The 71,554-nt window shown below is 43.5% G+C and overlaps 5 protein-coding genes across 5 annotated transcripts; 2 read left to right on the top strand and 3 right to left on the bottom strand.

The window, feature by feature from the left end:
• Positions 1 to 39,614: 39,614 nt before the first annotated feature.
• LOC131272889 (transmembrane protein 19) lies at positions 39,615 to 41,090 on the bottom strand. Its single transcript, XM_058274762.1, has 3 exons — positions 40,954 to 41,090; positions 40,739 to 40,889; positions 39,615 to 40,654 (listed from the first exon to the last, which is right to left on the bottom strand). The coding sequence occupies exons 2-3, from the start codon at positions 40,857 to 40,859 to the stop codon at positions 39,777 to 39,779; spliced, it is 999 nt and encodes a 332-aa protein (XP_058130745.1). The 5' UTR covers positions 40,860 to 40,889; positions 40,954 to 41,090; the 3' UTR covers positions 39,615 to 39,776.
• A 387-nt stretch (positions 41,091 to 41,477) lies between these two features.
• LOC131258592 (BET1 homolog) lies at positions 41,478 to 42,181 on the top strand. The gene has a single exon (XM_058259942.1). It carries the CDS (start codon positions 41,706 to 41,708, stop codon positions 42,054 to 42,056), a length of 351 nt encoding a protein of 116 aa, XP_058115925.1. The 5' UTR covers positions 41,478 to 41,705; the 3' UTR covers positions 42,057 to 42,181.
• A 528-nt stretch (positions 42,182 to 42,709) lies between these two features.
• Positions 42,710 to 49,790, bottom strand: LOC131271400 (mucin-19). Its single transcript, XM_058272816.1, has 6 exons — positions 49,210 to 49,790; positions 48,708 to 48,802; positions 44,240 to 48,396; positions 43,930 to 44,100; positions 43,694 to 43,846; positions 42,710 to 43,624 (listed from the first exon to the last, which is right to left on the bottom strand). Exons 1-6 carry the CDS (start codon positions 49,386 to 49,388, stop codon positions 43,475 to 43,477), a joined length of 4,905 nt encoding a protein of 1,634 aa, XP_058128799.1. The 5' UTR covers positions 49,389 to 49,790; the 3' UTR covers positions 42,710 to 43,474.
• Positions 49,791 to 50,453: 663 nt separating this feature from the next.
• On the top strand, positions 50,454 to 63,750 carry LOC131271383 (uncharacterized). Its single transcript, XM_058272797.1, has 8 exons — positions 50,454 to 50,687; positions 57,423 to 58,155; positions 58,229 to 58,283; positions 58,363 to 58,921; positions 58,994 to 59,507; positions 61,706 to 62,651; positions 63,158 to 63,274; positions 63,415 to 63,750. Exons 1-8 carry the CDS (start codon positions 50,534 to 50,536, stop codon positions 63,592 to 63,594), a joined length of 3,258 nt encoding a protein of 1,085 aa, XP_058128780.1. The 5' UTR covers positions 50,454 to 50,533; the 3' UTR covers positions 63,595 to 63,750.
• A 38-nt stretch (positions 63,751 to 63,788) lies between these two features.
• Positions 63,789 to 67,637, bottom strand: LOC131259058 (uncharacterized). The gene is made up of 5 exons (XM_058260473.1): positions 67,547 to 67,637; positions 67,356 to 67,459; positions 67,191 to 67,262; positions 64,493 to 65,341; positions 63,789 to 64,415 (listed from the first exon to the last, which is right to left on the bottom strand). The coding sequence occupies exons 1-5, from the start codon at positions 67,635 to 67,637 to the stop codon at positions 63,789 to 63,791; spliced, it is 1,743 nt and encodes a 580-aa protein (XP_058116456.1).
• Positions 67,638 to 71,554: the final 3,917 nt, after the last annotated feature.

The following is a 71,554-nucleotide window of genomic DNA, read 5'->3' as shown; positions in this document are numbered from 1 at the left end:
CTTCACGGAGACACGTGTGTTGGTGTTTGCCATCGCTAATATCCTTCCGAATCCCAACGCTTCCAATACCATTCTTATCCAATCTGGGGATGAAAAATTGTAAGACAAGAAAGTTCTCAGGGGAAGACGGCGGTGGCAGTAGAAAAGGGAAGCGAAATTCAATTCAAGAGCTCAATTCTATTGTCACTTCTACCGGTATCCTTTTTTACTATCCCTAATCATGGCAGCCACGTTCGCGTGGCGGGATGTGTGAAATCGAAACCGAACGGATGTCCCATTATATATGGGTGAATAATTTTCCAATGGAAATCAGCGATACGTTCGAGATCGCATTTCGATTACGAGCGATACACAGCTCAGTCCTTCTTTCTAGATCGAGAATTCAGAACCGAAGGACAGCGAAAGACCGATTCCAACTGTTTCGAACACGCTGGAAATGAAATTAGATTACGACTTCGCTTGTCCCAGTTAGCGAATCAACCAACCAGTAGAGGTACGTTACCGAACGGTGTTGCATCGAACGGCGAAGGGTGCATGTATGATGCAGTTACTTTATCCTCTGAATTGGTGAGGGAATTTAATTTTAATTTTCTCCAGCGAAGTTTTATGAGAAATTGATTCGAAAGGATTGAAGAAGAGTATTTGATCGTTGTTATATAGAGCATGGTTTTGTTAGTGGATTTATTCATTTTATATTTAACTCAATCAGTTTGGATGTTTTTGAAATAAGTATAGCAAATTTTAATTTATGATGAACATGCTTTTCAAGCGAATATTGCACTCCAGATTCATTTTTCAATAGCTCGGATAAAGAAATTCTAAAAGCAAAATTGTAATGATTAAACAAATAAATTAAACATCGAAGAAAATCCTTCACGAATTTAAAAATCTGTGACAACTGATGTGGGTCAGTTGCGATTTAAAAATCAATATCATTTCTCATACTTCACTATAATCAATATCAGCACAGGTTAAATTTTTCCACCACTTTACCATTCAAACCACGCATCCGTAATTATCGAATAACACTTTCTTCATTATCCCCCAGCTCTTGCACGGAAAAAATCTTTTCCAACTATTGAACACTTGAGTGGAATAATAAAATGCTAATTAGCCAACCACGTTTCGTTCGATTCGCAGAAAGTTGTATGTCCTTGTGTCGGATTAAGTTGTTTATCAACGAACAAACCCTCCGTTGGTTGTAGCACGATCGATTGGGTAATCAGTAGCAAGTTTATGCTGCGTTTTCGTTTTTCATTTCTTCCACGTGCCAGGGGATTATTTAACCGAACAGAAAAATGTTATTTCAATGTCGTTCTTTTTAAAGTAAGTATAAATATAAAGCCTCTACTTACCACATTTGCCACAGGGGGAATTATTCTTAAAATATGCTGTAATCATCTGTTTTAATCCTCTTATCACTGGATTACTTGAACAAATAACCAATAAGCCTCGTGATTGTAAAAAAAACGTTTAGCATATCCTTCGAAATTCAGTAAGGTTTCCATTTTTATAATCACCTCCATACATGATGCTTCATCTCTTCCCAACAGGTGTAGGTACAAAATCCCATCATTAAAATACACCGCAAATTCCCACTAGCTGGTTTTATTACAGCTTCCCTTTCAACGCAATAAATTTCCACTTATCGCACGTGTTTCCACAATCGTCCGTCCCATCAGCAATACAAATATCGTAACGGAAGAGAATAAAACATGCTGCTGGACTTGCTGAGCTAACCTTTGTTCAAAATTTCTACATTGTTTTCGCGGCAATGAAAATCCTCTGCTGATTGGTACGGTGTAAAGGCAGAAATATGATTTTCCACTTCGATACCGAGAACTTGCTTTATGTCATGTTGCAGAACACGCCTTCCGGTGGGTGATCTAGAAACAAACTAGTTTTCTCTTAGTTTTTTGTCGACTGAACGTTCTTACGTGGCCTCGGGAGAAGGAAACAACGCTCCAACCAAACATTGACCACCAATCGTTCTGCTTCCGGTTGCCGGAGTGATATCGAATCGGGGTTTATTTACGCCAAAGTCGGGACATAATCGCAACCTGATCGACAGGAAAGGGCTCCATGTTGAGCTGAACGGGAGACTCTTGGGCTTCCTCATTTATTTGTCCAACCCCGGCTGGGCAAGTCCATTGCAGAGGTTTCTTGTTCCTCTCTGACACCGGAAGTGGACAGCTCTGGTGCAATCGTGCCGCTTATCGAACATTGGCCACCGATGCAACCGATGGGCCCACTCAGACCGGTAATCCAAGAAGTTCCGAACATGGGCAAGCGCATCCCTTTTCGTCCGCTTTCCGGACGGATAGCTGGATAAATTGCCGGGAAGGTATAAATTTCTATTACATCGGGGGTGAGCGTCCTGGTGACCGGCAGCCTCCAGGCCCAGGGACATTTGCGAGCAGGATGCTTTACAAATTACTCACCTATTGCCGGGCGCAAATGGTGCACATCCTTGCCATCGTATCGGGATTGGCGCACTTGAGCGATGAAAAGGCCGGTTTGATTGCACGGGAAACGTTACCGTTTTACCGACAAGCTCAGGAAATCAGTGCAGGCTCAACCCGGGTTCCGTTCTTTGTGACGGAAATTGAGTGGACAATGTGCCTATACAGGCATTCTTCCCAACCAACCAGCCATCAAGCAGTGTCATATTTCATGCGGAATGGTTTTACATAAGCCTTATCAGCACCATAACCACCCGGACTTGGGCTTTGAAGACTTTCGTCGATCCCGGCAATCAGTTTGGAAGGGAAATGGATTGCATCATATTCGTATCACGAATGTTGAAATCACATTCCCAAGTGTAGGAAAACTATCGTGCCCATTTATTATTACAACCAAGAGGCCTTCCGGAGAGCCACATTTGCTATCAATGTTGTTGTTTTGCCTTTGCATTCATTTATTTTGATCGCTCGGCAAGTGGCATCACATTTCCGAGTTAAGTGTAAGGAGATTTAACTCACCAGCTTAGAATTGCAAGGTCAAAAATGAAAGGATTTATTACTGTTGACTTTTTAATGGCTATTCATTAGCATTAAAAAGAAACAAACGATTGATGTAGTAACATTTTTCGACATTTTGTGAAAAGCCAATGGTTTGAAAACAAGGGTTGTGGCTAACTTTCTTTAAAATATTATTTATTCTATTTTATTCACTTCATTGGTTCGTCAAAAAATTAAAAAGTTATCGAATGTGAGAATATAAGTTACTTAAAAGGCTATTTTTTGACCATATTTACCAAAACAAATACCATGAACCTTTTGACAGCTTTTTGTTTTGTACAATGACAATGACATATTCACACATTCAATGAATCAACACCGACCACTCGAAGGAGCTTTTGGCCTAATCTCGCACAATCAGCTGGTCGTTGAGGCAATCGTACGACAGCAATTCGTCCCAAGTGTATGAACGTTGACCATCGTCGAGGACAACAAAACGGTTAGAAAAAGATTGCCCAGTCTAATGACTCGAGACATGACACGATGGTCCGCCTTACCGTTCGTTGATTGTGCATTTTGGTGCTAGGAAACCCGAACCCAATCCTCTGCGAAGAGCACAACTGACCGAGCTTTTCCCAGTGCGAATAATCCTCGCAAAATGACACAAAAACGACGTTGACAGAAGTGAATGCAAAGGGCAGGAGGAGGTGTAAGGGAACCGGCCCTCACGAGTTTTCATTGAGCAAACGACCAGAGAAGTCTGCTTTACTTTAGGAGCTTGAAATTCATTCTACCGGAACCACTGGAAGGGCTTTCGTAAATTTTATTTAAGGGTTCCTTCTTTGTTTTCAGTTAGATGAAATTAAACCCAAAGGGATGTTCCCGTTGGGGACTTAGAAAATGTGAGAGAACAGCAGAAGGGAATCTCAATTAAACGAATCCGAAAAGGGATGGATTGTATTTGTCACTTCTTCATTGGTGGAGAACAAAAGGAGAGTTTTTTTTTTTGTATAAAAGACAACGTTCTTCGACGTTCCAATTTAAAGAAGGAATACGAAGTTTGCGTGATATTTTAATGGAAAATATTGTTATGCACTTCTTATTTAAAAATAATGTAAATTAGTAATTTTATAATCACATTGTAAATCCATTTTGTTACAAATAAGCGGATGCACTTCGTCTGCAAATCGTTGCGGTGCAACTGTGAAGTGAGTCGTGAATAGTGTGTCATAATTTTCCCATGGCGTGTGCGCTTCATTTTCGTTGTCCGTTTTCTTCGAATCGTTGTTCAACTGCTGACGGTTCAGTTGTTGACGTTCAGTTGATGTGACGATGATTCATTTCCATGGCCGTATTTTCCTCTCTACCCTAGTCCTCTCTGTCTCCTTCCTCACGGTTAGAGTGGCGGTAATGAAATGAAATTCATACGACCATAAATTCCCATAAATCCTGCATACATGCGACGCGAAGGATCCGCTCTGCGAGGTTGGCTCACTTCTACCCCCCCGGGGGGCTCATAATTATTGCCCCCGTTGTTTTCCCCCGAGCCCCGAGGGCGACAAACGGGTGGTGAATAGTTGTGTGAAAAATTGAAATTTTATGACGCTTTATGATACCTTCTGCATGTTTTTCTGGCTATGTGTTCGTTTATGACTTGCGTTGGGAAGTAAAAGGCGCGCACAAGCTCGACGATGAGCGATGAAGTTCATCCGTGCACCGCCAAGCGAAATCAACGCCACGAGCGAGCGCAAATTTGCATGACATTCGAGGGAAAACATCTCGCACTCGCGCAAAAACACAATGCACTCGTGGGGGTTCATTTTCCTTCGGTGCGAAGTCAATTGTGTGAAATATTTGTGTAACATTGTCGCTCGGTCGAGCGAACCCGGTTCGGGAGGAAATCTTGGCAACAAAATTTTCCATTTCTCACGGCGACACTAAATTCTGACACAATCTTTGCAAACAGTTGAGTAACACCAATGGAAAAGTGTTCAAAGATTACAATGTTTTCAGGGCATTCATTTTATTTGTTTCTTTGTATATCTTCCAATCTACTTGAACCGGTTTAATGATAAACAAATTCCTTATTGTGTTTGTAAAGTTACCATTATCTAAAATGTCTCTCATTTTTTATGTGCTTCTTTTTTATCTTTGGGTAGCATCCAAAATATTCCCAAAGCACAACCTTCTTAGTCGATGTCCTGAGCGAATTTTCTACGCGACACAAAATGCTGCTAATTTTCGATCAAACGACCTTCCACCATTTTGGGATCAAGCCAACCAAGTTAGCTAAACAACATTAGAGTATTGGCTAATTTCTAATTTCTATGGAAAATTGCACAAACTTCAAGCACGTTCGGTTACGTTCGTCCACAGGATTCATTCTCCATCGTTGTTTGAGAGGTAATGCTATCCTATTTTCCACAAAAAAAAGTAATTTCCGTTGTAGAAAGTAGAAAAGCTTACCTGGAAGTTCTAGCGCTGAGTCTCTCTCGAACTCCCTAGTTGGAATAAAAAAGCAAGCCACACGCATAAAAGCCACGGTTAGGAAAACATGTTTTGATCCCTTTCTATTTCCCCATAAGCTCTCACCCAGGAACCAACGACTATGATTGTTTTGATGTCACAGCTCGGCAGCTCACATATGCAGCGTCAACACCGTCGAGAGATAGAAAAGGAAAGGAAAGAGGACGAGGCAAAAAGGGGTGGACAAATCAGAACTCCACAATCGATTAACTGCACATGGTGTTGTGCTCCGGTCGTCTGCCGTTACCGACGTGGCCACATTTTATGCATCTCACGTTCGATTCGTCGCGCTGCCATTAGTTTGCTAAACATCGTAAAATGGGGATAGAGATCCGGTGCTACAAGGGCAGCGGGGATGGGTGAAAATGCGCCAGTCTGATCCGGGTTAATCCTCCGAAGTCCGGACAGCGAGAGAGAGGGAGAGATCGTTTGTTCCGCAGCTCAAAAGCGGCACACAAATCGCTCGCCTTCCAACTTCAGACAGAATGGTACGATGCCCGTTAAACTTTTCGTTTTTTTATCATGAACCACACATTCGCGACAGTTATGTTGGTCCGAAAAAAAAGTCCGTGAACTTGCACGTGCTGGAGGTTGAACACGGACGTGGACGTTGTGCTTGACTTTTGCCCTGGTCGTGGGAACGTGGAGTTGTTGATCGTAGGCAAAACCGTAACATAATTTCATGGAACTTTTTTCCGCATCCATGTCTGCTCCTTCCGACGTTCCGAGGAAAACTATATCGACCATTTCGATTGTACACCGATCGTTCCGGAGCCCAGACTTCCAGGGTACCAACAACAGCTTGTGTCACAATAATCATAACCATCGTCATCAGCATCACCGTTTGGCCGTTGGCTTCGGCGTCTTTTGTGGTCGCATTCTCGGCTCCTATGAATTGAAACTATAATCGGCGAGTCTTGCCCACCCGCAAAGGAAAGTACTGCAAGGGGGACACTTTTATTTATCCGTACGACGTGTCTTTGAACGGTCCGTTCCGGACATCCGACCAATACCAGACTCGGACATCCGTTCGGACGAGCGAAAGCACAAAAAAAGACTAACCTATGAGCCAACCAGAGGAACAAAATATGATCCAACCAGGGACTTGCTTTTCTTTTCATTTTCTCCCAGTTTAAAGATGAAGCGTTTCCAGTGTTTCCCACTCCACTGGGGCAGGGGGAAGAGGGGAGACAGAAAAGTGCAAAGCGTGCCATTTTGGTTCATGGAACTGTTTGCTCATTCTTCCCTTCTAATCCGTTCGATAAAATGACCGCTTCTTTAACCGGGTGGATTCAATTAGCTTTCCCTGTTTTTCCTTTCGTCTACCTCCTTGCAGAGATTGGTTGTTTATTCAAAAGCATTCACCCGATCCAATCAACCAACAAGCATAAATAACATGCTGTGTGTTGCGCTTAATAGATTAAAAGTGTTAATAAACATAGTTTGCAATAAAATGATGATGGTTTGTTTAAGTTTTTGGTTTAAAAATACGTTGGTAACATGAAACATAAAAGTAGGCGATGTGTCTAAAAAATAGTACTGAACAAAATTTTGTTCTATAAAATATGAGCTTGATAAATGCAATTAACAAAATACGACTTTTAACATCCTTGATTCAAACATAGTGAATAAAACTATTCAAAACATTTTAGTTTCGTTCCATAAATAAGTTTGTTCACTTCCGTTAGTTGATTGGGTTGCCAAAGCACATTTGTCACGCCCCGAGCCACCCTCGTCTTAAGGCCAACGGAACTAGGGTTATCTTATTTATGTCTTCCAAAAATAGCTTCTTTGGCATTTGCGGACAACGACCACCGCCCCCGAGTAATGCATGGAATTTATTTAATTAAAAACAACTCCCACTGCACTCGAACGGAACGCTCGATTGCTGCAGCGCTCGATGGTGCACTGGCGCTCACGATTGCAACAATTCCAATCGATTGAGGTACCAATGAAAATCGACCAACGTTTGCCGCAGTCACGTGTTGGATTAATGTTTGTCACTGCATCCACTGGAGCGGTTTGTTGCCAAATGTAATGGAGACGCCAGGTCCGTTTTAAACTATGTTTTTTTAATCGCCAGTGCTTCGTGATTGAAATGGGGAAAAGTAACAAACGAAAATTATCAACGGTTTTGATTTATTTTTAAATCTACTAAGATTGATTGCGCGTACAAAAAAAAAAGAGAATAATTTGTTGAACCACATATTTTCCATTACATTCGAATTCAATACAATATCAAAGGAACTAAACGTCCCTTCATTTTCCAAGAGCTCTTCTAACAAACTGCTTATGTAGCAGTTTTTCTTTAACGATTGACACATCTTCGGCGATGCCAACGGACAAACAACCCGAATGATGAGTTCAACAGTAAATTCATTACTGTGCATGCCTGCTTCCGACCGACTTTCAATTTGCCGTCACGTGGTCCTCGTAAGCAGCTTACTGAAAGAAGAAAAAGGCCTATTATTGATGGCACCTGCTGGCGCTGCGTGCGGCATATTATGAAGGTAAAGGGTGTAGCATCAACGTGATTTTATACCGATGAATCTTCCCTGCTCGTTCAGCAGCATTTAAAATGTTTAATTTTCTCGTTTTTTAAATAGAAATTGAAATTAATTATTATACTAGTAGTAACTAGTTCTAAAAGTTTGTGACCCATAAATAAAAGAAAACGCAACATAAAAACTGTAGTAATATTTAAAAAAAAGTTTTTTGAGAGGCTAAGTCTTTGCTTGGCCTTCGAAAACCATCGGTTTAATAAATGTAACAAATAAAATTTATTTTAAAAAATTGTACTAAAAAGTGTGCTAAAAACGCTTGGTACCCAACGTGTTAGTACGCTAGTCTACTTTGAATGCACTTGTTTTTGGCAAAAGACTTTTACATTTTAATGACGAATTCAGAATACAGCAAATACAATTTATTACGCTCTCAAAAATAAACAATACTTGGAGAATGACGATACATGTGTTAAACAAATAAATAATGCTAATAACATAATAACTTGTAAAGATTATAAAAATAACAGTTTTTGGCAACACAATTATCTTTTGTGAGGGGTTCATGTTGAATAGATCTTTTTTTTCCTTTAGATGTGCATTAAAAAACTCGCTTCACAACCCGTTGCCATCAAACTCAATTTATTTCACATTATTCTTCTTCGTCTTTCCTCATTTCTACTTCCCATTAGCTCCATATCGTCTGTTCTTTCCGCTGCAAACTTTCTTTACCCGATGTCCTTTTTGTTGATGAAACAAGAATACACAAAAGGACACGACGGACAACAACAACAACAACAAGAGAATCTCGTGCGTGCCCACAGGATGGGAAAGCTTCTCCTTCCTCCCTCCCCCGAGGCCGGTGACATCCCGTGCATGACTAAAAGGATTCGGAGCGCTTAAAGCAAATCGGAACGAACGAGCGTGCGAAAATATCAACCCGTTCCGTGGAGGATATGTTTTTGATAGAGTTGTATCACCCGGACGACCGGCGATAGCAGTCTGCCTGCATCCGGCACACTAGCTGTCTGTCTTATCCACAAGTTTCCTCTCCTTTTCCCTCCTCTCATCCTTTCCTTACCCGGGAGCGCATTTCTTGGCGCGGCGTACCACGTTCGAGCACGTGAACTATGAACCGTGACAACCCGAGACGTCCTTGATTGAATCACGTTCACGACGGGTGCAGAGCCTTAGCAGCCGAAGGGAACTGCTCTTCAAACTTTTCACCACCGACCGGCCTTCTTCCTCCTCAAAAGTGGCTTGCGGCATGCAATTGTTTTCGAAAACCACAAAGACGCTCACCGTCTACTACTTCTTGACGTGCATTTGAGGCTGCCTCTTGACTCTGCGACCCATTTCGGCAGCAATAATTTTACATCACCTTCCTTCAAAACTCCTTCTGCTCCTTTGTTCGGAATCGTAGCAGGGGGGGGTCCATATTCCAACCTCGAAAATTGATACTTACCTCTACAACTGATCGATCCGCAAACGCCATTGCGTGCCGTTCCATTAAGTCCGTTCGATTGCAATCCAAGAAGATTTCTTTCTTTCCGTGTCGAGTTCTCGGGAATGGGGAGTTTTTCTTTGTACGCCAAAAGCACCCACCCGGTGGAGGAGGCCCCAGGTGTGCCTCCCAGGAGTAAGGGGCGGGAAAACGTATTTGATTCGGTTTGTTGAGAGGTTCATAATAATGGTGGGAACATAAATTAATGCCCTCCAAACGGCGGTCGGTCGGCAGGGAACTTTCCGTGCGCTTCGCTAACAATGTACCTCCACTCCCTTGCCCGGACCCTTCCCTAAGCATCCAGTTGTAATGTTTCTTTGTCAACCTCTTCCAACCCTCCCGGGGGGAAATGAGTGCCAGGAGTGGACGGAGACGGAAGGTACAATAGTCGAAACATTTGTTCCGTCTAGACGGAAGAGCCATAACTTGTGAGAAGATTTCGGATGGTTCTCGTTCCTGTTTTTTCTTCTCATTTTTTCTCCTGCTAGCGTTTACTCGTTCCCTTTTGGATGTTCATGTTTTCTTGAGAGTAACTCTTTGGCGCTGAAGAGTCACCGAGCTGCAAATGCCGTAAGATAAATTATGTTGATTAGCGCTGATCGAAGTTTTTTGCCATTTCGGGTGGGTTTTCCCCCATCTCTTTAGTCCATTTTGCTTCATTCTCCACCAGGAAAGCAACAAACGAGAGATAAGTTTAAGAGCAAGCAAAAAATAAGGGTAAACTAGAGGGAAATAAAATACATCACCTCCTTGAAATCCAACGACACAAACCGAAACACAAAAAAAAAACAAGGTAATTCGCAATCGCGTTCGCCATCAATCTAGTTTTCTTTTAGACCAGAACGGATCCGGAATCGAACTATCCATCAACTGGTGGGTTCCATTCTGGAGGGAAAAGTGATGAGCATCCATCAGCATAAAAACCGAGAAAAGTGAAACAGCAACGGGGAAGTTCCTTCCCAACCGGGAATAAACCGATTCGACGCGACGTATTATGACTTTGATTGGAGTTTGCAGATGTATTATAGTGTCATCATACTGATGATACAAATTGTGCAAAGGGATAATCATTTTCAATAAAATAAAAAGTAACAGAAATAGCAACGAATTCATTGAACAAAATTATCAATTTTAAGTTAAAGCATCCTTTTAACACAAATATTGACACTAAAGCAACACAATTTCTCACAAAAATAGATTAAATATTAAAATATTGACTGATGAAACGAAGCTGAAATAAAACATGGGATTGAACACGTTTTTGACACAGTCTCAAAAAAAGACATTAAAGAACAGAGTTGTACTCTATTCGCCAAATTGAGTAACAGATGGAGATAGTAAACATTTTGTGTAAGAATATGTATAAGATATGTTCTATTACAACATTAGAACGTTTGTGTTCAAAAAAATGGTCAAAAGTACACATTAAAAGAGATAAAAGGAAAAAAGAAAAGAACGCAATTTAATCGATGAAATGAAGCGACATTTCCCGTACTGCTTAAACAACATTCGAGAAAAACCAAGCGACGCTTTTCTCACTCAAAAAATCTGGAACACTTCACCTGGGACTTAAACATGAAAGTCAAACAGCAGTCCGACAGCACTGCTTCCGTATTGTGCTGCACAAGTTCTGATGGATCCTCTGGGATCCGTCCTCATTTTTCCAATTTCCCGGCTTCCTTCCCCAACCCCACACCCCTTCCCGAGCTTCCTCGAGGCGAAAAGAAAAAAAGGTACGGAAATGGTTCCCTGGCTGCAAATAACAGTGACCGACCGGCGTTTGATTCGTTTTTTTCCCGCAAACACATCCGGTTGGAAACCCGGCAAAGACCTGCCCTAATGTCACGTCGGTGGAAAGTGACGATTCCGTCACTTTTCCTATTTCACACCCGATAAACACGATTGCGGTGCAATTTCGTTTTATACTGCACTTTCGCGCGCGGTTTATGGTTCGCTCGTCAAGAAGGTGCAGTTTGGTTTCTGTCCATCGTCGGTGGGCGCTTCTAATGGCAGTGCACAATCTTTCCCAAGGTGTGACCAGCGTTGCATGCCGGTTTGTCATTCCGGTGCTAGACGGAAGTGCATCTGACCGTGGCGAAAGAATGGTGCCTTTCATTGCTCGAAAAAGGACACAATCATCAACCGCGGAAGGAATTATCTCTTCTCGACTGCCATTTCAGACTGCCATCCGGCCACGCGGGGTAAATATCAAGCCACGGGAAAAATGTGATTTAGACACGCGTCCCCGGTGTTTGACCGAGCGCCATTTTCTTTTCAAATATTTAGTCCACTGTCGAGGGGGGGGGTTTTGAATTATGTTTTGAGTGATATTTTCCACCCAGCTGGAGATGGAAACTCGGACACATTTAACAACACCAGCACTCACCCGACGCGATAAGGAAAAACATTTTTCAACGCCATTCCCGGGAACATTCCCGAGACACTCAGGATAAAAGGCTATCGTACTTCCACGGTGGAGTTTTATTTAATTAGCATCGCCACGGAACGGGAACGGATTCGACCCGGGTGTTGCTTTCCCAAAGTGTGACGTCCTTAAGATGTCCCACCGACAATGGACCAGCTCCGTCTCCACCCCCCCAAGCCCCGTACCGTCCGTCGTAATAAGCATGATAAAGGCTTTAATCTAATTAACCCACAAAACCACAGTTCCGGAGTGTGCCGTTCCAGATTCTTAATTAAAAAATACTACCAGCTCCGGACCAGAGCAACCTTATCGGGACAATGATCATCATCATCAATTGTGTTCAGGATGATGACGATGATGGTGATACTTGTGTTGGTGCAAATCCGAAAAGTAGGACATCTCCAGCTCCGAGCCGAAGTAATCAATGTCTCCTTTTTGTCTCCATGTATCTCTCATTGTAGCCCTCGGCTCCAACAGGTCCGGTGCGATGTGTCGCCGGCTCTTGGTCTATTGCGTTTGCGGCAATTATTTGCGGCCTAGTGATTAATGAATTTCGGCCAGTTTGACTGAAGCAATCACCCCGATGGGCGGTTAGAGTGTTGTTCTGTTTTTCATGGACGAATGTGGGTAGTGTGTAAGTTACCGAGAGAGGTTCCTCTCGAACGACCGAAACATCCCGTAGGGCAACGTTCCTGGCCTCGTATGAGGACGTTTCTATTTGACTAACCTTCAGCCAGTTCCGATGTTTCAAGGGAATACAGTCTAGAAGAGCTACCTACTCCGGTCTCGGTCCTCTAGTTCGTCGATGGAGTCATTTACAGACAATCGTGTCTCCACAAACACACACACACACCTCTTCCCGGTTGTCTCCGCCTGCGGCTAGGGTAAGTAATTTTTCCCATCAATCGCTACCCGCGTTTTTTGTTTTCCTTCACGGAACGCTGGACATCGGATCGGACCGACGAACGAAGCTGATGGCACACGAAATCATCAATTCATACCACGACTTCACATGGAAGAGATATGCGCATGAATTAGCCAGCGTAAAAGTACTTCAAACTGTCATGTCATCCATTTATTCATCTCTTTCGATGATCGTCTCATCGACTTCTTGAAGCAGTGGAAAAGGGAACTTTTTCGAGTTGGACCGAGTTCCATCATATAACCTGGTAACAATTGCTGATGTCGCATCAATGTGATGCGATAGGTTTAGCTTTCAATTAGTTTTTCTTTTGGCTAAAATGTTCCCATTTATTATTTCAAATCTACTTGGTTTCGAATTATTGATGAAGTATTTTTATTTTTCTGTTTTGAAAGCTCCACATTTTTGCTCAAAGATTTTTACGGCATAACTAATAGATAACTCTTTTCAAACAAACATCAATAACACAAAATTAACAACAGATTAAACAACACAACAGATTGAAATTAATATAGAGAGTTTTTAAAGTTATCCACTCCATTTTTAATCACATTCTAAATCTCGAACGCAAACGAGACGTAATGTTACTCATACTGCATTCCATTAGCAACTGTTTTAATGAAATTAAAAACAGCGAAATAACTACAGCACTATGGCTGCATTGTAAGTATGTTCACCATCACGCAGTGATAATTAAACGCTGGGTGAATTTGTGTCAGTGTATTGTCAGTGCATGTGCTGGGGCGAAATGGTGGAAATAGGCGAGTGCCCACAGGCCCAACTTTGTTACACATATTGTCCCACTTTTCACGGTAATGTGCGAGAAAATCTAATTAAAAGCGACATACAAACAGGCTGAAAGAGTTTGCCAGTAAATGCGCTCTCATGAGTAGACACGTGGGTTCGAGGGTTTGCTTTTCACGGTTTCGTAAAATAAAAACGAAATGACATTTATTTATCATAAAATTGTTTGTCCACAAAAGGCTACACTTGTAGCAGGCAGTAACCAAACCGACGTGACATTTTTAAAGCAATTTTTTGATCATTTAATTTTTTTTTTCCAGCGACAACGAGGTCGGGCCCTTTACTACGTTTTCCTTCGAGACTGCATGAACCATAGGAAGAAGGACTCGGTCCTCCGAAGCATAAGAAACAGGTCGACTGCATTTAACTCAGCATAAATCAACGTCCATGGCGCTGCTGACAGCATGGGACGAAAATGGCGCTGCGAGAACGCTAAAGGGGATGCTACCACTAACTCTTGTCAGTGTATGTGTGTGTGTGTGTGCCGGCGTGTCGGAGTCGGCTAGAAAACGTACCGTCAGCTGGACAGTAATCACTTTTTTGCGACGATGATTTATTATTTCCCAATCGTCGCCCATGTTGAACATTCTTTCTTTGTTTTTGTGCTTCTTCTCGGTTTTTTTTACTCCTCCCTTCGGAAAAGGCTGCCTGTTTGGAAGTGGGAAGCGACAAAAACTGTCCCTTGGATGAATCACTGGATGCAAACAACTAACGAAAGTCGCACGAAACGACATGATGGAAGGGTGAAGTCAAACAAAAAAGCATAATAAACCCAAACAACGGCGCAAAACAAGTGGCACTCAAGATTTAGCTTTTCGGATAAGCGCAAGAAGTACCCGTACTTTGCTAGTTCAAGGGAAAAACGGATGGGGGAAAAACGGAACCAAGCGAAACCCCCCCCCCCCCCTTCCTCCATCGTCGTCCTTCTCTGTATCTCGTGCAAACCCAACAAACAAAACGAAACGACGCAAAAGTGGATCAAAACAAACAAAACCGAAATCGCGAACGAAATAAATTGTCGCCGATGGCGGTGGTTCGGGTTGGGTGCTCTAATTTCAATACCTCGCCCCCCCTTTCCACCCGTGCCAACGGGGATGGGGAAAGCGACCGGAAGGCCTCAATCTCGACCGATCACGTCTCGAAAAGGGGAAACGGAAACGGACGGCGGAAGGAAGGACCGAATCATCCCAAGGCTACCAAGCACCAGGCTCAGGTTAAACAGTAGTTCGATCTACTTGCCCTGTTCCTTGCCGACTGAAGCAACCTTGACATTGATTTATGGGAAGTAAAAAAAATGGACGAAGCTAAAGTACTGCCTCACTCGAAAATGTTTGACTTTCCGTGTAGGAAGTTTTTGCCCGTCAAACTTGTGTCGTCTTTTTCTATCTCTATTTTCTGCAACGGCTGAAGAATTGTTTTTTGCTTCCACTTGCCCTTAAAATATGTTTCTCTTTGGAGGAAATGAGGAAAGTTTCACGAGCTATGCTTGAAACAATGTATGGCAGCTCGTTTATGCGTTGGAGCAAGGCAAAAGAAACATTGAACATGAACCAAAACTCGAGTGATTTGAAATTCAAAGAGAGCCAAAAGAGGAAGGAATTCCGTTTGAAAAGGAAATATCTTCCCAGGAAACCTCATCACAGTTCGTCAAAACATTGTAAACCCGAATGATATATTCATTCTAAACCACTTTCTAAATATATCCAATTTTTTAAATTTTAGAGAAGTGTAATCCCTACTGCCATACGTAAAATGAAAGAAAAGGTACATAATAAACAAGATCATATAGAAATGTATTATTTATGATTTAATTCTAATCAAAATCAATGAAAGAGATATATTCTTTGAAAGTGATTAAAGTTTCAAAGTTATACAAAGAAGAGTGATGGATGTTTGTGTAAAACTGAAAGCTTTCATAGCACAAATAATATATTACTAGGGCTTTTCTAAGCTCCGGTCCTAACTGGTCTGGACAGTGGTGATCAAAATTTAAATAATTTTAATTTAGAGCCATCCACACGCTCCACAATATATTTTTGGTTTGCTCATGCTTCGTGCCGAAAAAATCATATTCGTCTTCATGTTCGTGCGCGGTGCAGCTGCCTTGCTGGATAATTTTACTGAATTTTTGATGAGCAATTTGCTGGTTCATTTGTCTCGTGATCCTTCTCGTCAGGATCGGGCCGAAACCGAGCGACCGTGAAATATTCCCATTTATCCAGCGGTCTCGCGCTTATCCGAAACACGTACCGGCATTTATTTACGCTCCGTGTTCCTCTTCCCAGAAGGGTTCACTAAACGATCCCGAGCATCCCGGGTCTCCCGAGTGTGTTCCGTAAACGTAAACCGGTGTCTAGACAGTTTTCACAATTAAATTCAAATTTGGCTGCCACCGGTTCGCCATTCGTTTTGTTATTGCCCCGTAAGGAGCCGTGTTTTACGTCGGCTAGATTGCGCACATTCGCCATAGTTTTCGACGGGGAAATTCCGTTCCCGGACGATCGTTGCATGCGGTGCTGGCCCAACGGCAAACGGAAGCTGCAACCGGAAACTGCATCCTCATGTCTCGCTAATGGCAGGTGCTTGTTTCGTTATTTCCGTTCCAGTACGACGCTTTCCTTGCGTTCTGGCAACTTCTATGTTTTTATGTTTCCTCCAGACAACAAAACGAAAATCTCGGCACTGAAATGTATGCGCCAAGGAGCATACCATACCGCCCCTCCCTTCGACCTGTGTTTTCATTGACATTCACCTTGCCCTTTTGCCAAAGGCTCGAACCTTCTTGGACCGCTTTTTATCGTCGCGCGTGGGACGAACACGATTTTATCGCGCAACATAAACGAGTGTCGTCTACTCGAGCCAAGCTCCGTCGTGAAGTTGGAGATAAGGAGTGGAAGCAGCATCCCGTGCGGTTGACACGGGAAGGCAATAAAACGGGCGACGGGGGGCTAAGTTAAACGGGGGGCTAAGTACTTCTTGCCGAAAAATGCTGCAGCATTGCGAAATAAGCGTTCCGAATCTTGGAAACCATTTTTCTGGTCACAAACTCGATCCAAACTCCACAGTGAACAGTCAAGGCTAACAAAGTCTAAGTCTATATTAATGTTTGTACAAAAGTAAAAATTCCACATCTAAATATGCTGACAATAATGTTTAAGGTCCTGTTTAAATATATGAAAATAATCACCGATTTACTTTGTTTAGAAGAATGTAAGTAGAAGGAAGTTTTCACAAAGATCTTTTATTTAACTAATTTTTGTTTTAGTTCCCTTAGGAACGCATTCTTCCCACTGTGCAAGGAAGAAAAGAATCAAACACCGATCCAGAAAAAAGCTAACCTTTCCTGCCCCAACAAGTCAGAACTTTTTTAAGGTGGAACGCGGTTTCGCTTAACTTTTGCCATCGCGCGATTTTCCTCCTACGCAAGGAAAACTTGTGCCGACAAAACCTTTTCCCAAGTGCACGTCATATATGTATGACTATTATAAATGAAATTGTGGTTAGTGATGGTGTCCACTTTTTTTTAGTTGGAACAGCATCTTTTTTGTAAGCAAAGTGTGTTTCACGTAAAGATATTCCGAAAACTAAAAACCTGGACTGGAAAAAGAACCAACATGCATAACGCGTATCACATTTCGTTTCAAAATGTAGCTTTGCAGCGGTTGCGGTTGATTGCATCCCCTCGTACAAAACATTCGACAACGGGACAATTTAATGAGTTTATACATTTCCTTTTATTGTTTTTGCTTCAAAAAACAGAATCAACCATGACACTCGAGTACATTAGAATTACAATAGAAACAGTGCGCTTTTTCAGACGGAAAATGTTTTCAGCTTTTTTTCATGAATGGAAACATGCTTGAGATTACGTTCTTCTATTCCCCAAAATTCATTTTTTTATTTATATCAAAATGTGACTTGGCATGATGCAATTCAAAGAACAAAACTCAGAAAAATGCTACAACTTGGAATCAAATGAACAAATTGGCTCTCGTTTGCGCCTACAACTTTTTAGTCACAACAAAAACTGACGTCAGACGAAAGCAAAAGTTGAAAAACTAATTTGAAATCGATTTTCCCTCGCGCTGAGGTTAAACTATGACCGGTAAATCTACGCTCGATGATGGAAAATAAAAGAACAACAAAGAATTTCTACCGGACGCGATGGTCAACTGAGCGATCACGGGCTTCAAGACACGAAAGATCAAAGAAAAACACTTCAACAACCAGTGCCATTTGGATATAAGGAATCGATTTGTCTGCGTCATCCTAGCAGCGAGTGGCTTACTGTTCAATTTTTCCATTTTATTATTTTTATTCTGTTGTAGTTGGACAATTTTACATCCGGCAAGGAAATGTTTCCTCTCGAACTTTCTTCGTTGAATTCGATTTCCTTCTAGTCTCACTTTGTAGTGATGTCTTGCCCTCCAATGGAACAAATTCATTCCGATTAACAGGATCGGCGGGAGCAGGGCACATCAACGGAACGATCGGCACAATGACGATACCGGATGCGAAAGTATTTTTGACTCAGCGTTTCCGCGAATGCAAATTCATTCCGCAGAGCAAAGTTTGTAATTCTCCTTTTTCATTGGATTTTGTTTTTCGTTTTGCTGCAATACATACTTTGTCTTTTTAGAGCATTAGATAGCAGTAAAAATATTCGCTTACAGCTCAAGGAATCTTGGAATTTTCATAGCAACCTAGCTTTAAGCTTGAGTTTAACATCACATGTACCAGAAAATTAACTTTTCTTTTCTCTTTGAAAAATTTGCAAAACATCAAACTCCTATCAACATCAATTCCCTATAGCAAAATTTTTTTTCCTGGTCTCCCTCAACAGCATAAGAGATTTTGAACTGCACTTTATAAATTTCCGCCTGTCTGTTGACAGCTTTCCCTATTTTATTTTTTAAACACGAGTCACAAACATCAATTCTGTAAGCTTCTTTGTCTGGTTCAGGGATATACAACGTAACCTCCACGAAATCGAATGAGGAAACTCCCCCGAGCGCAAGGAAAAAGAGCGGGAAAACCTATTCGTTCGGCTTCACGCCGTAAGTCACAAAACTGCTTTACGTTGCCCATTTCGTCAGCATAAAGTAAGGAACAAAGCTTCATCAAATATGCCTGCCTTGGGAAAATCGGGGGGCGAAGGGAAAATATGTATCTAAACGCGTGGCATATCATATCGAAAATGTGTAAAGCGAGTGGCTCACAATCCTCCCCGCCTGCCCGGATGATACGGGGGGGGAGCTAAGTAAATATTCTCGATTCAATTTCAAGCAATTTCATTCCTTCCATATTTTTTCAAAGCTGGCCCTGCTCGCAAGCTCGGAAAAGCGCCTACTACTTTGTTTATTGAAACGAAACTGTACCGGATACGTGAGAGACGGTACGAAGGGAACGTTTGATAGAAGAGGAAAATATCTCCCCAGGGTGTATCTCGGTCACTCATTGCCGAGCTGAAAGCCTTGGTTTTCTTCAATGGATGGCGTGGAAAAGCATTCCCCTGGTAGGTCCGATACTGGGCTATCATAATGATTTCCTTACGGATCAGCCAGAAAACACAACGCGCTGCTATCGTGATGGTAATTACTCAACTTTGATGTTTTCCTTCCTCCCTTCAGTGTCCACACAATTTCTTGTCGCATCTTTTAGCCCTTGGAGTGCCAGGGAAATGTCCGGAGGTTGCCTATTGAGATGGAAAAATGGAATGATGTTGCTTCTCAATCGCGACGTCTAAAATGATTGCTCGCAGGCTCTATTCACAGAAGATTGAGTGGACAGACAATTTTCCACCCCCCCGAGGGGACCAGTTCGTTCGGTCATTGACCTGATTGGAAGAGTGAAATCAAATGGTCCCAACTCGACTTATTAACTGCGGTCCCAATGGTCGTTCCTGTAGCTCCTTCGAGATCGGAATCCTGCTTCTCCCTCCCTTCCTGCTTTGAATCTTTGAAACGATGATATGGCGAGCATGATTAATTAACACCAAGGACATACCCATTTATCGAAGAATTACTCATTGCTACCTTTTTTTCTCACTGTTTATCGCCAGTTTTTGATTTGATTACAATTTGTTTCATACTTTTCCCCCCCGGGGCGAGAAAACGGCGACCACGCCACCGTCTCGACGCGATGATGGATGACCAAAATTCATTGGCACTTAGCGCCAGCCGAATCTTTCGCCTTTTCCGAGTGCAATGATAAGGCGAGCAGCGTTGAGAGATGGAAAAAACTTCTCTCCCCGAGAGCGACAAGTGCCACCGTTTTTTTCTTTGGCCACTAAATTTTCATTTCTTTATTTCGACCAAACGGAAAATCACCAGCAAGAACTTACTTTCCCTTGGCTTGTTTTGTGATTTTCCCGGTCAAACAAAATAACGGGGTTGTTCTTGTTCGTTTCCCCAAGTGGTCCGTCTTCGGTAGATAATTAAATAAAATTGTTTTTTCACTCCCCCCCTCCCCCCTCCCAGCGAGGTGGAAGAAAGTTTTCACTTTTCTCATCCCGCTAGGTTGCCTGTTTTCCTCCGGTCTGGACCTCGGTCGGTTGTTTTCTTTGTGAGTTTGCGGAGGAAAAGTTTTCACAGCAATTACGGAAGATGTCATCCCGTGTTCCGGTCCGGTCTATCCCCTCCCGAGCCCATGTGTGACCTGGGTTGCCCTCCCCGGGGGGTGGTTTCTTTGTTTCCTTCGAACACTTGAGGTAAATCAGTTCACGCTCCCGTTTTATTCCTTCGATCGCAGCGTCGTCGTTTTGATGCTGTTTTTGACGGGTTTACGTTTCCCGTTTTTACTCATTTTTAAGAATTTTTACCTACCAAGTACAGTGAGAACCTGACGTTTAAATTATTTTTATTTATAAACCAGATCGGGGAAGGAACTCAACAATCCCGCAAGATTTGACGATACAATTTGTTTCCCCTGTGTTGAAAACATTTCATGCCAACGTTTTAGTTGCCAATTTTTGCAAAAGCTTTATGATATATCGTATGTTATTCAATTATTTGACTTTAGTGACAGTTATAAACTAACGATACGTACGAAACAAAAACCTTAAACTTGAGATGCGTGTGTTTTACTTCCTCGATTGATTTTTCAATTAGGTTTTTTAATTTTTTATCATATGTTTACGCGAACACTTTCAATTGTATACCAACTTTATCGATTCTTTCAACTTCCTTTGAGAAGTTTCCTCTCGTTACAAAATTATCCTGATCCCAAACTAAACATACGCCCTAACACACACACATGGTTTACTTCGGACCGGTGAAAAAGCAAGCATATTATTCGATTATCAAGGATCTACTTGCTGCGCATGTCTTATGTTACTGTTTGCTTGTTTGGGGGTTACTTTCTTCTTCGTTTATCAGCTATAAATAGAGCCCGACCGTGGCCATTAGCTGCGTCGTCAAACAAGTCAATCGCGTGGGACCGAAGCCGGAAAATGCTTTTACGCGAGCATGCAACCGATCGCAACGGGAACCGGAAGAGGCTACGCGGTGATCAACCCGTTGAAGCGGGATGAGAGGAGGGCCTCAAACGAAACAAAATATTTGCCAGCCAATCCATCGATTGATTTCAATCAAATATACAAACAAGTGCGGCCCAAAGTTTCGCGTGGTGAGCTAAAACCGGAAAGCGGTTCTTGCGTAGTTACGAAAAGAAAACCTCCGCAGTCGAAAAGAAATCCCTCGTGACCTTTTACTTCTCGCTAAACCCTTCCCCACCAGTTGATGAAGTAAGTGTGGATGCAGAGAAAAACAGTTTACAGTGTGTGTTAAAATTATTACGTGAGGGTAAAGACATAATTTACAAATATTTACTCCAAGTATAGTAAGAAAACTCTCATTTCCAAATATTTCCAATGTCTAAACGATAAATTGAGGAGGACAAGAAAACCAATAACATTGAGATGTGTTAAAAGCATAGTATTTATAGATTTCTGTTTTCTTTTAAGACACGTTTTTCAATTTTGCAACAAATATAATTATTCAAAAAATTGTTTATCGAAACTAATACTCAACCACACCGTTTGAGTCTTCACTGTATGATGTGTTCCGTTTCGACATGACACCATGGCCGAGTTTTCCACGAACGTCCAAACACCAGAAGGCTAATCGCAAGTATTTTCACTTAACCAAACCGATACTGATGAAAAGCATTAAAGGGCTCAAAAGACCCCCCCTAGAAGATGATCGGCCCACAACGCACACATACATATGTGTCGATGATTGATTGAAATTGGTTTTGATAGCATTTTCCGCCGGTGGCGGCGCTCGCGAACTTACCGAAATGGAAATCGATCCAGCTTGCGTTTGAATACTGACGCCCGGCTAAACCGGGGCCAAGAACACAACAATTTTCCACGAAAAAACGCCACCATCTTGGGGCGCTGGAACGCGGTTGAAGTGAAGAAAATATTTTCTTCCGATTCCCGGAGTTATTTTGTTGCCCAATTTTGGTCGCTTCATCGAAGAGGAAACTTAATCCCGGTACATGTTATTAGTGGGGCCTAGGGGCGATTATATTCCAGGCAAAAGAAAATGGTCGGCCTTAAATGGATTTGCTTTTAGGAAACATGAATTTTCGGAGCCAACCTTACTTATGTAAAGGTAAAAATGTAGATAAACTAAGATAGCAGGCAAAATTAAAGTCGCCCAGAAAAAACCGTTTAATCAAATTACCATTTTCATTTACAGCTACATCAAAAGCCTCACGGCCACGAGAGGAGAAAAACTTTTTCGGCACTCACTTTTTCGCGACTGTGAGTGCCGAAAAAGTTTTTCAAAATCTGTGGATGGACCACGAAAATGGTAGCGAAAAAAGGGTGAAAATGTTTTGACAGCTCAAATCTAAGCAAACTGTTCTGCCGTGGTGCGTATTATCACCGAGTCTACCAAATATTTAACGTTTATTTGAAATATTATTCAAAGAATTATCAATTTCATCTAAAATCTTCAGATAGAAGACAGTGTTGTGAGTGCCCTACCATAAAGAGCCCGGCCACGGTAAACGTCGTGAAAACGGTGTTGAAGCGAAAAAAAACCGGTTTTTTTCGGGTGAAAATTATTTTTCAGCTGTCGTGGCCGTGAGGCTAAAGAATTTTATTTTTAAAAACACTAATAATAAAGATCGATTATAATGTTCAACAACTTTCAACTAAAATGCATCCGTATTTGATTTGGATGGTTGGCTTCGGTTCCCCATTTTCCAATAAATTGTATTACTTTGTATCGGGGGTTCCGAACAGGGGAAAAGCTTTTCCTCATTACGCGAACCTTCTGCTGCTTGAACCACTCTGTTTGTTTATCTTAGCAAATAAAGATAAATTAGAGAGGAACGGTTAAAAATAAGCATCGCTGCATTCTGCTTTTCCCAGCAAAACACGATACAATACGAAGGTGTCATCAGCTGCAAGTCCGTTTTATTTGCACTTTACTGCAGATCGCTAATCCCGGGCTCGGAAGCACTTGGTTTCTTGGGACCGTGACATAAGTGGGTCAGGGAGATGACGAGTGCAATAAACTAACGCCCCGTCGTTTGTACCATTGGTGTTGTCGTTGTGTTTCTCTTGTTATTTTAACTTTTTTTTTCTCTCTCTCTCTCTCTTTGAGTCTGTACGCTACTGATACTATTCTTTTCTACGTCCTGATTTCCAACGAGTTTTCCCGCTGATCGCTGGACCGATGGAACTATTAAACACAGTCAGTGTTTGTTGTAGGGCTTTTACAGTCGAGGATAATTTTTGAACGCAAACGGACGGATGTCGGTTCTCACGAATAAAGACGTAGAAACGGAGAGTAAAAAAAGTTCAAGCGACCGAAGGCCTTCACGGAATCCACCCAGTTAATGCCGAGTACAAGTCGATAATGATGATTCCGTCATGTTGCCTGTTCCGATTCGCCTATTTTCTCACCATTTATTTTCCTCATTGCATGCCGATCCAGGGTGCAAGACTTGAGCCAGCTAATTGTTTGCCATCAACACTAAGCTCATCAGCTAAGGGCATTGGTAGAGCACATGTTGGAAAATGTTGTTTCGAGAGACTTACAGTAGAATGAGTTTGGCCAGAAAAACATATCCAGACTGTTTAAGATTGGCCTTTCATAGACAAAGGCGTTCTTTGAGCACAGGAACTTCTTCAGATACAGCTTAAACCGTTTTCAACGATGAAATCTTAGATTCTTGTAAACACTTGCGTTGAACATACATTCTGCAGTAAGTAAAATGAGACGTTCATACAATGGAACGGCCTGTTGTCTTCTCGCAAGCCTACAGCATCCTCGGAATCGAATATTGACCTTTAAAGTATGCATTTCTTTTCAATAACTCATCCACTATGTGGGCAAGTTGAAAAAGGGTTTTAATCGATTGTTTCCTCGGTCAAAGGTTCCGGCAATAATGCTATTTATGTTACAGAAAACTTGCACCAGCTCACAGCTGGACCGTTTTTTGGAGATCTTGGTTTGTCTTAAGCCAAAAAAAAAACAGAGAATAAACAAAGTAGTTGTGGTTAAACTACATTGTAAAACTCTAAAAGCAATAAACATTATTATTTTTGTATGTTTTAAAGCTATGCTTATCTTTTTTTTGAATGATTTTTCGTATAATTTTTTGAATGATTTTTCGTATTTGTTATAAATTTGTTGTCATAAAATACAAAGTATGTACCCATCGTTCTTACTTTGCTTCGATACAAATATCGAACACCCGTAAAAATTGTGTTACATAGAAACCATTCACGTTAACTGAATAACACAGTGTATCAAGACTCGAAACGTGCTTCTAACCACGCAACAATTGAGAAAAGGTAATTTGTCATTGAATATATTATCTAAAAAGTGATGTTTGATGTACTTATGCAAACTTAGTTACTTTCACATTCCACGCGTTTGATGAAACTATTCAAAACGACGTAGTCACTAGTTTTGTACTTCGTAACACGACAATGAAACAGCTCCTATTTCTTTATTATATTTTAGAATGAAAATGAACAAGCTGTGTGTTGGTCGGATTAGTGATGTAAGGTACATCGGTTCAATGCTACCGATTAACACCTATATTTGCAGATTTAGATAACAAACTAATTTTAACAATATCTTATCGCACTGGATACAACACGGCAAGAAACATTTGTACTGCTTAATGTGTCTAGCCGTCTAGTTTCGAGTACGATAAGATATTATTTTATGAACCTATTTTGTGTGAAATAAATCACTTATATCGAAAATGATTCATTTGATTCTAATACGGAATAACATTGATTACAAATTCCCTTGTCTTCAATTGTATACCCAAGTATGACTTTAATATAATTTCAGGCGTTATCCAAACGAGGCTTAAAATTTGTCAGAACATAAGGAACAACGAAACATAAAAATAAACGCAACGAACGCATTCGGGCCATGGACCAAGATACATTATTGTGTCAGAGTTCAACGATGGGTGATTCGAGCGAACATGCTGCCAACCAAATATCACAGCCGGCCATGGATGAAAGAGAAATATCCTCAAGCATGTTAATAGATGAACAACATCAACAGACAAGCATGCCTAGCCTCAAAAGGAAAAGCCAAACGGACGAAAAAACCTTAAACCTATCAGCTGAAAAAGATGGTTTATCTGTTGATTCGGATTCGAAGAGACTTTCTAATACATCCATAGAAGTTACCAAGCCGAAGGGAAAAACTGCAAATACAGACAATTCCACACGACAACTTCCGAACCCGAAAGACGGCTCCCAAGAAAGTAAAGGACTGAAAGTTTTTCTTGTTGGCATAAGCTATCAGCAAAAGCTAGCAATTGTAATTCTTTGCCATGCGGCGATACAGATGAAAATTGAAGAGCAGTTCGACTTCACCATAACCAGTGAGGATCCGGAGGCTGGAAAATTCGACGATATCGCTGTCCGCTTCAACGTAGCAGGTCGATCGACCAAGCTTTTCATCCAGGCGAAGCACAAAGAAGATGAGACCAAGACGATCACCTGGACGGACCTTAAATCAGTCGATAAAAATGCATCATTTTCGGTTAGTAAGTATTTTAATTCGTTCATCCAGCAGGGATGGGATACCGACGAGGAACCACCCATTCTAGCCCTTTGCACTACCATGGGACTGGCGAAAGATGTTAGAAAATCAGCTGTACACTACACATCCCGGGAAAGTGTTGTAAATTCTATTTTCCTATCCGTTGCCAATGAGGTTTGTAATATCGACATAGATATGTTGGACCCTGAATCGAGGAGTAGTTTATTTGAACATTTAAAAGAAAATTCCGAGCTGGTGTGTCTGGCGAAACAGATAGCAAAGCAAATATTTGACGGAAAAATGCTTGATTTTCGTAATGTTTTATTTCAAAAATATCGTTATGTTATAGAAAACAAAATTGCAACAAACGAGTGTGTTAAGGCAGACTATTTTAAAGTCAATGAACAATTCTTGAACACCACTGATGCTGAAGAGTTTAAAAGAATATTAGAAACAGAATACAAGAGACTGTACAAAGTGCCAGGTCAGGATTTTTGGCAAGACATTAGAAAGAAAGGCATAGGTATGAAAAAGGCACAGAATGCTGAACCATACAAACTACCAGAGAAAATACAAGATCATCGAATACAGAAATTTTTCAAATCATTTATCTTAGTAGTCGACACAAAACGCGAGGGAGATATACCAGAAGTGATCTGCAGTATGGTCGAAGATTACTCGTTCAAGTTATTACCTGCTGAAATGCTAGGCCCTGTACCGCCGAAGCTAGTTTGCAGTACACTCTCGGACTGGACATTGAGTTGGATAAAGCAAAAAAATAACAAGCCTCTAATGAAGCAGAATGTTGATGATATTTTCAAACAATTGGTGGCGTCGTTCCAATTTTTACAATTTCAAGGAGTATCAAACATGTATTGTAAAGTGTTACAAACCTCCGGACTGATGCTGAAACTGGAAAAGTTATTAGCATCGAAATTGCACCACGAAATCGAATCAACACTTTCGAAAACTCCTTCCAAAGATATTCTATATCAATGTTCCTACCATCCATCGATCGTATGGCAGGTGCTCCAGTTGTTAAAACATAAACTCAACTATATGTTCATAGAAGAAAAGTATTTTAACCTCATGAGCGACTCGCTAATGAAGGTTTTACAAACTATTAACTATCCCTTCATTTTGTTTATCGATTGTGTCGAAAATTCTAACGAAGTTCAAAACTTTTTGAAGATGTGGATGAGATTTCAACAAGTACCCCAGTGTTGCAAGAAGATAATGCTTTACAATCAACCTTTTAAATCTACTGAAGTTAGCGAAAATTTCCTTTTTGGAGATCTAACTAAGGATGAAAGCATGGATGCGCAGTTGAATAAAAATGCTTGTTTTTTTGGGACAACCCTCTCGTTCTGCACGTTGATGCGCGATGAGGATAGTTTGAGCTTTTGGTTAGACGTTCGTAATTGTAACGATCAAGCGCAAATGAAACAAAATATAAGTAAGGATAACTTCGAGAAAATAAGTTCAACGTTCATTCATCGAAAATGGTCGGTATGCAATGAAGCATCAAAACGAGGAACTTCCAGCTTTTACTTTTGGAAACGACGAGATAATATCAACGGTTGGGTCGAACGGTTCACAATTAAAAATCGTTCAGTAGAAATGGAGATCGGTAATTTTTTGGAGACATATTGGAATCGAATTTCCGTGAGTGATACTTTATGGCGCAGGCCTCAGACTCGCATTCCACCTCCCGGTGTTGAAAGCAACGAAATCAGTCCCGGGGACGCTACAAAAGTGCACATCTTTCTAAATGAGGCCGGATCGGGGAAAACTTTTTACCTCAACTGGTTAGCCGCAGATTTGCAAGCTGCCCATCCATCATGGTGGGTGATTAAGCTGAACTTAATCGAGTATGCTACAGACTTTCACCGATTGATGGAAACGGAAGGGTATGAAAAAATAGATGCATTAACGGCTTTGAAAATACTCTTTCAACTTATTTATTTAGCTATTTATGTTCCAGCTGTTAATCGACGAACAACCGAAGAAACGGATAAACATCGGGAAAAGGCACAAGCTTGCGCTAACATGCTAGGTTTTTCGGATGGACACAATGATATTATTCAACTAATTCAGCAGGAAACTAACTTGACATCTGAACAGCTTGTTTTGCTTAGAATATTCCAAAATAAATTCAACTGCAAAGAGCTTGTCGTTCTACTGGATGGATTTGACGAAATATCTCCCCATTACAAGAAAGTGGCGCTTACTCTAATAACTTGGTTCGAGCGATTCAAAGGAGTGCGTAAAATGTATCTTACTAGTCGTCCTTACGATTTTAGACCAGACTTTGAATCTTCTTTAGAGCATTGTCAATTTTATCGCCTACAGAACCTAGACCATGGCGATATTTTTAGTTACACGTTTCGAATGCTGTCCTGCCGTTTTGAAGGATTCGAATCGCTGAAAGTGAAGATGCAGAATGACCTAGTATTAATATTCTTTTATTTATCAACATCGTATCTCGGAGAAATGAGCGAGATTCCGCTGTTTTTGTCGATGGTACTCGAGCTTGTCTTACCTATCGTAAACAAATATGTCGATTTGAAATCTGGCACAATTTCATTGGAAATAGTCACCGAATGTGATAAGAGATTTGAGGCGCTTCGTATGATGGAAATCTTCGTCGACCGGAAACTTAATATCACCAACACGGAGAAATCCGGTACCACAGAAGCGGCTGGAAACACCCCTAGTGCCCGGATAACCGCGGACCGGCAAAATGAATGGAACAATCGGATCCATTCGCTTCTAGCTTTGCACGTAGTGCTTGGCGAAAAGGATAGGAAATTCCTCCTGACATCCGAAGAGCAAAAGGAAGCGTTACAATACATCCAAGAAGTTAACCAGGGGGAAGTAAAATCAGGCATTGTCGAAGGGACCGTGGATAACGTTCCCATATTCATACACCGCTTATTTGCGGAGTATTTCGCTGCGCGCTGGTTTTATGACCACCATGGACGTGACGGAGTTAAAGACTTTCTAAAACGGAATGTCTACGACAACAATACAAAGGAGGAGATTAAACACTTCATCGATAGGATGGTTTGCTCCAAGAATGAGCTGCACCTGGCTGTAATTGAAGGTTCCAAGTTAAAAGTCGAAAGCCTTCTAGAGAAAAATCCGACCTTGGTTCAGGCACAAGATTCCTGGGGAAGAATACCATTGCACTTGGTGCTTGTGTATGGTTCGAAGAGAAATTATGAAATATTTATTTCATTACTGCTTTTAACGGATAATTCTCGTGTCAACTTCAATGACTCGTATTTCGGCTGGAATGCAATCAATTATGCACTTTCCTGTGATAGAAGAGATCCTAATACGCGCTACCGTTTTGTGCTAAAGTTGTTAGGAAGAGGCGGCACAATTCACACGGATGAATGCTTTACAATCACCAATTGTGAGGATCCCATTGAAATGCTCATGAATGTAATCAGTTTCGAACATCATGTTTCCAGTAGAAGTACGGAACATCCAACAAGCCTCTCGAAGACGCATTTAAAATCCTTGTTCGAAAAACTGAAAATCGTTGAAAATTTAACCACAAAAAGGCAGCTCGATTTACACTGTGCAATACCTTCAGTGAGAATACATACTTTTTTACCTATTCACAATGACGAAAACATTGCGCCCTACATACGGAATACAGGAAGCTTCACACCCCTTGAATTGTGCATTATTATTGACTCAGTTTTGACGGAAGATCTTATTGAATGCGCTTGGGAGATTGGAAACATGCCTTCCGATGTTGGCCAGCGGTTTGCAAGTCTTGCTTGCCGGACCCGTTCATTGAGTGCATTTCATTATTTTCATTTTGAACGTCAATATACCGTATTGATGAGTAATTTCGAAAAATCTCTTATGAAGGCGCTGGTCGGAACATTCGTACCATCAGCTTTTGATTCACTTTATCGTGAATACTGTTCCGATTTTAGCATCGCTTGTTGTAAAGATCTACCACAGCTAGGCGACAAATGCGATTGCTACGACTTTGAAGCAAAAGGTCGAAATGAAATGCTTGGGTACTTTCCCAAATCATTTGTAAGAACAGAATGGGATATCGATTCTGGAACGGAATTTTTACTAGCTACAGCTTTGAAGATGGATAACATTCAGATAGTAGAATACTTAGTTGAATCTATGAAAATGAAACCAACAAAAAGTTTCATTATAAACCTGTTAAAACAATATAACATTGATTGGCATTCCTATCAATCGCATTATTATCTTCTAGAGAGAATTGAGGATCTCTATGAAGGCGATGAAAAAGGACGGAATCTACTGCACACTGCAGTCGAGCAGGGCATGGTAAATTTAGTAAAATACCTGTGTTTACATAAAAAATTTGATGTCATGAAAAGCAATGAAAAAGAAAACAACTGGAACGCCCTATTCTACTGCGTTTTCAATCATGAAAACAAAGAAGAGCGCTTTCAAATTTTTAAATTTTTATTGAACCAACGCTTTGTTGATTGCTTTAGCATAATTGACTCCAAGGAGATAAGTGTATTCGACTATGCAAGCTATACTAATTCTTTTATTGCTCGCTATATAATTGATAGATATTCAGAAATTGCTAGACATACTAACCCGGACCTTGGCGAGAAAACCACATTTGATTATCAGAGAGAGTCTAGAGTGTTTCGCTACATAGACGAAGATGGACGCAGTGTTTTACATTCTGAAATATGCATGGGGAATTCAGAGTTGGTGAAATATATGATTTACCAGCATAACCTTGATATTAAACGACCAAATGCAAGGCAAAACAATTGGAACGCCTTCTTCTACTGTGTTTCAGAATACAACGAAGTCACTTGCGCAGAAAAACTGAATATCTTCACTTACATGATGGAGATAGATCCTTTCGACTGTTTCGCTGAGGAGGATTCGAAGGGTAAATGTGTGTTTTACTATGCGACGAAGAATAACGACAAAATTGCGAAGTACATCTTCAAGCGGGAGTGTAGTCTGATGGAATATCTTTCCCCCGAAGAAAAAGTGTTTATTTTAATGAGTCGCTTAGACAAATCGTTCTTTGATGTAACAGGAAGGCTGAAATATTTGCACGAAAACAATTTATTAAGCAAAATCTTCATCGAGCACGTTTGCGAGTATTTACAAAACCATGAAGAACTTAATTACATCGATAATGAAACGGGTCGGAACATGTTACACATTGCTATCGCAGAAGGTTGGACCGATATGGCAAAGCTTTTAATTAATCGTTACGATTTCGATCCAAAGGATATGAACGAAAAGGAAAATAACTGGAACGCTTTCTTCTACTGCGCCGCAAATCGCGAAAATACCCCTTTCCACTTTGAACTATTCACTTTTATGATGCACAAAGAACCAATAGATTGTTTTGGTCTATTTGATTCGATGAAAAATAGTGTATTGTATTATGCGAAGAAGAATAACCAACAAATTGCGCGAGAAATTTTTGAACGTGAACGAAAACATATTTCATCAAATTATTTGAAGCCAGATGCAATATCCAACCTTATGGAACGTTTAGCAAAATCATTCTTGAACGTCCACGAAACATTAAGTTTTTTGATAAGTATTGATTCGATTGACGAGACATCGCTTAAGATCATCGCTAGCGAACTCTTCAAAAATGGCTATCTAAACTATACCGATGACGAAACCGGTCGAAACCTTTTACAAATTGCTATATTCGGGGGTTGGAGTGTATTGATGAGGATCTTCATCGAAGATTACAGGTTTAGTGTGAAAGAATGTAATGGAAAAGAAAATAACTGGAACGCAATCTTCTATTGTGTAATTGATGATAATCGTCAAGTTAGCAAAGCCGATATGAACATGTTTACCTATTTGATGGATAAATATCCAATGGATTGTTTGAAGCAGCTGGATTCATCGGGAAAATCTGTGTTCTACTATGCAGCAAGGAATAATTATGAAATTGCGTCAAATATTTTTATCCGAGAATGTGATTTGTTGAAAAACCATTCTGTCTACGACCGAACGGCTGCGGTGATGGAAAAATTAGACGAAAATGGAATCAACATCGAGAAGAAAATAATATACTTTGAAAAAGCAAACTTGATTAATGTAACCTCGGTTGAAACTGTATGCAATTATATGAAAAATACTGGGGATCTTAATGCAATCGACAGAAGAGGACGAAATCTGTTACAAATAGCCGCAGAAATTGGATGCTTAGTTTTGGTGAAACATTTGATTGAAAAATACGATTTTGACGCGATGCAATTGAATGACAGAGAATTCGATTGGAACGCGCTTTTTTATACTGTGTGCTCAAAAGATCCTACGAGAAGCGAGAAGTGCTGCGGCATTTTCGTCTTTTTAATTGAATTGTATCCCTGGGATTGTTTTGGTTCAGATGATTTAGATTCAGATTGGGATTGTTTAGATTCTAATGGATTCAGTATCTTTCACTATGCGGTGGAAAATAATCAAGCAATTGCGCATGAGGTTTTAAAACGATATTGGGATTCATTTAGCAGCCTTTCTGTTGTCGATCGAATATCTGTATTAATGGGGCACTTAGAAAATTCACCCACTCGTACTCAAGATTATATGATTGAGACAATTTGCGAATTTATGAAAACAATTGGAAGTCTAAACTTCGTAGAAGATGAGAGCGGTAGAGATATTTTACAAATCGCAGCCTCAAAAGGTTGGTTAATGATGGTTAAATGTCTGACCGAACGATATGAATTCTTTCTGGAGAAAACTAACGAAAAGGAATATAACTGGAATGCATTTTTCTATACGGTGGCAGCATTTGAATGTGAGGACAATGAAAACCAGATGGATGTCTTCGCCTTTATGATGAAAAACAATCCAATCGATTTTTTCGGCTTTTTGGACTCAAAGGGAAAAAGTGTGTTCTCATATGCGGTGGACAATATCCCGGAAATCGCAAGTGAAATTTTCAGAAGACAATGCAGTTTGCTAAAGAACCATCCTATTACCGATCAGGTATTCACTTTGATGAACTGTTTACAAAACACAAACTTAAAAATTAATAAGAAGCTAGAATATTTAGACCAAAATAATTTGATGACTTTGGAATCATCCGTTCACGCCATTTGTGATTACATGAAAAACAGTGGGGACCTTACGTACGTTTGTGCATGCCATGGACAGAATCTTTTACAAAAAGCGGTGGCAAACGGTTGGGTAGCATTGGTTAAATGCCTAATAGAACATTACGGGTTTAATATCAAAAAGAGGAATGAAAAAGAGTACAACTGGAACGCGTTTTTCTACACGGTTACAAGGTTCAGTGGTCAAGATTACACAAAGCGAACGAACATCTTCACTTTTTTCATGGAAAAAGATCCAATCGATTGTTTCAACCATGTGGACACAGTGGGAAAAAGTATCTTCTCGTATGCTGTGGCCAATATTCCGGAAATTGCAAGTGAAATTTTCCGAAGGCAATGCAGTTTGTTGAAAAACCATTCCATTAACGATAAGGTAATCACATTAATGAACGGTTTAAAAAACACAAACTTAAACATCAATGAAAAGCTTGACTATTTCGACCGGAATAATTTGATGAACGAATCATCAGTTCACGTAATTTGTGAATACATAAAAAACACTGGGGACCTATGGTACGTTTCCACAACCAACGGTCGGGATCTTTTACAAAACGCTGTGGTAAATGGTTGGCTAGTAATGGTAAAATGTCTAATAGAACATTACGGATTTGATGCCAAAAAACGGAATGAAAAGGAGTGCAACTGGAATGCATTTTTCTATACAGTCCAAACGTGTTGTAAAGAGTTGAGTGAGAAACGCAAAGACATCTTCATCTATATGATGGACAGAGATCCTGTTGATTGTGGTGCAGAGCGAGATTTCAAAGGAGCTTGCATATTTAGGTACGCAATGCAACACAATGAAAGTATTGAGGAACACATTTTGAATAGATGGAATTGGAGTTCACATGGCATTGAAATTTTAGACAGCTGGAAAAAAATGTGTCCTCCTGCGAGGTATGGCTAATTTTGGACAATTACAAATAGAGCAATTGAAGCGTTAATTAATTTAATTACCAAAATTAACCTGAAAAATTATAAAGTATAAAGTGTTGAATTACTGCCTTTGCATTAACATACAAACATAAAATTATACAGAAAAAGCAGTCAATACTGGTGCGTTTAGATAGAAGATACTTTTGTAAACTTACATCATGTTTTAGTTAAAATAAATAGATCCTGGAATAGAAATAACAATACTAACATACTCTTCCAAAAAATATCCGAAGACGTAAAACATGTTAAGCTACGATAAACAAGTAAGTTGGACAATTATCCCCAAATTTATTTTAACGATTGGAAAGATGTTTGCTAATCTGTGGGTGGTGCTAGGTAGATTTTACAACAACCATTCCTATCAATGAAAACATCTTCAAGGAAAATGTGTAAAAGGTCGTTTGTTTTCAAATTTCTGTCCGTTTAATCTTCAAAGTCAATCCAATCTTCAAAAAGAATCACCACAAAAGAAAAAAAACTGTCTACAAGTTCGGTTTCTTGCGTGTTAAATTTAATTAAAAACTAATAGACTTTATCACCACCCCTTAACTGTGCCCTTGTTGCATTTCCCTTTGGCACCGGCGATCACAGCATCCACTTGCAGTTCTTACTATTCACTTCAAGTTCTAAGGTGGAAAAGGAAATGAGTTGCACTCAAAAAACAGGCCCTATTTTACAAAGAACTCATGAGACGACAACGACTGCAAACGAGGCTAAAAGGAATGAATGGAGTTTTTTTTCGTTACGAAGTTACGAACGAACTTTACAAACTTCGTACGAAAATTCTTCCCCAATAGTCTTTACATTTCCGCCGGTCCCGAAGCGGACGATCATGCTTTTACCCTCGCACTCGATGCACTGTGCACAGTGAGCAGTAGGGGAAAACTTTTCGCCGGTGAAATGTTTCCCGAACATGGTTTTGCTTGCTTGCTTGCTTGAACTTCGGCAGTATGCAGTTTTGCGGTGCCGATCAGGAAGCGGGCACAGGAACAGCAAACGGAGCCCGACATGACGAGATCCGTGTCTGTCTAGTCTGGTTTATCGATTTTTCCTCCCACAGCTCCAGCAGACTGGAACACCCGGCGCGCGAAAAGCTGGATCGCCTTCGCTGCGAGGATGGATATGCCCTTGCGAGTCGCAACCATCGGGACTGGCGTGCCCAGGAAACCTAGCACCTAGGCAGGGTAATTGATGCCCACGGCTAGCCGGAAGATCTTCGGCAAGATTTACTCCGCCACTAGAATCTGAATAAGTCCACCCGGAGCTGCCGCATGGGAGTTAACTCGAACTTAGTTGTACCCATTGCTTCCGTGATGCGCTCTCTGAAACACACTGCAAGGAAGAAGTGCATTGCAATGCTCGAGTAAACTTTATCCTTCGCCTCACATCTATCATGCTGCAGTGTCGCTTCGTAAAAGTTGCATCGACTTCGGCGGCGTTTATCGGGGGAAAGACAAACCTCTGGCCTGCCACTGGAAAATTGCATAGAAAGAGCATCCGAAGGAACTTTAAGATGAGTACATAGAAAACAACTAAAAACTTTCGTCGCAAGTGTTGAAATGGAAAGATTAATTGAAAAGACTTGCATCAGTCAGGAAGAAAGAGATAAACATTCAATAAAGTTAACGATGAATACGGTAACACTGTGTTGCAGATCATTTAAATAGAGTGTACTCAAGATAGTAATGTATATCCACAAACTGTAAAATATGTAAAAAATAGTATCTATTTGCATAACAAATAGAATAGGATAAATTATGGACAATAAATGTACATCAGCATTGCTTTACTATAGTTATTGTTTAGATAACACAAACAAAAACAAAATTAAAAACATAAGTAAATTGGCTAATAATAAATAAATATGTATGAAAACAATTAACACTTCATTACTGTGTTACTACATTCACAATCGAAAACCCTTGAAATCAGTTAGTATGGACAAGAAATTCAGGTTTATTCTAACAAGAATGACCATCTTTCAACCCTCAAACCTCTTTGTCTCTTTGATTCAACTTTGCCCATCGTTCCAACATCCGTCCACCACGTGGCATGGGTCGGAAAATGGCCGCTGGCTTGGGTTGAAGCAGTCCGGGCAGGTCATAAAGGGAACAATCAACAGTGAAAACCGCGGCACAGCTGGCAGAGGGAAAGCTGGCAGAGGGAGCAAACATTCAAATGAACCTCCGGCAGCCAGACCAACAACGAGGAAACCACAAACACACACTGAACCACACAACGGCACACCGAGCGGGTGGAAATGTGTTCGGGCGACAGTGAGCTGATGGCTGGAGTTATGGAGCGAAAATTGCTTTTATCTGAATCAATTTTATGTGAATCGTCGCACCATCTTTGCAGCCCTCGCGTTCTTGGGGCATTTTACTTTTCGGTGATATTTCAACGAACCTCGCACCCATCTCTCGAGAAGCGCAGATTTTCCCACCATTTACTGTGCGAAACCCTCCGGGATGCTGCAACTGGAGGCACTTTGCACATGTTCCTGCAGTGGCTTCATTGTTTGGTCCCGAACATTGCCGCATGGTGCAGGCGACGAAGGCGTAAAGGATCAAAAACCTTGTCGCCATTTGGTGGGATTATAATGCTGCTTGATTCGTTTCAAACTGCCATCATCGTTCGCCGATTGGGCTGTTCATAATCATAAATCAAACCAGCATCGTGGGGTAGATGACTTTTTTCCTTTCTTACAGCTTAAACCCACCACTATCTAGAAGGACGGAAGCGACTGAATGTGAGTGAATGGAAAATGGATAACATCCAATATAGTTTACTGCCGAATTGTAATAAACCCATGTACCTCAGATGAGATGAGTTTTGTTTGTGAATTTATGAAGTTTGAGCGATTGTTTAAGATGATGGTAAGTAAACCGTTAAAACGTTGCTTTTCCATTTGCAAATAAACAAGAAAAAGTATTATTTTGACAATATTTACAACAATACGCATGACAATATATGAACATGAAAATCATTTTTATTTTGTGAAGTGTGCAACAATTAAGTAAACTTACAATTTACTTTGGCGTTATGTAAAGCCCACAATAACCACAAGCTTTTTAGATTTATTTTAAACCAATTTCGTAGTATGCGAAAAACCAGCGGCTTAATTATAGCACATTTCCTTGTTACTATTTAAAAAAAGGATACTAGTTAAGGTTTTGTTTAACCTTATCTCTTATTTTCATACACGGCTTTTCCCAAAAATTATTTCACTAGAAAACAGCAGAAATTTATACCTAAAATGTGAAATAAGAACACTTAACCTTTTCCCGCATTTCTCATCCTTTATGTCCGCTTTATGTATCCTTTTAATAAGGTGAAATTAATTGGAATTTCATACAGTAAATAGTCCCCAGAATCATTCAACGAAAAAACTTGATTGCCATCCTTTGTATAAATTGTTTGCCTTTACATTACGCGTTCCCTCCAAAATTGATGAAATGCGCAATTCAGCCCTCATTTTCGGCTCTATTTAATCCCCGCTCGGGCACAGAGGCAACGCGCTGCAAGCCCTCCATCATACTAATAGAGCTTTTCACGCGAAAACCATACCGCATGGCACACTTTTCCTGGCGCGTGACTCACATCAGCGTGCCTTCGTTACCCGTGGGGAAAAACGAAATCCCCATTCTGATGTCGGTTTAAATTTCCACCGAGCATTCCGCCCGTGTGCTGATTATATAATTTTTTTTGGCAGCTCATTTTCCAATTCCGTTTGCTATATTATTTTTTTCTTTCCCCTACCTGGCACGTTCCCTGAACGAAGTGTTGTTCATCAGTAGCTTCCACGAACCATCCTTACCACGGGACGAGACATTACCGATGCTAAGTATGCGCACCGGAACCGGCCGAGAATGAAAAGTGTTCAGAAAATAAAATTCAATGCAAGAAATGTCCCGTAGAATCACTTACAATAAATTTGCCACCCTTATCATATTCCGCTCAGGTATTCGAGGAAACCGTCACGCAACCAGTGTCATTTGTTTCGGAGCTTTTTTGTACCTTTCTTTTTGTGATTTTCGATGCCAACATCAGTTACCATTTCCCGTGCGGTCGAGCTGTAGGAGGTTGTATCGGTCCCGGTTTTTTACACCCAATATTCAAGTAAGCGAGCAAAGGAAAAATCAGAAAACGCCGTAGACGTATTCAAAGAAAAGCCTGACTTCGTCCTCTCACACACACGCACAAAGCCACTTGACAACCGTTCAGTGCCATGGCAACGGTGGAACTGCTCGGATGGATCCCAAGCACGAACCACCGATGCAAGGATAATGAACGTAAACAAACATCCCCCATTTTCCCGAGCAGTACAAGAATCGTACGAGGAAAATCTTACACCGACAATTTCCCCTCACTGTTGGACAGCCAACAACGCTGGGGAATAATTTTCCCCTTTTCTCGGAGGGGAATTTGGTCGAGGGCTTTCAAAATCATCAAACAGCAATAAAAAATCTTTCAGTCGGAAAGATAGTAGTGCTTTAAAAGGCAATAAAAAAAACGTCCCACATTAATACCTAAACACCTGTCTGGCGCGACAGCATAAAGGATTGTAGACCAAACCGATAGACGATAGGAAAGTTTTCCCTTTTTCCGCTTTCTCCACGTTTCTTTGTGACAAACAGCGTAATTTCCGTGCATTGGCTACCGAACCAACTAATAAACAGGATTAACTGTAAAACAAAAAAAAGGCGTCGTTAGAGAATGGAAAATGGTTTCCTCTACTCAAACTTTCCCTTCTGAGTCCTTTCTCCTTGGAAACGAAACAAACAAAGACTTATGCTGACATGGGAGAGTGCCATCGGTTTTCCATCGAACGAAACACCGGCGTACAACACATGCTTCCTCTTCTGAAGGGTGACCTTGAGATATTCGAATGTAACAGCTTGAGGAGGAAGGTGGAACGAAGTGCATTAATAATTCATAGACCAGAATATCAAACACCTTCCCATTTCGGGGACCACCTGGAGCCAAGTGATGGGAGTTTTTCCTCATGGATGCACTCATTTTCTGCATACAACAACCACAAGGATACGGGAAACCTGAAGCAAGCGATAGAAAGGGGGAATTTGTTGGAATGTTGGAACGGCCCTTTATTTTCCTATCACAAACCCCTATGTGTACTCCGATGCCGTTCGGAAAAAGAGTAGCCTTTGTCAGCTACCTGTGCCATGCTCCAGTTCCTTTGGTTCACATCCCATTTCGGGCAGCATGTTTACCACAAAGAAGGACAGAACCGCGCTCCAATTCATTCCAACTGCATATCCTTTCACAAGAGTTTTTTCCATGTTTCAAATGCAACCTATCGTCTACTTTTTCCTTCATTTTCACGCAACGGTGTGCTATACAACTGCGAAAATACACGGGATTACGAAGGGCGATGATTAAAAAAGTTGCCTTTCACCAAGCCGGGATCATTTGTTCCCACGCAAGACACCGCACCATCGGGTAACAAAGATCGGTGAAGTTGCTGAAAGCAGCTTCATCATTCGCTTTCCAGCTACATTCGTAACCTAGTTTTGGGTGGCATGCAGTGTTTGCAATGCGGAGTAAACAACAAACGGACATGGATGAAACTATTTGCATATTCGGAAAGATGGCACATAGCTAGGGAAGTATATTTTGCAGTTAATTACTATCCTGATGAGTCCTTCATCGCATGTTGGCAAGGGTAGAGTAATATTAAAATTGTTACATGGTCCCTGCATGACCGTAGTAGAATATAATTTGTCTAAAGATAAAATTTTTCCATTAAAATATTTAATAAACAACTTACCGTCATATGCCGAAAAAGTATTCCTCCTTGGACACGACACAATTGCAGGACATTTCTCACTGTTATTCATAAACGCAACGGGATTTGCTTAAATCTCACTTGTATGATTTATTCACTAACCACCAATGCTAAATAAGTCACTAGGTAAAGTAAAAGTAAAGCCCCATTTTTGTTGCAAATTTTGGATGGAGAACTGAGGCACGCGCGTGAAGACGCGGTCCACGATTCCAGCGCCGCAGTTACAGTTGCGTCTAAAACATGAGCCAAAGATTCATCGCAATCGACGGCATCACGATTCCGGTCACAATGCTCGATATCAGATTCACACTATGGTTGTCAAAAATTCTCACACCACTTATATGGCGCACATTTTTCCCCGGCTGTTCCACGATCACGCCTCGCTCGTTCTGCCCAGAGTACTGCAGCGTGGCACCGATTAGCGAGTCCACGAGTGAACCCACCAAGCCGGCGATTCCCCCAAACACAATCAACGGCCACTGGTTTGGGCTGTTTTGGTAGATGTTCGTCTCGACCGTGTACCGCACGGTCAGGAAGTACACCAATCCGATCAACGTACCGCCGCAGAAGCTGGCCAACAACCCAAAGAACGAAATAGCCCCATTCGTGCCCCGTGGGACTCGCTTCCGGGTGGTGATGAGAAATGGATCACCACTTCCAACCACTGTTCCCAGCTCGCTCGCCCATGTATCCCCATTGGAACATGCGAACGAGCCCATAATAGCCACTCCGAGCCAACTCGATCGGTACAGATTGACAAAATCGATCGGTCGCTCGCCGTATCCGCAGTCCAGCAGATACAGTAACGCTAGCTGGGTTGCCATTCCCGCATTACATATTACCTGCGCCCAGTTCCGTTGGCCTCCTTCCTTGAAATCATCCTCGATTTTGCGCTTCATGTGGCCCCGAAATTTGGTAGCTCGACTCGAGCTGAAGAAAAACGCCGCCAGACAAGCCAGGAAGGCGTGTGATGCTATCGAAAGAATCACGGCACATAGCAGGCCCAAGGCGGCGCCAGACTTATTAACACCCTTCCGCTTCAATCCGTACACCATCAGCAGAACGGGCACGAGGACGGAAAACAACCAGCGTGTCGGAGGAATGACACTACCTGCAGAAAGAAAACATACGGTTAATCAACCACACACTTGGGTATTCCACAGCTACCTTAGCTTTCCCTTTCGGAGTCACTTACTTGCTCCATCGGAAGCAATTTTAGAGTACGCCACGTTGCCTATCCACATGAACATGGACAGTGGCACCGACAGGCCACACAGTAGCACCGGTAGAATCATGTAAATCGTACTCTCGTGCATTTTCTGCACCGTTGAACGCGTGATGCTTTACTGCAAATGAAACATTGTATTTTACAAACGACAAACGAAGCACTTCTTTAAAGCTCGTACTTACGCAAATCACCGGATAAGAAGTAAAATACAATGCCTTAACCTAAACCTTTTTCTCGTTTGTTTTTGCGGTCGTTCCAATGGTGCAAAGGTATATTTTTAACATAAATTTACTGTATCAACACCGACACCGCGCAGCTTGTACCGTTTTATTTACTTTTGGAATTTGTGTTGTTTTTTTTGTGTCGAACTTTCACTTGATTTTCGCCTGATTCGGGGGGTCCACCAACGTTCTTCCAAACAGTAAACAAGCTCAAATATTTGTTCAATTTATATTGCAGATATTATAAACAGTTGTTATACATTCAAATCCACATAAATTAGAAATTATCTGAGCGTTGAAATAAAACTTTTTGTCAATAATTACTCCTGTATAATATCGCCAGTCGTTTCGCGGCGAAATTAACGAATCTGTCGAAATGACATTTTCGCTTCACGGGAGTAATCAAGATAAATACACAATAAGTATGTAACCATCTTGGGAATAATGATCGTTGACGCAAAACACGTAGTCGAAAAATTGTAGATTGTAAACATTGCATCGTAGACGATAAATTATTTCTCTAAACTGCCAAAAAACATATGTTATCAAGTGGTCAAATTAAAGGAGCAGTGCATACCATCCTTCCCTGGTGTTTAGGAAGTTCTCGTGGGAGAAAAACGCAAGGGAGTCCACGATAAACGGAAACGAATCTGCTTACCAAACGAAACGGCAACGAAGTGGCGAACTTCAGCGGAACAGGTTTAGGTGGAAAAATGCGTCGCTCGCAGGGCCACAATTACCAGCCGGTTCCGCAACAGCCTGGCCCAAGCAACGCTAGCCATGACGCACTGGAGGAAGAAAACGAGCGGATGGCCGAAGAGTTGAAGGGTAAAATCGGAGCCCTTAAATCGCTAACGATCGACATCGGGAACGAAGTACGGTACCAGGATCGTCTTCTGCGTGGCATCGACGAGGATATGGATCGGACTGGAGGCTTCATGTCGAACACTATCAATCGAGTCGTACGGCTGGGCAAGGGAGGCCACCGGAACTACATGTGCTACATGTTCCTGTTCGTAATGGCCGTGTTTTTTGTGTTATTCCTCATACTGAAGCTGCGATAATAGTGAAATCAATTTATGTATTTTTTGTTTTTCTTCCTGTATTTACAAACCAACCAACGCGATTTATACATGATCTATAAAGTCTTTAAAACTATGTTACGAGAAAAACGTATTTCAAATTATAAACCGATGTGTATGTGTGATAGTTTCAGAAAGCAATTTATCGTACATCAAACCCAAGTCGACCGAAAGCCCACCCCATGTCATCTGAAGAACAGCTACGCTATGACCGTTTTATGGTTTCAATTTGTCGTTTTCTTAATTTATTTTCAAACTTCGCTTACTTATGACCTAAAGCACTTTCGAACCGATCGGTTCACTACTGCAACGCTAAAGGGGCTTTTCTTCATGTTTTTTTCATACACTTTCGATGGGGATGGGATGCCTTACAATACGAGTCTGCAGTTTCTGTACAAAGATCAATAAGGGTCTTTGCAAGCAATCGATCTCAACTGTTAAAAATAATATCTATGTACATCTACGGATTGCATTTCTGCCCTTCTCCTTTGTATCACACATATTTTTTACCGTTAAATTCTTCAATGCAACATTGGTAACAGAAAAGCGGAAAACAACGGAGATTTTTATATTCATCCCCTTCGCAGTGCGGTATTTTTACAATGAGAGAAGGTTGTGTTTTTGCAAAACGTGTGTTCAAACAAGAGAAGTTTTTTATTTGTATTTATCAATAGAGAAAAACAAAATTAAATTTTTCTAAAACCTATCACCCTTCTTGATGTGGTGTTTTGACGGAAAGGTAAATCAAACCGCAAGCCTAACTATGACACAATCTAACGCACGAGAGAAAACGTACCATCCTGGAAGGATGGAGATTCTCCATCGAGCCACGTGCGTGATTGGTACACCGTGCTCGTTGTTGTCTTCTCCGTGCATGCGTACAGTTGCTTTGATTAAAATAATCCACTACAATTATTCCACCAGCAAATTCAATCGCCTACTATTTAAGCCTAGGGAGAATAACCCCCGAAATCGGGAGAAAACGTTCGACCGCCGTCGGCGAACGGAAGCTGTACACATTTTTGAGGAGAGATCCTAATTACCTTCCTATGATTCGCTCGAAATAAAACCTATACAAAATTCTGCTGTCCCTGTGGACGGAGGGCCTACGATGACTATGCGTAATACTAATCACAAACGTCTCAGCCGCTCCACCAACGAGTGCTTTTTTCACTAATTGAGCGAAGATTTCAAACAACAACACTTTTTTGATACATAATGATATACAAAAAAGGTGTCAAGCTATAATGGAACTGTAACCTTGTTATCCATTTTTCAAATATAGACTTTGCAAAAATATAACCGAAAAATAAAATCATTTTAAGTTGATTTTAAATGCAGCTACACAAAAATATGGTTTCTGTACAAATCTTGAAGAATGACAAATGAGTTCAACCGGCTTAAGTTTTCTCTCGCTTTTTAACGTTGCGCTTTGAGGCGCATCGCACCAGAATATCGGAAACGTGCGGTTTGTGTTTGAAGATTTTCATAATCTGCACCCGCGCCTCGTTGATGCCGTCCATGACAATTTTGCTTCGCTGCATGTTACCCTGGAGGAGAGAGAAAAATTAATACAAAGTTAGTTTAATTTTGTCTATCCCCGATGTGTGGTGACTAACCTTTAACAGTTCATTGATTCGCTCAATATCGGTGCTAGATTTTACCGAACTGCTAGAGCTGCTACTACTCGCCCCACCATTAGCACTGCTGGCACTTTCCATCGCACGTAGCATCTGACCCAGATTACCGTAAGCTTGAGATTCAAGATTGCACTATAAATGAAGGATTTAATGTAACATGTTTATCACTATAGTAGAAAATAAAACTCGCTACCAGCAACACTAGTAAAACTTACCAAATCCTCTATCTGCGCGCTGAGGTGGTAAATCTTCCAGCCATTCACCTTCTGCAGGATATGCGACTGGTTGGCGATGTCCATGACCGTCGGGCGCCGTTCCTCGCGCTGCTTCACATCCGTGTACCGCTGGAAGTGATTGTTGGCCGCTTTCCATGTTTGTTTGTACGACTGCAAAACCGGAAAACGGATTTAGTGAACGGAGTTATTAACTAATGTAGGTGTATGGCCTACTCCTGCCATGCAAGCATTTTTGGATGCAGAATGATTTTTGCATCAGAGCCTGCCATGGAAAGCCAAATAAACTAACCTGAAGTAAACTGTAATTGTTATTTTTTCGTAGCGCAGTGCTCGATTTCGACGCTGCCACCACAACGGTGGTTCCAGGTGCCTGCGATTGTGGTACCGCTGTATGTGCCGTGGAGGATGAAGAAACGACCGGTGGATCCATCCGAACATTAGTTGTGCTATTGCTGCTGCTGCTGATGGTGGAAGAGTTGGCCATCGTTGACGTGGTGACCGAACCAACGACGTTTAAACTGTTATGCTTGCCACCTGCTACGGCCTGCGAGGACACCATTTGACCGGCAACCGATGACGACGACGATGATGATGACGAGGACGATGACGACGCCGAGGAGGATGAAGGAACGGTACCAAGCACCACGATACCGGAACCACTCGTATCCATCCGTTCTTCATCCGTCGCTTTTGGCGTCGCTTCGGCCTTAGGACTGTCCGCCACGAACAGTGTCGTCGTAGTCGTCGTCGTCGATGCCGTTTGATGTGTGCTGTTGTTTGCGGTCGAGGCTGATGATACGACACCGGTGGTGCTTATTGTTTTCAACGTGGCACCCCCTGTTTCCGACATCGGTAGATGCAATTGTTTGCGTGCCTTTTTACGTGGGGTCTGCTCGTAGTCACCGTTTTTGCTACTGGCCGCCACACTCACAACCGTGTGGTTCGCAATCGGGACCACTGTGAGTGTCGTCGTGCCGAGGTTCGTTGGGAAGCTTTCCGTGCAATGAAGGGACATTATATCTCTCGGTTGCTGAAGGTAGTGCAGTTCGCCTTGGACCGGTTTAAAGTGACCGTCGCCCGATATGGCATTACTGTTCCGGTTAGCGTACGCTTGTGCCCGCACCTCCTCCTCTTCCTGCTCGTCTAGCCCCGGACTCGAGGTGGCGCTGACTGTCGTCGAGCCATCGGTAGAGGGTGGCCGTGAGTGGGACAATGGTGGCGTACCAGCCATATCACGTAGATCCGTGACCAGATGCTGATGGTGTTGTTGCTGCTGTTGCTGCTGCTGATGCTGTTGTAGGAATTGTAGTTGGGCTTCCTGCTGCTCCCGTTCCCGTTCCACCACCATCAGTGCCTGGGTGAGATCCTTCACCACCGGTGTCGTCTTGAGGGCGACACTTTCGACAAGAGCTCGTTTACGCAGGATGCTCGATTGGGGTGATTCTTGTTGGTGGTGTTGCTGTTGCTTCGAGGTGGCCACAACGGTCGCCGTGGTGGTGGTGTTATTATTCCCCACGGTGTTCCGATTTCCACTGACCGGAATGAGCGGGACAATGTTAGCACCGGATGCGCCGCTTGAGACGATTATCTGCTGCGTCTGTCCACTGCTGTCGACGATCAGCTGCGGATGGAACCGGATCGGTACGATTTGCGTCGCCGAAGGCGCACCACCACCGGCAGCGCCCGACTGTTGCGAGACGGATACGATACTACCGGTGACGGTGGCACTGCTGCCTTGGATCGAAGCGGGGACGATACCATGGATCGGCCCGGAAGTGAGCGTAGCCGTCCGGCCTCCAGCGTTCGCCGCCGACGACGATGATGAAGGAAGTGTGGCGGCACTCGCCTGTACGATCGCAAATGAACCTGACGTTCCGTAGGGCGTGAGGGTAGGATTGACACTACCTCCACTACCGGCACCGCCTGCCACAGTCACTACCGTTGTGGTGCTACCCGAACTTCCGCTGCTGATCACACTCGAGGATGAAGGGATGGAGAAAACGGGCCCACTGATTGCACTCGTTGTCGTAATGGTGGCGGCGGACGACGATGCCGCCGAGGCACTCTGCACAAGCGTGACCGTTGAGGAGCCCGCACCAGAGGACGATGCAGACGATACTGCCGAAGTGCTCGAAGAAGGAACGTTGCTGCTACTGTTGCTCGTCGCAGGAGATGATGTTAATCGCTCGTAATAGAACGTGGACGTCGGCAGGAAGGTGGTGGCTGATGCAGATGAACCACCACCACCACCTCCACCACTACCAACACCGCCGAGGACAGAGGAGGAGGAAACGACACTGAGTGTCGTGTTTCCTTTCGCGCTACCACCACCCGGAGCCGATCCGGCACCTCCAGTGGCTGCAATGATCGTACCCGTTGTCGTACCTTGAGGCTGGGGACGTGTCTGTATGTAAAGCGACGGACCAGTACCACCGCTAGCCGTACCGACTCCTCCCGCCACTGAGTAATGCTGTGTTACAACTCCACCTCCTCCTCCGACGCTCGACGATTCCAACGAAACTAAAGTTTGCTGTTGTTGCGGGGTGACCTTCGCGATCGGAAGCACCGAGGAGAGGGAAGTGGCCACTCCGGTAACACCAGCACCACCGGCAGCAGCCGTACGCACTATCCCTCCCGTGACTATGCTAAGCGGACTGTGGCCGGTAGTACCGCCACCGACGCTTCGGGCACTCGTGAGGGCCAGTGGAAGGGGTATCACGGTTGCTCCACCTCCCGATGAAGCGCCAACTCCCGTTGCTTGACTCACGGTCACAATCTGTTGCTGTTGCGACTGATTGGAACCTCCCGTTCCTCCCGCAACGGAAACCACCGTCGGAGCATTGACGTTAACAATCTGCGTGATTTGTCCCGAGGCCGATTGCTGCTGCGAGACGGCACCTCCAACGCCAGCGCCGGATTGGTTCGTGGCGATGAGACTCCCGGCAAGAATGGCCGCCGAGGTGGATCCACCTCCGCCGACCCCACCGGTACTGACGACGATCTGTTGTCCGGAAGCGGTCTGCAGGGTGGTTGTACCGAGGCTTCCATCGGCGGCACCAATGTTAGCACCGGTTCCGGCTCCTCCACCGCCTCCGGTCGCCACCGGTGTCAGCTTGCCAACCTGTGCAATCGTCAGCCCAGGTTGAAGTGCACTCTGGGGCAGTCGATTGTTGCTCGCCACGATCAACGGTTGGATGTTGAGCAGGTTGGTCTGGATGCGGCCATTTACAATCTGCGCCGTACCCGTCGTACCACTCTGCGGATTTTGCACTTGGATGATGCGCGCCGGGATGCTGTTCGAGATGGCGGTCGCACCACCGGTCGCCGTAACCACCGGGCGTTGGATCTGTTGCTGTTGTTGCTGCTGTTGCTGCTGGGTAGTGGTAACAGTGCCGACCGTACCCGCACCTCCCGATGCGATCGTTGTCAGCACCGTGGTGGACGCAAGCACCGGTGGACGGAAGTTGAGGCTTCCGTTGCTGACGCGAATGTTCGCTGCCGTTGTCGGGAGTCGCTGAATCGTGGGTCGGATGCCCGTCGTGACGGTGGTTGCTTGGGGAGGCCGCTGTGGTGACAATGTGGTGGCCAGAGCAAGCCTCTGCTGGTTCGGTCCGATCGTGTATTGCTGGGCGTTACTGTTGTTCGTGTAAACCAGCGTGGATACTTGCCGAGGTGCTTGAAGAACGGCCGATAGCGTTGCGACGAACGCTTGCGGTGATTGATTTGCTTGCCCACTGCCAGCGCCGGAGTTTCCACCGGTCACGGTACCACCACCTCCACCGCCACCACCACCACCCGGTGCCCCACTGATTGCGATCGTTTGCGGTGCACCAGCTCCTCCCGTCGTCTGACCACCCGACACCACATTGCTGACCACGGCCGTTGAACCTGCTCCCGCGCTTCCGCTGTTCACCGAAACCTGATGATGGTTGGTAGGCAGCGTCGTCTGCGTTACGACTCTGGCTCTCGGGGCCACACCTGTCACCGTTCCTCCGGTTGCCGCCGCGATACTGTTTGCTCGGAGCAGCTGTGTGGACATTTGAAAATTCGGTACCAGCGTCGTCGTACCGCTCTGGCCACTCTGGTTCTGCGAGATGATGGTGGCGGCCGTCGAGGATGAGACGGCGCCGGACGAAGCGGACGAGGTGGTGACGTTGCGTGCCGGTACTACCGTCGGTGCCTGCCGTTGGACGAACGCGGTCGTGCTGTTGGTCGCGACCTGGATCGGCGGTGTTGAAATGCGAATCGGGCCATTTATCGTCGTGGCGCGGGCCGTCGCCTGCAGGCTAGCACCCACGACTGGCGTCGCAGACACACGGTTCGATACGTGGTAGGACACGGTGGTTGGCGTAGTCTGGGGCGCACGAGACACCGTCAGGGAGGTGGTCTGCGAGACGGTACGTGCCGCCGAAATGGCACTTATTTGAGTCCGATTCGTCGTCGCATCTGCAACAGCATAAGGCGAAAAGATGAGTAAATAAAAATATTATACATTTTTATTCAACGAAATGGGGACTTTAGGGTGATTTTCAAAAGCATACAAAATATCGCCCACATCTGATTTAGACATGTTTACGAGACACTTTATCTTTTCTAAGAAACCAATAATTTGTTTTTCTTTATTCAATAACTGTATAAGTAACGCGTTAAGGTAACATATATAATAAGCGTAGGAAATTCTAAAACATTTGTGCTGGATTAATGGTGAAAGTACTTATATGGGCCAACACTATAGTTAACCCTGGTGTGTGGCTTACCTTGCTTGATATTCGCTGGTTGACGGTAGAAATTCTGGGGTGCCGCACTGCTCGGGATGACTACACGCATCTGACTTCCGGCAGTAGAGCCAAATCTGGCATGTTTTCGAAGAAATTATTTTTCATCCACCATGTCGCCATCATTGCCATTAGTTATCGTGATGTGAAGAATTAGATAAAGAGAATAGGTTAGTTTTTTGTTTCGTAAGTTGAGCGAAAGAAAACAGATTGATTGTTTTTTTTTTGTTTCAAAAACCAATTATGCTGAGAACAAAGTTCATTTCTTTTTTATTTGCAAGAAAAATCATTCTTCGGTGTAAAAAAAACGTTTCAGATCTCTTTTCCCAGTAGAAGAACAAAGAAAAGTCTGCCACATATATTCCATCCCCCATGGACGGGGAAGGTGAAAAATGCCTCCGACTCGCACTGACAATTTTAACCGCATAAAAAAAATAACAATAAAAATAAACCCGTGATAAGAGCGCGTTGGAGAAAAACTAACCTGTACGTTGTCGTAGGCATCGCTGTTTTCTCCGGACGAACTAACACTTTCGAGGCCGAGGCCAAATCTATCGGAATTGCGGTTGTGACCACCGGTTTCCCTGCACCACCAGGGACGGTCTGGGGGCCGGAGGACGAGGACGATTTGTCCCCACCTCCGGCACCTTCTGTTGCACTCATATTCCCGCCTCGACGAAACAATGCCACTCTAACACCAGTTCCTGCACGTCGTAATCGATGGCAAAACTAAGCTTTTCCTTGGCCACAACTTATTGCTGTCTACAATATGCGACACGCTGCTAATTACTAGTTCACTCCACGCGACATAATGGCACGGAAACTGTGAAAAATCTTTTTCCGAAACATGTTTTCTTCTACCCAAATATGGCGAACGACGCGCATTACCACTTCTACCCCACTGCAGAGGTGAAAACTTTGGTGCAAATTTTTCGTAACTCACTGCCCACTATTTGACCGAACTTGATCGAAATGACCAACTGCTGATGCCTACACATCGATGTTGCCCATTGAATTGTGGTTTTAGCGAAATTATCCTCATAAATTCTTCACGAAAAGCAGGGCTCAACACTGCACAAGACACTGATGAAACGTCGACGACGCTTGGCACCAACATGGCAGAATCGGAAGATCCGAGCGATTTCTATGACGAATTCGAGGCGAAATGGTTCATTTGTTGTTATCTCTTTTCGAAGCTTTTTTGCGGATTTATCGTCACTTTCACTATCTAAAAACATTTTTTTAATTGGCTTCATGTTGAACTTTATTTTACTTCGTACACAGGTTTTTTGATTTCTACTAAAACAAAAATTATTGTCATCCAAGAGAGCGTTAGAGCACCTGACGTTCATTTCGCCACAATGGCGAAAATATCCCGCTTCCCATAAATTCGCCACAAACATCGTCAACAAATCTTGGACTTGCTTCGCAAGAAGTGTAGGGGGACATTAAAATATAAATATTTAAAGAAACTGCAATATTAATGTAAAATAACAGTAACAAACCTTGCGGGGATTCGGTGCAATGTTAAGTGTATTTGGATTTTGTGTAGCGTTCTGTGCAATTTAGAGAAAGAAGCAGTGTCACCAGTTTTCCACGATAGAAAATACTTCCCGGGGGTAGCGGGGGAGGGAAACGAAACCCTTATGGTTTATTCAACTTTATTTTTGAGCAATAGTTTATCGTGCAACTGTGCAATTGTTTTCGAACACAATATTCAATCGACGGTAGTTGTTTTGCAGCAGAAAAATTCCAGTGTGCGCGTGCGTTTTAAATAATACCGCCAGCAAAGGAATAGAACTCGCGTTATGAGTACTGCTGCTGGAACCTGTGTCGATATCCTCGATGAAATCGAAATCAAAACAGAACCACCGGAGCAAGAGGATGGTGTGCTGATAGAATCGCCTCAGGAACATATCTTCTTGCAGCCATTCATACCAAGTTTTCGTGCATCGTTAAGAGGTAATTGGGAAGGTGAATTTTTGTATGTTGTGTGTTTCGAGAAAAACATCAGCGAAATCGGTGATGTTACGTTTTTCGCCAAACTTCTGACATCAAGCGAAAATGTGACAGATCCCGTTTAATCCTACATGCTATTTTTAGCGCTGTCAAAGGGGTCTGCTAGTTTATCGTGTTTTGCTGCGTGAAGAAGGTTGTAAGCTCGTAGCATATTTGGTAGCATTTTTACACGCCATTAAGAAGGTTGTTGGTTCGATCCCCTGCATCCTTTGACTCTTTTCTGCGTCATATTCAGATTAGTTTGTGCGATACAATGTGAATATTGCTTCATCTATTGCAATTATTATTATCTGCCGTAAGAAAGTAAGTTCCACGTGCATTGACCAATTTGTCTTCCGACCGTCCATATCTTCTTGGAGCTCTTTTTAATTGAAGTGTTATTCCTTCCATCTTGCATGGTCGGAATGTTCGCTTTCATTAAAAAAGAAGCCAAATCGTTTTGTGCAACTTAAAACGGCCGAAAGATAGTACAGTTCTAGTCCAGTCCCCTGTGTATTTGGTCTAATTTGGTTTTATCGTCACTCCGCAGAGCAAGAAGCAATTGGCGTTTCTTTTCCTACTACTGCTGCTGCTGCTGCTACTGATGCCACTGGTGCCACTACTTTTACAAGTGTATACTTCTTTGACTTCAGTTAATATTACTGAAGCTGTCGATTCGGCAACCTCGAACGCAGCTTCCGCCGTGTTCCCAAATCCATTCACCATCGTGCCGTTTCCACTTCCTCCGCTGCAAGAACATTCAAATGGAACATGAACAGCAACAAAACACACCTCCGAGTGGGAGTGGAGGGGGTGGTGGTGCAGCACTTTTTCGACGCAAAAAGGCCATCCCGGTTGCAGTAGCCAAAAAAATTGGTTCCGGCAAATCATCGAAAATTGCATCATCAAGTGGGGCAGTATCGAGCGAGCAAAAGACCACACCACCGAATGCCGATGAACACTGTGAACCTCAACCATCGATAGAGACAACGGCCAAGCCAAGGGAAACCGGGAAGGAGGATTTTGGAAACAGTTCGTCTGCTTTTCGTCGCATTAAACCTAAAGTATCGATATTACCTTCAGCAAAGCCGGCAATATCGAGAAATACTAGGTCAACCACAGCGCAAGGACCGGCACCCGCTGAACTGGAAGGAAGTGAGGATATTGTTTTACCACCACAAACATCAGCTGTTGTTGAACATGTCGCAACGAAGTTAAATGAAGTGAAAAATATCCACCAGGATGATACACCTACGGAATCGGGAAGTACTGTCGAAGCACAACAGGCCAATCGATGTGATGCTGGAAATGTTGTCGATAAGATAAATGATAGTAGTAGTAGGCTGCAGGAACCACATAACCCGACCTCGCTGGATTCTAGTGATCTGTTGCAAAATCAGAAAGCTCCTCAATCAGGCGTCGTCTCCTTTCAGCAACAAGTGGGTGTTAAAGAGCTACCTCCCGGATTAACGCCGGAAAAAAGTGTCGCCACTCAGCATCATCAAAGGGCGGCTGCTCCCGATCCTAAAACCGACAAAGAAAACGTGCTACATTCCATAAAACCTTCTATGGAAATACCAAAATCGACGACTGTTGTAGAAAGTGAAGAAAAGCATGCTATCAAAAAAGTTGCAGTTACACAAACCGGTTCGACCACTCTTAGTGCTCCAGTGAAAACCATCAAAAGGACAATAAATCTAGGAAGTCTCGGACCGGACGTGGCGAAACTTTTAAAGTCAAGCATTGGAAAGGCGACGTTCAAACAGGCGCCTCCGCATGGAAAAAAGTTAACCACGGGGTCAGCGGGCCAGATAAAAGTTCCGCAGACAGTGCTCCGTTCCGATGCCAGTACGGTTCCATCCAGCGACAGCAATGCATCAGCTACCAAACCGCAGGAATTGGATAATCAATGCAATGTTCTTGTGCAAAATCAGTCATCACATCTTTTACCCGAAGCTAATATCCAGAAACAGCAATCAGATTGTCCTACTGAGAAGGAATGTTCCAGTGCGAATACTTCTGCAACAATCCCCTCACATAAGGTGCATTCAAATGACACCGCTGTTGTGTCGAGTACTACAGAAGGTTCATCCGGGAAAACAACCCCCTCGGTCGATCGTTGTTCCGATGAATCAAAACCATCCAGTCTATTAAACGCACAAACTTCAATACAGTTGACGGAAGCGGACAACAAGGGAAATGTTCCTTCTGTTACTCAATCGGTTCCACCCAATCCTCCTCAGCAGTCGTCGACGGCAAACAAAAAGATAAAAAAGATCAGTTTTCTCACACCAACGCAACAGAAAATGTTAATGAGCAGTCTAATGAAAGGGAAGTCAAAACCAACCGAGGTGAAAGCGAATCAACCTTCAATGGCATCGGCTGACCAAGAAGCAATCGCAAAACCAATTCCCGATCAAGGTACTCCCGAGTGTTCCGCTGTAGATCGTCCAAACTTGACAACTCCGTCTACAACTATGGCGACCGATGGTATCGGCAGCTCCGAGCGGAAGGTTGAAATTATATCGCACTTGGTCCTTCCAAAGCTGACGTTCTCTCCAAGGAAAGATGATTCTGCAAGGCTTTCACCTAGCGACAGCTGCATTGAACCAACGTCGACATCGGCGTTAGTTAATCCAATCGATCATCCACCCGCAGTCAGCGATCAGTATCCAAAGATACTCATTATACACAGCACTGGACCATTTTCTGCAACTGCACCATCGTTCTCCATTCCTACTGGCAATCAAAACTCCGGCTCCTTAGGGGCAGATGTGTTCGACACCGGTGGTGTTATTCAAGGCACCTCGACACTTCATTCTCTGACCACGGCGGTACCTTCAACTCCAGAGAAACGACGCGAACCACCGGGTTTGGTTACAGTCACAGTTCTACCACGATCCCCATCCGCCGCTATATCTGAAAATCGAATGCCACCAAAGCTGCCGATACCGGATGTCACCGTTTCCGTTGTTCCAGCAAATCCGTCCCATACAATACAGCCTGTTTCCGTTGTACCAGCAGGTCCGTCCCATATAATACACCCTGTTTCCGTCGGTTCCACCATACCACTCGAACAGCGTATCGTTCCAAGAATTGTCATCGACAAGAGTTATGTTGATCAGGACAGTCTATCTTCATCCTCATGTTCATCGGTTTCTTCCACCGAGCAACCTTCCAAACACTATAAAGCGAAATCAAAACAACAGTTGGATACAAGCACAGGAAAAGGGGTTGGCGTGGCTAGAAACACCACCGAAACCCAATCAAAAGCCATGGGCTGTTCGCCAAAGACACGGGATATGCTTCGTGAAAGGGTTTTGAAGAATTTGGAGTCCCAAAAAATATCACCGCCCGAGCCAACGGTGCCAAAAACCCTCCGTTTCTACGCTGGCAGAGTGGTTCCACCCGTTGGTTGTTCGAAAACTGATCCAATGGAAGGTAACGTTTCCACTAACTCAACTGCGAACAAGCTGCCACCGGGTATTTCTCACAATTTACAACCTGTCGATCTCCGGACGCATCCCACGTTCAATGCCATGCAATCTAAACGCGATCTTTTTCAACTGAGTTCCACCAGGGCTAAAGAGATATTCCGTAAGGCAGAAGCATTGTCTCAAGATAGCCGTGCGGGAGGATCACATGATATTATTGTAGATGCTGACACCAGAGCGACATTAGACGGTACGTCCTCGGTACAGACTCACCATACGCAGCGACAGGAAATAAATGAATTCTATGGATATTCGGATTCCTGTATCGATAGAGATAGGTTGGAGCGTGACAAACAAAATCGCACATTCAATTCAATTCTGGAGGACCTTCAGAAGTTGAATGAGACGGCCTTGGAAGCAACTGTTCACCAGCAAATTGATAGCGATCGATCGAGTCCCAGTGTGTTGGAGATCAGTGAGGCGATGGATGCAATGGATTCTCCCGATCAACAAGATGATTACGATGCGCCCACGGAAGAAACGATAGATGTAAGGGTTGAACCCGGACAACAAATCGGCTACAATGTAGAGGAACCTTTTACAACCGGGCCGCAAAGCAGCCACGATAAAATTATACCATTACTGGAAAGTTTTTCAAGCCCTACACAAAGTCCGCCCGCTGAAACACATATCGTTGAAACTATTGAAACAGGAACCCCATCTGGAATGGTTGAAACAGATTCCCCGATTGCTGAATGTAATACCAATAGAACAAAACAAACCGACCCGCCTGCAGGAGACACCACTGAAATGACTCTTCCAGCAGAACGGGAAATATCAGTAATTGATGAAACGGGACCAACACTCGTCGATTCCAGCACTGCACAAGCTGAAGAAACAAGTCTAGAGAAACATCTTGAAATGGATAATTCAGAAATACCAGAAGAGAGTTTGGAAGGGGATCGAACTAACGTCGCTGTCATGGAGGTGAATGATGCCGTAAAGGATAACAGTGTCGTGGAAGCAACAAATCTCGATAGGATGGCCAACGACTCCATCGAACCTAGTTGCTCGTCCATGAGTACTAGATCGCCACCAGCTAAACCTGCCGAAGATCACGAACCTACCGGTGTCGATCTAATGGTCGCCATGGCAATGTCGATGAAGCAAGGAGGCAGTAGTACGGAAGACGAAGAAAATACTGAATCTGACTCAGAAAGTGATTCCGGGAGGAACAACTTCGATGAGACGAATCCTGAAATGGGTAACGCGGAACCTTCACCTTCTTCCGGAAATAACCGCGAGCAAACAGTGGTTGACAGTGTGACAAAAATAAGCCAACGGGAGAAGCGGAAGAGAAAACGGGATGAATTTATCAATCTACTGCTACGACATGTCGACTATAAGTCGCTCATGGCTGAACTAACCGGTAAACAATCCCACCGGGAAGAGCCCGCTCCTGATCAGTTATCCGGCAACGGGGTGGCATCCGAAGGCGGAGGCAGGGAAAACGAATCATTGAACTCTTTGGAGAGAATGGCAAAGGCAAGAGATCAGGCATGCAAACAAAACATAACTGGTCGAAAGGAGCACGGTGACAAGCCAGATGGAGCAAATTTAAAAGAAAACGAAACGGTGGGTCCAGATTTGAATGACAAAGCTTCAAGTGACGAATTGCCAGTACCTGACGCTGCAGAGGGGCGACGAATTGGGGCTGCGAAATCATCTTTAGGTGATTGCTTAGATATTGACACCCGACGGAGGGATGTTGACTCGCAGAGTACACAAGATTCGGAAAGATTGCCTTTGATCGAAAGTGAGGGAAAGCAGGGTGGTTCACTGGAAGAAAAAGCACAAACCCAAGATGCGGAACAACTGCAAATAGTACCTGATCAGATGCACGACGACCAACTAGAAGAACCGCATTCTGATCCCAGCGTTTGGCACGATGTTCCAGACGTTGAAGATGGCCTTCGCAACTCTGCAGAAGAGACAGTTGTACAAAAAAATGAAATCTGTGATAACACCTCGGCTGATGAGGCTGCAAGTTCCCGAAGCTCACCTATGCAGTCTACGTTTGATGATCGGCAGCAGCCTGAAGCAGAACAAACGATAGGACCATCTGTAGTTGAACGTCCAACTGCACGTTTACTGGAGTTAGTAGACGAAACTCCCGCGGAAGCGTCCCTAGAGGACTGCGATACAATCTGTGATACACCCAATACCGTCAACGATCAAAGCGATACAGTTTCTGACACTTTGTGCGTGGAAGCTACGACCATACCTGAAGAAGAGGCTATCGATACAAGGGAAATCTTTGAACCGGAACCGTTGCCGGTGAGCGAAGTGTTGCATTCGGGAGAAAAAGAGATGGAACAAACATCAAGCAGAACTTCTCGAGAGCCCGTTAGCAGCACGAATAAAAGTACAAGAAAAAAGGGCAAGAAGCGACCTGCGAAGAGTTCGCCTGCTACATCGACCACAAGGCCGGCCGCGAAGCGGAAAACGATTCTTCAGCACATAAAACCTCCATCGCCGCCCGTATTCGATAGTTCCGAAGCACCCGTATCGAACGAGGTGGTATCCGATTGCTCTACCGATGGATTTTCTGCTGTGGAGCGTCCTAGCACTCAGGAACGGGAAGATGAAGTGGTAAAAGCCTCGACAGTGACACAAAGCGCTACAGAACAATTAGAGTTAACGTCGAAAAATAATACTAGCAACCAAACGATAACAGAAGAGCTGAAAAGCAATACCAGAAAAGTTGGGCGAATGGGGAAAAAAAGACAAGTTACAAGTGTTGATGGAGACGGTGACACTCGACATCATCCTAGCAGGCACGATCTCCAAACTGTCGAAGTAGGCGTACAAAAGACTCATCAAGTAGCATCACATTTGTTTAAAAAACAACCTGCTTATCCCCGGGAGAATACGAGGGGTAGCAGTAGTAGATTAAATAAGCGAAGTATATCTAGCAGCAGCAGCAGTGGCGGTAGCACTAGGGAAGCAGCAGCCGATTTGTCCTCTGATGCCTCTTCCCGGCGAAGCGGACGTGCCACGCGTGCTGCTAAGCGGCGCAAATTGAAGCGCAAGAAACGCTCCACTCCTCGTGGTGGGCGAGGTGCGGATTCGGTTTCCGATACACCCACCATCACCGCATCGTCCACCACCAGCACCATCGACGACGTCACAAGTGCTGCTGGCTCTCGTACACGACGTGCTGCTACCTCTTTCAAACGCTCTAAAGCTTCCAAAATCTCTAAAGCCCCCAATACAGATGAGCAGTTCATTATCAGCGAGATCGATACGGAGGACGATTCCGATTCGGCGGGCCGACCACGCGTCCTAGAGGTGATCAACGTACGGTACCAACGTACGGCTTCTTCGAACAGCGCACGACAAACCCCAGCAGGATCTGCAGGCATCGTCGGGGGTAGCGCCACAAGGATGGACCCCACGGGCGTAACGATATCGGCGAGGCAATCGCTAAACCCCAGTCCATCGGACGCGACGGTGTACAAATGCGGTAACTGCGGCAAGGAACTGCACCGGTCAGCGTGGCAGGAACACTTTGCGTTCCACAATGGGGTAGCGTTCCGCGAGGGCATCGATGAGCCGATCGATCTGAAGGACGTGAAAGCGGTCGGGAATGCCATATACCGGTTTATGAAAACCAACCGACGGTCGGAGGTCATCTGCGAGAAGTGTAGCCAGGTGAAGAAGTCGCACTTGGGCATGGCGTCCCATTTGCGAACGTGTGGGATGCCGAAGGAGGCCATAGAGGCGACCAAGGTGACCTGCGAGCACTGCGGACGAAAGATGAAGGCCGTCAGCTTTGCGACTCATCAATCGTTGCACTGTCACGTTCTACGGGAGCAGCGTTTAAAGGAGGCCGCCGAGCAGGCTCCAGCACAGCCGGTGCTTTCCAGCGGCCCTAGCGGAGATGAAGCTACTCAACTGACGGCGAGCGGAAGAAAGAAGCGTCGATCCGTTAAGTGGTATGTAACTCATATGAAATTACCCTAAAAGGTTGTGTGTTTGCGTTCGATGTTCATTGTTTTTACATTTCAGTGCCGAAAAAAAGATAAGAAAGCTTGCACGAGAAACGATTGAAGAACCAAAGCAGGTAACTTTTCACGAAAGAGACAATTCATTCATCAAACCTATTCTATAGAACATCTTTTCCTTTTATGTTGTGTTTACAGCTACTCATAAAAGTTACAAACCGTATGATAAGCAAGGGTTTGCTAATCAGCTGGCTGAAGGACATGAAGAACACGGGGCAGACGACCTGCAGGCACAAGGGCTGCTTCTTTGTCGGAACGTCCGAGGAAATAATGAGAAGCCACAGTAAACTCTGTCCCTACGCCGCGAGTACGGCACCATTCTACGAGTGTGCAATATGCCAGCATCAGGAGGCGAACCAGATGCGAATGTACGACCATGTACGCCAGGTGCATCAGATGGAATTGGGCTCCGTGCAAAACGTACCGAGCGACAATGAAAGCGACACAAATGTTGCGTTTGACAGTGAAATGCGAGACGATGGTGCGAGCAGTAGCTCCGACATGGATGCAACGATCAAAGAAGAAGACCTCGAAGACGCAGACGACGATGGAAAGTGGAAACGAAAGCAACCGGCGAAAAAGGGCGCTCCTAAGAATGCTAAGGCTACGAAACGATCGAAAAATCGAGCCTCAGACGGGGATGAGGCTCTGAACGAGACGTCTGTGTTGGCCGACGAGGGAGAAGTGTACAAAGAAAGTAGGTGTTTTTTCTAATACTTCCTTAGTGTAGTAAATAATAGGTATGGTTAACCTGCACTATCTCTTCCAGTGGTCCAGGCTGAAGCCGCCGAGCTGAGGGCGCAGCGGAATAACATCCAGTTCACCACCATCCAGTGGATGTTTAAGTTTCATCGGGAACACTACGGCAGCCGGCAGCTATTCCCGCAGCTTCAACCCGATGTGGACGTTCGCTTCCTGCAGATGCTCGCCATCCGTGAATACCTTCCGCGCTCGGTCCATTCGCTTCGGTTTCAGCGACGCTACGCCAAGCTCTACGGTGAGCCGTACAAATTGCGAGCGTCCGACAATTGGCGCCAGCTGTTCACTTTTCAAGGCGAGGTGCTCGATGGTGAGCCGATTTTTTACTGTGGTGGCCCCGTGACGGCTCTCGATTGGTTGCCCATCCCAAGCGACGAGGGTGATGACGCAGCGATGGATCAGATTCTAGCCATCGCCTGCAAGTCCGGTTTCGACGATTATTACACGTGCGAGCAGCTATCGTCATCAGTGCCGCGCAAATGTCTGATTCAGATCTGGAACGTGGGACCGTTGCGGAATGCCAGGTATGTTGCGATACGGTTGTTGTTGTAATTTTCTCAATCTAAACAATACACTGGAGGAAACAAGAATAGCACCACCCTGTTTTTTGCCAATATTTGTTATATTTCGTTAAAGTTGGAGCTTTTTCGAGTTTGGTACGTTATTACAATCAATTTTACAACTTTCCAGTGGATTACGATCGTATTCATGTGGGCTAATAACGTTAAAACCAAATAAGTCATGAAAACAGGGAGGAAATAAAAATAGCACCACTTTGGATTTTCGTTCAGCAATTGAAGCTATTCTTACAAAACCTCAATTAAAATATACTTTAATGATTTTATTAGTAAATATAAGAGTATTGGTATCTAATCCCTTCAATACGCGGTAATTTAGAGGTACAAAATACATTTTTTTCAGAGAGTTCTGCTCATGGCGCTCCCAGCATTCACGAATACGAATTAGCACGTAATTATTGCTTCATTGTTTGACATTTGAAGTCAACCACGATGACCATGAATAGACCAAAGGTTTTTTTATGAGATTAGGATACAAAAAGCCTGCTGGCCACCTTGATAGCTCCATTCTTATATCAGGAATCCAACCTGTAGTTAACATCAACTCATGGAATCCGGTACATTTTTATTGAAAAACGAAGTCTAAGCTCATCCAAGTTTAATTTTGTTCAATTAATCTTGTTTCTAGTACATCAAACTTCATTCTCAGTCAGATGCATGGCAAGGTAAGCTTTCGTTGCAGTGAGAGAACTCCCCATATCAATGGTTTAACACCACCAACGTTCCGGCTCATTTTAACACCAGGTTCTAGTTGAAAATCTAGGTAAAAGTATTGTCAAACATGTAGGAAACCAAGAATGAACTTATTTAGCCTGAAAAGAACTTTTTTCATGTGTCGCTGCAACAAGTATACCTTAAAGCGAATTTGAACCGATTCAATGCATGTCGCTCTGTCATGTTGGACTTGCGGAATCTTTGTGGCTACTTGTAGTTTTCCCCGTTCAACGTAATTTGCTGCAAATGTCTTGTTGGCACCTTAAGTTGAATTCTGCATAATTTAGAATCACTATTCGTCACTGGTTTGCTCCTTATTTATAAATTATTCGCATATCCATCTCCGTAAGCTGGGTTTCACTCCTGCGTTGGTCCTTGTGGCCGTCGTTACCGAAATGTTTCATCAACCCTACTGCTATGATATGTAATCGAAAGGTTTTTAGACCGATTTTCAGGGAACAGCCCTCTGCTATCATGGTCAGTTTTGATGTTTAGCTCGGTTTTAACGAAGCGATGCTGTTCCTGACACATGGCTTCTAAATGGCTTGGAAAATCAAATAACACACGACTAATAATATTCAATTTCTATAGTTTAGGTTGCGTACTAACTACTAATATCTTAAAAACTCATTTAAGATGATTAGTTTTTTAAATATCTTCAATCGTTGAACAGAAAACCAAAGTGGTGCTATTTTTATTTCCTCCCCATTTTCAGGCTTTTTTCGGTTTAAACGGTAATTCTCCACATTAAAGCGTCCGTAATCCACTGGAAAGTTGTGAAACTGATTGTAATAACGTACCAAACTCGAAAAAGCTCCAATTTTATGGAAATATAAAAAATATTGGCAAAAAACAGGGTGGTGCTATTCTTGTTTCCTCCAGTGTATGTTCAGGTATACACTGAACAAAACAATAGGAAGCGTGCGCGATACTTATATTTATTGTTGGTAGATGTTTCCATCATGGAAACCATGTTCCTCCTCTTTTCGAATTTGAGCAGAAGCTTCATCTGTGTGCATGACGAATAGAACTTTTCCTACCTTTTTGACTAAGTAAGATATGTAACCAATAATACCAATTTTTCCATTATTCAATGCACAATTTTCTCCGTTTACTCGATTGAATCAAATGTAAACCGTAAAACTTACCTTTATTTTCTTATTACAATCCATTCACGCTTGTCCGTATCCGTATTAGCCCGGTTCATGAAGGTCAATCGAGGCAGAAAAGTCATGTCCGAAGCGAAAAAAGGTACAGGTAGTATATAAGTGACCGGCTGAAGCAATGTAGTTTTGAGTAGATAGTTGCACATTTTCCTCCTCAAGGGTGTTGGGTTATTTTTATTTTTTTTTTTATTTTTGGTTTTTATACAAACCGTAAGTACGTTATTGTATAACTACATGTTCTTCTATCTTCGAAAAATTTTCCAGAGAAAGCAATCCGGCAACTCCCCGATGCCCGCAGCTGTCGTTTGCCATTGCGTGCGATTTTGGCCCCATCTGGCAGCTGTCCTTCTGCCCGAGCGGATGTTACAACGAACTCGATCGGGGCGACAGTTTCGACCGGCTGGGGCTGCTCGCAGCGACCGGCTCCGATGGTGACGTGTACGTTTACGCCCTCAATCGTAGTATGGTGAGCGCCCGGATCGAGCTCCCGGACACCAAACCGACACCTCGCATCGTACACCTCCAACCGGTGTTGCGGCTTTCGCTCACCGTGCACCACCGATCCCCCTTCGGTGACACGAACGCTGCCCACCATAGCTTCACCGGTCACGGCGTAATGAAAATTACGTGGTCCCGCGCGAAAGGCCACACTGTGTTTGCAGCCGGTTACTCGAACGGTGCCGCCGCGGTGTGGAAGCTGACCGAGGCCAGCTTTAGCTCGGCCATACTCGGCACACTGAAGGATGGCATTCGAACGTTGCTGCCCACGCACAAGATATTGAACGCTACCACCGGCAGTGTGTCGGCGATTGATGTGCACTATGGACAGGGCTCGCGCTATCTGGCCGTCAGCAATACCGACCGGCGGTTGAAGGTGTACGATCTGCACAGTGGCCACCATCAGCCGCTCGAGGTGCTCAGCATGCTGTCGCGCAGTCGCATCACGGCCATGCGTTGGATGCTACACTACCCGGTGCTGGTATTCGTGTATGATGACGTCTTCTTGACGGACCGGGTGGGCTACACAGTTCACCAACCGCGCGAGATTGGGCTCAGAACTATGCCGCTGCTCACGCTTGGTACGGAAGCGACCGATCTGGCCCTAAACGAATGGATCAGCACGAACGCGATAACCACGGACGGTGGGGACGTAGTGTGCCATAAGCCGATTCCGTTCGTTACCGGTATCCCTGCCAAGAATTTTGGACAAGTAAGTGGACATTCCGTGTTATCGGCAGGGGGTGGTAGAGGGTTAATTGTATGGATAAGTAAATTGGCCAAATTAAAACCGACCATCTCATCGAGTTCATGTAGTTTTTGTTTTTTGAAGTCCCAAACTTTTTTGGAGTAAAAAGATGCCGCCTCGCGATAATAAAATAGTTCACTGGTTCACAAATACATAATGTCGGAAAGATCTCGAATGTGAAGAAAGTATGAAGAATAACAATAATTAGAAGATCGTCTTCGGAATAAACATTGTAGAACGATTTTATAATTATTTTATAATTCAAAGCAAAACCGGGAATCGAACCTCAACCGTGGGGGGTAGAGCAATGCACCGTTGGTATAGCGACTATCGATGCGCTGCTCAGAGTCGTTTCAAAAGACGCATAAGTAGGAACCATGCGAACGGGGACTAGTTTCTAACAACTAATTTCATACATTTTGTTTTGTTCTAGACATCGAATATTAACATTGTCTTCTTTTTCCTTGCAGCTACTTACAATGACAAACTCCGTCGGAATTAGCAACGTCGACACCGATGGGCTGGATCTGTCCTCCTACGAAGCTTTCGCAAACAATTTCGCGCTGGTTTTCTCCGACACAGATAAGGTAAAGCAAACGCATTTTCACTGCTATTCACACTTTTTTTTTATTACCCCGATGCAATACTATTTGATTATGGTTCCAAAACATGTTACTCCATTCACAGATAAGTATGTTTCAATGTTGCTATTTTCTGTTCCCCCCAGAATCCCTCACAATCGGATCGGAAGTCGCTGCAGATAAAATCATTTCGCCGCGGAAACATCGCCCAGTATCCGGGGGTCCGGTTGAACCAGATTCGATGGAATCCGAACAGTTCCTCGTTTCTGTACTATGCCATCGGCTACCAGGCTGGATTCGTGCGTGTTCGCAAAATACAAGTTTAGGATTAGTTATGCGGGTAAGGTGGCGAGTGTACAGAAATAGGGGCTTGTGCTAGCACCGTGTTTGAGATGATCATTCCAAATGCGCAGTGAAGTCGATTTAGTCTCATTTCCAATTTTAATTTTCGAATAAGGAATGAATAAAGTTTCATTTTATTTATAATAATATCTTTTTTATCCTGATCCAGATACTGGATTTAGTTTGCCCCACCATCATCGTCGGCACCGCCCGTTTTCTCCGGTGAGTTCTGTGATGACGAGGTGGTCTCACCTTCCTCACCCGTCGAGCCTTCGCCGATCGTTGCCAGCTCGCTCTGCCCATCGGCACCCGGTTCGGCGGACGGCGTCGTCGAGACGGCAGAGTCGACCGCCGACGACACCGAGCTGTCGCTCTTCTTTCCACGACGTTTCTTCTTATGCTTCTTTTTCTCCACCTCGCCCGTTTCGTTCTCCTCCTCCACGAAGTTGTAGTTCGGTGGGAAAAGGGCCGCACACTCCTCCTGACCCTCGACCGCGTTCTGGCTGACGTAGCACGGTCCCATCGCGGTTAGCGCAAGCATTGCGTGGCTGGTCGCCTTCGACACCTTCATGATCAGCTTGTCGTTCACGTTGGGCTTCTTCGTCATGTAGCGTTCGGTGGTTTTGGCGATCAGTTCGGCCGTTTTGGGGTCGCCGGTCGTGAAGTACCCGAACGCCATAACCTGCGTTTTGTATTTGTCGTTCATGGCCACCTCCAGCACGTCACGCTTCTTGTACGCGTCAAACACCATGCAGATGTGGGGTGGCTCCGGGATCGGATCCGGTGGTAGAAATTGCTCCGTCAGCTGAGGAGATAGAACATAATTTGTTACTATCCCTGTTCTTCAGTTTAAAAGCCGGTTTAACCTGCCCTGCTACTTACATGCCTGAAGAGGAGATAGAACAGTGCCGCATTCGCACGGCGATTTGTCGGAGTCCACACGCCCGGTATGATCAGCTTCGGGCATGTGTCCTCATCGAACGTCTCTTTCGACACGTTCTGTGACGAATCGGACGAGGTGGCCGTCGCAATCGAGCTAGCACTCTTTTGTGGTGGCAACTTCGTAACCATCTTCCACGTGCCATCGTTCGCGTTGTACAGCATCTCGAGTGGCTCGATCATGCGCGGAATCACCTTCTCCACGTTGCCATCCGCGTCCAGCACCTCGACCGGTTCGGTGATAATCTGCACGAACGCCCCGATCACCTCCTCCGGGGCACGCGTTTCACCCTCGTTCAGCTTCCACACGTACGCCTGAATGTCCTTGTAGTAGATCTGCTCGAACACATCGTCCGCCAGCCGGTTCTCGCACTCGAAGTGCAGCACTTCCAGCATCTTCGGGTTCAGGTGCACCAGCCGCTTCTCCTTCATATGCAGATCGTGCTTCTCGGCGTGATCGTGCAGCTTCTTGAACACGTCCTTGTGCACGTGCGGCATAAACAGCGTGATGCCCATGTCCGGTATGTTCGCCATAATCTCGTCCGTCACGTGCGTGATGTAGTCGAGCCGCTTCTTGGCGGCCGCCTCCTTCTCGATGCGCTGCACCTCCTCCTCGCGCTCCTGCCGCACGTCTTCCCGCTCCTGCTCTTCCGGCGTCAGCTCCCACAGCTCGAAGTAGTTGCGCTCGAGTTCGCCGGCCCGACACTTCAGCTCCGTGTCCAGCTCCTCGGTGATCATGTTGATAAGCTTCGGCACATTGGTACCGAACATAAGATTCACTATTTTACCGTGCTGTTAACGAAAATGGTTTATGGTGAATTTTACCCTAATTTTTGAACAATTGAAAGTTATTCGATACCAAGTGAAAAGTATTAAACCTATCAGAATGCTTTTCCCATCAATAACCCTCTCAAGCTGGCAAGGTCACAAAACACAGATATGTGCTGCTTCATTGCCGAACGGGCCAAAAGGGGCAAACCCATCAAATAAAAGTGGAACATTGTCATTTCGCGACCGTTTACCTTACTTTACGAGCTTTTGCAGAACACCAACCAACGGGGATTGTGCGGATGGTATCGATAGCAAATTGATTTAATTTTATTGGTTTGCATTGTGGAACCTGACGTGTGTGTGTGTTTATATGTGTGGTTATTTACATCACAGCCTAGACGAAGCTTGCGATCCGCCCCGTCCGTTCGGATTTTGATGTGATGGCATAGAACGAACTTCCATACGGTTCGCTTTTTTCTCGTTAGACGTTTTCCGCGCTTCGTCATGTTTGTCGGTTTATGGACACATCGTAAATGAGCCGTAGCGCATACACCGCAGGGAATTCTTTTATCCACCAGCGTTACGTTCTGTCCCATTTTGTGGCGAAAATATTTACTTTCCTTGCCGTCGATCATTTTGAGCTGAACCGGGGTGAAATGTACCAACCGGTGAGAGCAATTTGTTTTCTGAACCATCAACAAGAAAACAATAAATAGTTCCAAAAATAGCACAACCCCGACCGAACCGTGTTTGAAGCGTGTTATTGGCATTTCCGACTTAATTTGTAATTTTCCCAACGACCAAAGGCAAGGGTAAACAACGTTCGTGTACGAATTAAATTGTAAATTTTTAAACTCTTTTTCCCAACACGGCACGTCAAACTTTGGCAGACGTTCGGACGACCTTCGGGTGTTCCGACAACGAAGGACCCGTACGTACAGGACTCGCACAGCCCAAGGCAGCAACAGTAGCTAAGAAACCGGGTCAAATGTAGCAAATTAAAAAGAAAATGTAACGGACTTGGATGGATGTAAAACAGTATGATGCATTGTACTGTGTACAACTTCAGGTCGGTAGAATTTATGATGATATTAAGTTGAGTGTTTTTTTCTGTTTTCTTTTTGTCATCTGCTCCTCTGTTTAAATATATTACATATTCTCTTTGATCTATATGCTTTTGGATAAAATAATTAAAGAAATATTTGTTAGTCAGTTTAGTTCATAAGACTAAGTTTTATCTTTTGCAAAATTCTGGAAAAGTTTTAAAAAGGAAACTTGTAAAAAACAACTTCCCTTTTTTACTCCTTATTTATTGTATGGTCGACTTTGGACATCACGGTAACGTTCTGTTTTCCAGTCTCAAATGGCAACAATTTGCAACCGATCGCGTGCCAAAAGAACCTCACCCCCACCAAATGCATCTCCCTGCTTGCATAAAAAAAAATGCTCAAATCCAGTTCCACCATTTCATAAACCTGTCGTTGCTGATTTGCTGTTGCTCGGTGGAGGTGGCCACAGTGCTTCCTTTCCTTTAGATATAGACGGGCTTTGGGGCTGAGTGAAAGCGTGGCTTGAGCAACAGCTTGAAATTTGTGGCCACTTCACTCTTGCTTCCAGTGGTTTTGGGTGGTTTGAAACAGATTTGTGAGCTTCTCCTTTTCGTTCTCCTTGAATCGTTTAGATGTTTATAAATCAAAACCGAAGCAAGCGGTTCGAAATGATCCATGGGCGATGAGACTCTGATTACTGCGTTAGGATACATTAACTTTCAATGAAACTTTCCGATGCGTTGTTGGCACGCAATGTTTTCCCTTTCCATGATTTATACACAATTCACCGATTGATTTTTAAACCTTTACCCCGAACTTACCGATGCAAAGAGCCACGTCGGTTCGCTTTTGTTCCGGAATCGTTTCAGTGCCGTTATTTCATCCGTCTTACACTGCGGTGAAAGTGGAAGAAAAAGCGCATTTCTTTGCAAACACCCAATAAATAAATTACAGAAGCATAACGCAAACAAACTTATCACGCGTACAATCGCCAGCTGCAGGTTGTCGCCACCCAGCTCGAGCTTGATTTTCTTCAGGCTGCCGATCATGCCAACGCAAGGGCCGCACCATTCCGTGTACACGTCCATCACTGCGGAGAGAAAGGTCCATACGTTGTGTTAGGGGTTGCGCTGCATTGCATCGGAAAATTGCGCCATCCCAGGGCGCTCGAGCTGACCGAGCAAACCATCACGTTCGAGGAATTTTTCAAACTCATCGTCCGTATTGATTTCCGTCTGAAGCTGCTGAACTCCTCCCTTCTTCGCCATCCCGTAGCAAGTTTACTCTTTCGAACTAAGCTAATTTGAAACACACAAACAATTTGGAGTTGAACCCGTTTCGCTTTCTTTTTGTAACACCAAGATTTTCTTCGCCAAAAGCAAGTTTAAATATGCCAAAAAAAGGAAAAATTTCCTCCGAAACACCGCACTCTGCGATCCGTCAGGTCGTGTCGAAGGGCTCGCTAGGACTGCTGCGATACGAAATTGAAATAAACAATCGCTACCCTTTTTATACCCGACGGGCAAGCAACCGCCTGCCGGTTGCCCGAGCAACGGCACACCGGTAACCAATAGTTTTATGCTCACTTCGTTGCTTGGGGCACCGTTTAAGGACCCTTTTTGCTGCACACCACTACAAAACCCGCTGGCCGGGAAAACCGAGCCTACCGAGCCGTTGATGTGGAAAGGGAAACCGCGATCAGTGTTTTCTTTTTCCATTGCAGCACACATTGTGTTGCTTCCATTTTACCGGCCGCTCACGTGTTGTGCTTATGTTTACGGGAGAATAGTTAGGAGATGTTGGTTTGACAGTTACAGGTACCGGGCGTCCGCTTTTTGTTTACCCCGAATGCGTACCAAGAAGTAATGGAGTGTCTATGGTCTCATGGTTTTCCCATTTGCTCGGCTTCGACCTTTGAAGATCTTTTTCTTCCTTTTAAAAAAGATCCCTCGAGTGCGTTTGCCTCACGCTGCGGTTTCACGAGCATGAAGTGATTTATGAATACCCCAAGTCAAAAGTACGTGCTTGCGGGCCTCCATTGCTTCATATGGTTACACGCTGGTTTTTTTTTTCCTTCCTTTCCTTCAAGGATGTTACTTCACTGCAGTGTGGTTTCGGAACAAGGGAAGCAGCTGTCTTTTGGTCGTTTAGCAACAAGTGTGTCGACTCGACACGCCATCTACGCCGCAAGAGGTGTCGAAGGGTCACACATCATCATGCGCCTCCATTGGAACGTTGCGCTGGCATCATAATTTGTTTCGAGTGGGGTTTTGTTTTCGTTCCTTCGGGCGTGTGGGAAAGAATGGAAAATTGGCACACGGACTGCAGTGTAAAGTTACGCAACAGGTAGGCGTGTTAAATGCCAAGAGAAGAAATTCTATGTTTTTGAAGCACAGCATGTTAAAACCATCGCAAGAAGTGTCCATTAAAATCTTTTAAAAACTAATCTAATGTTAAAAGAACTAAAATTTTAAAATCATTATAGTAGATCTCACGAAATGATTTAAAAAACCTACATTACTTAATAACACTTCCAATACTTTATAGAGTCTTCATGCATATTTTCCGATTTATTATGTTTAAACCTCTTCATATCATATCTTCTTAGTCAATAGATAACAACTAAACGTTAATAAAGAAAAAGTGTCATACTGGCCCAGACCTTAAGTTTAAGCTTCAGATACTCATCTTGAATTTTACAAAAGATCAAAAACACAAAATAATAACATAACAAAAACAACCTGTAAATTGTAATTGGCTTAATGCCCATTCAATCTAGTAAATAACATTGAACTAACCGTTACTAAAAACCATCTAATCAACTAGCATCAGGAAGGCGTTCCAGACATCGCCTCTATATTTCCCCTTCCGGGATCCATCTCGCCAAGAAACCCTCCCCTTGCACCTGCACCGTTATCAACCTTAAAAAAGTCAATTCAATCGGTTATCGATAACGATTGGTGGGACAATAAAACAACCTGTACGAATCTCACACCCCATTCATTAAATTGGTCTGCTTGGGTCAGTTTAGGCGGTGGAAAGAAAAGAAAGGGCAATACTGGGCACGATAAGATGGACGGACCAGACTCAACCCTACCTGCTGTTTTCTTCCCCTTGCCTTCAAACCGATGCCAATGGCCACAATTTTGTGCTGATCAAATTTAACCGCCCGGTTTTATCGATTCGCTGTGGTCTCGAACGTACCGATCTTAGGCGTTTTTTCGTGCCGGTATTCGAGACCTTCACGAGTTAAATCCCGATGCGGTTTTTATCTTTTTGCGCCTGACCGAAAGACACGGCACGGCCCCATCATCCGGCGTTGATCTGGACGGAAGGGCCATATAATGCCCGATCGTATCTGTAGATCTGCGCTGGCCGGGCGCGTGCCTTCGAAGCCTGGCCGATAATCGACGATAAATCGGATAATCAAATCTTTCCGGCAAGTGAAATAGGCACAATGTTTACAAGCAATTTAAATTCTCAAAACACTGTTTCCTCTGGATTCGAACCTTTATCATCAGGGTCGGTAGAACACTAATCTCTTCAGAGTAGAGTGTTGAGTATTTTTAAAACGAAAACCAATGTTATGTTTACCAGCCAACATCATAAAAAAATTATGTTAACCATCCAACATCATAAAAAAATATGTAAGTCGAATATAACTGTACTCCAATATATTTCATTCGTTTCTTTAATTCTTCTAGACAAAATATAATTTCATAGATCGGCCTTGCAAACGAGTTGTATACAAATTACACATTACTATCATCTACTCTATAGAAGCCATAAGGATATCTTTTACGCTAAAGTTGTTAAGTGTTAACAAAAGCATACAAGAAATTAATACAAAGAACCGGCGTCAAAAATGATAGGTTTAGTGCTTGATTTGATGTGTCACTTTTTATACGATTGGTGGTATTTTAGGTACTCATTTTAAACTGGCATGAAAATGTATCCTTTAATTGAAAAACTAATTTTTGTTATTTACATTAATTTTCACATTTTTTTCTGCAGACTGCGTGCTTCGTGCTCGTAAGCTGTCACATGTGCGTAATCCCAACGGTGAGTGCATACAAGTATCGCCGATTCAAAAGCAGTATGAACCACTTGTCATCCTCTGCTTTACCTCTCCTACCCCTTGAGTCATCCGCTCAAGCCCAAGCTTGATCGCAGATAGGGTCCGCTTGATAGTGCAGTTGATGCCGGGGCAAACTAATAGAGTGGATGCAATTTTCGCTGCAGTCTTATCGTGTTTGAAATGGTCTCGCCAACTACAGCGTTTGCAAAAGTGCCCGGTTGTACATGGGAATGGGCTCTGGGCTGGACTGCGCACTTGGCTTCGTCCGGGTTTCGGTTCCAGGTCCGGAGCATGCCGATGTTGGTTAAATTCGCATAGAAAAAGTAATAACAAAAAATCTTAAGAAAAGAGGAAAGAGAGAGATAGAGAGCGACTGAGGGCACTGTGTACCACATTTCCGGGGGATTCGTAGTTTCGAGACCACTGCAAACCATTGCCGAAGGCGATGCAATATGCAAATTAACTATCTTCTTATATCTTTGCTACTTGGCAGATTCAACCGAAGTCGACCTTTTTACGGTTTGGTTCTTTCATCCCAAAATCATCCTGCGACATATGGCGAACCAGAACATATTAGCATAAAACAATGGAAGTAAAAAACCCCACTTGCATCGATAGCTATAAATAGCTAGTCCGAGTGCATCCAGTGCACCTTTGCGTGGCCATCGAAAAGGGTGGGGGCTCCTATCAGTGAACGACAACCCCACCAACAGCCAATCTGATGAACTATACGCGCCGGTGCTGATAAGAAGCGTTTGAGAGATTGATGGCTATTTTTAGAATGAACAGCCGCAACGAGCAATTCATCGTCGTCTTGGCCCGAGTCTAATGTTGCCGATTGTTTACAATAACGAAAACCTCTGGAATAATCCTCTTGATAACCCGCGGAACATTCGTTCAACGTGTTGGGGCACCATCTTTCTTTAAGCGTGGCTCGAAATATTTCTAAAGGAGTTTAAAACGCTGATGGTGTTGTAAATTTCATTGTGTGATTCATAACTTTACTTCTTTTAGCTTGTTTAAATGTATAAATTAAATTATTTCAGAACACAAATACAATATATGTATACCGTTAGAGATTTTTCTCTCCTACGAGGAAAGCAAAAG

This window comes from Anopheles coustani, chromosome 3 (genome assembly GCF_943734705.1).
Source record: "Anopheles coustani chromosome 3, idAnoCousDA_361_x.2, whole genome shotgun sequence".
NCBI classification, from domain to species: Eukaryota; Metazoa; Arthropoda; class Insecta; order Diptera; family Culicidae; genus Anopheles; species Anopheles coustani.
Note: the sequence above shows the minus strand (reverse complement) of the source record. Positions and strands in the feature narration are given on the sequence as shown.

Bases quoted from the DNA above. Each gene is read 5' to 3' on its own strand.
- LOC131272889 (XM_058274762.1), bottom strand. From the start codon at position 40,859: ATGCACGAGAGTACGATTTACATGATTCTACCGGTGCTACTGTGTGGC. The intron at 40,655-40,738 runs GTAAGTGACTCC...TTCTTTCTGCAG, and splicing joins AATTGCTTCCGATGGAGCAA to GTAGTGTCATTCCTCCGACA.
- LOC131258592 (XM_058259942.1), top strand. From the start codon at position 41,706: ATGCGTCGCTCGCAGGGCCACAATTACCAGCCGGTTCCGCAACAGCCT.
- LOC131271400 (XM_058272816.1), bottom strand. From the start codon at position 49,388: ATGAGTGCAACAGAAGGTGCCGGAGGTGGGGACAAATCGTCCTCGTCC. The intron at 48,803-49,209 runs GTTAGTTTTTCT...AAAACATGCCAG, and splicing joins ATGCCTACGACAACGTACAG to ATTTGGCTCTACTGCCGGAA. The intron at 43,625-43,693 runs GTTAGTCACCAC...TCTCTCCTCCAG, and splicing joins GAATCAATGAACTGTTAAAG to GGTAACATGCAGCGAAGCAA.
- LOC131271383 (XM_058272797.1), top strand. From the start codon at position 50,534: ATGAGTACTGCTGCTGGAACCTGTGTCGATATCCTCGATGAAATCGAA. The intron at 50,688-57,422 runs GTAATTGGGAAG...AAATCTCTAAAG, and splicing joins TTTTCGTGCATCGTTAAGAG to CCCCCAATACAGATGAGCAG. The intron at 63,275-63,414 runs GTAAAGCAAACG...TGTTCCCCCCAG, and splicing joins TTTTCTCCGACACAGATAAG to AATCCCTCACAATCGGATCG.
- LOC131259058 (XM_058260473.1), bottom strand. From the start codon at position 67,637: ATGGCGAAGAAGGGAGGAGTTCAGCAGCTTCAGACGGAAATCAATACG. The intron at 67,263-67,355 runs GTACGCGTGATA...CTTTCACCGCAG, and splicing joins ACAACCTGCAGCTGGCGATT to TGTAAGACGGATGAAATAAC. The intron at 64,416-64,492 runs GTAAGTAGCAGG...CTATCTCCTCAG, and splicing joins TCTATCTCCTCTTCAGGCAT to CTGACGGAGCAATTTCTACC.